The sequence below is a fragment of the Lytechinus variegatus genome, chromosome 1, assembly GCF_018143015.1.
Source record: "Lytechinus variegatus isolate NC3 chromosome 1, Lvar_3.0, whole genome shotgun sequence".
NCBI lineage: Eukaryota > Metazoa > Echinodermata > Echinoidea > Temnopleuroida > Toxopneustidae > Lytechinus > Lytechinus variegatus.
In genome coordinates this window covers 63,614,684-63,680,439 of record NC_054740.1, presented here as the reverse complement: position 1 = coordinate 63,680,439, position 65,756 = coordinate 63,614,684, and the positions used below count along the sequence as shown (strand labels likewise).

General features: G+C 36.4%; 1 protein-coding gene and 1 long non-coding RNA gene across 7 annotated transcripts; one reads left to right on the top strand and one right to left on the bottom strand.

Moving 5' to 3' along the window:
* The first annotated feature begins 10,317 nt into the window (after window positions 1-10,317).
* LOC121419601 lies at window positions 10,318-22,578 on the top strand. 2 transcript variants are annotated; one of them, XR_005970614.1, is made up of 3 exons: window positions 10,318-10,538; window positions 20,559-20,772; window positions 21,935-22,578. It is a non-coding gene; the product is annotated as an uncharacterized LOC121419601 (long non-coding RNA). The 2 variants fall into 2 exon arrangements; XR_005970615.1 differs by lacking the exon at window positions 10,318-10,538 and adding an exon at window positions 12,259-12,783.
* A 2,043-nt stretch (window positions 22,579-24,621) lies between these two features.
* On the bottom strand, window positions 24,622-40,702 carry LOC121419569 (THAP domain-containing protein 5-like). 5 transcript variants are annotated; one of them, XM_041614039.1, is made up of 6 exons: window positions 40,494-40,702; window positions 32,393-32,598; window positions 29,482-29,622; window positions 28,828-29,162; window positions 25,855-25,971; window positions 24,622-24,657 (listed from the first exon to the last, which is right to left on the bottom strand). In XM_041614039.1, exons 2-5 carry the CDS (start codon window positions 32,549-32,551, stop codon window positions 25,968-25,970), a joined length of 639 nt encoding a protein of 212 aa, XP_041469973.1. In that variant the 5' UTR covers window positions 32,552-32,598; window positions 40,494-40,702; the 3' UTR covers window positions 24,622-24,657; window positions 25,855-25,967. The 5 variants fall into 5 exon arrangements, with proteins under 5 accessions (XP_041469973.1, XP_041469958.1, XP_041469966.1 ...); XM_041614024.1 differs by lacking the exon at window positions 40,494-40,702 and adding an exon at window positions 39,097-39,349; XM_041614032.1 differs by lacking the exon at window positions 40,494-40,702 and adding an exon at window positions 36,142-36,531.
* Window positions 40,703-65,756: the final 25,054 nt, after the last annotated feature.

Below are 65,756 nucleotides of genomic sequence, written 5' to 3'. Positions count from 1 at the left end.
GCCCTCTGCCCGCGCTCTGTCGTTAAAAACGGGGCTTATTATCTTTGCATGTAACCTTTATGGGTAGGATTACAGTAGTGTCGTCTGTTAAGACGACACTACTGTGGATACCACCCGTGGTTTTATCACCTCGTTGAGGAATTCTGTCTTGTTTTTCTACCTGCCCTCTGCCCGGGCACTGTCGTTAAAACTGGGGATTAAGAGAATCATGAAGGTAGTAGTAAGAATTGAATTACACATTTGAGATTACTCAAGTTGCTTTTATACTGAAAATGATCTATGATCTTGCATGATTACTGGCAGCCATTTTTTTTTTGGGGGGGAGGAATAATACACACTCTCATTTATCATGCGTTTAAAGCATGAAGTTTACTATCAGTACAGCTCTCAAGTACAACAGAATTTTGTGCTGACAGTTTGGCTAGAAATACTGTAGATTTTCATTAAAATTCCTCAAAAATGTCCATTGAAGGAGAGTTACAAATGCTGTACATTATTTCCTTTGAAAATATGCCTTCTAACCTCTTGGTCCAGTTTCACAAAGATTTTACAATTACAGTAAATTTGTCACTATTGTTTTAACTGCTTTGTACCATGGAAACCTACATGTTGATTGGCTACTGAATCATGTGACCATAAACGCAAGTTCTTTGTGAAAATGACCCCTGCGGTTTTACAATGCCCGAAAGATTTGTACTTGACCACAATTGCTCCGTTCATCTGCAAATAAAATCACCTATAAATACTGAGCAATGCATCTTTGCATGTGCGTATATCCATATTGTATTAGGAAGTTTTGCAAATATTTCAGTTCACTTTATGCACATTGTGACTCCTTTTGTCAGATAGGATGCAATTATTTTGAATTCTCTTTGTATTCATGAATCCCAAATGCTACTACTAGATTTTTAATGTAAATTGAATATTTTGCTAGTATTCTCTTTTATTGATAATATTTTATCAGATTTTAGCACTACTGCTAGTATAACCATGTCCAGTTGAAATAATGATTAGTTATTTTCTTTCAGGAGTTTTCATTCGTATGACTACACATTATTGGAACCTTTGTTCATTATGAGGTGGATTTCAATTGTCAGTTGCATGTATTTACCATTTTACTGTGTTTTGGGGTAATTTTCACTTTGTTTTGTTCATAAACTAAATAATGAATCTGCAATTAAGTCACAAAATTGAATTCACATGAATTTCCCATCTTAACGCAAAAGTGTGTGTGATATGTAATAAAAATATATGCATAATTGAAATTTAGATGTCTTCGACCAGTTTTTCTCTGCGGTGTATGGAGGGTTCTAGAACGCAGAATATGTATTGAAAATGCCTGCCAAATGACAAAAAAAAGCACAGTGGGAAGGTCTTTGGTGAAGTTGGTGAGCTGGAACAGCAAGATTTTCCTAAGTTTCAGAGCTGACGAATAAATTCAAACATGTCGTTTGTCTAGAGTCAAGGATAAAACGTCTGTTTTGATACACCAATTTTTCAACAAAGACTTCTTGGTTCTTCTGAGTCATGAACAGCATTCGACAATACGTTTTCTCTGTTTTCTCTTGAACACTCGGTACATCATAGAGTGAAAACTCCCTACACTGAAAAATCTCTGGTGTTGATTTAACACCAGCCCGGAATCTATACATGTCCACACCAGAGAAGTATTGAAACAACACCACTTTGGAATCAAACCGATGCTGTTTTAAAACTAATTGGTGTTGTATAAACACCTATCTGGTTTTAGACTAATACCAAAACTGTGTTGTTTAACACTTCTCTGGTGTGGACATATATAGATTCCGGGCTGGTGTTAAATAAACACCAGAGTTTTGGCAGTGTAGTGCCTGGTATAAAACCATCCTTGTTCTGTTTCCATATGCTTACTGTAGCTAAATACCTGATGGCCTAATAGTGTAAATGGTGGTATTAAAGGGATGGTCTGGGCTGGAAATATTGATATCTCAATAAATAGAGTAAAATTCACAAAGCAAAATGCTGAGAATTTCATCAAAATCGGATCACATATAACAAAGTTATTGAATTTTAAAGATTTGCATTCTTCCGGTGAAACAGTTCTAGGTATGTCTTTATGAATATTCATTAGGTGGGCTGATGATGTCATATCCCTACTTGTTCTTTTGTATTTTATTATATGAAATAGGGTTTATCCCAAATTTTTAAACCATGAACTAAAACAATTGGATTGACAACTGATTAAGTGCATTAGTTTTTTATTGCCGCAAGTTATTTCATCATAATGGAGACACATCATTTACACATGTATGAAAAAATGAAACATTTATGATTTCATGTAATAACATAACGAAAAGGAAAGTGGGGATGTGATATCATCATCCCACCTAATAAATATTCATGACAATGTGCATATAACTGTTTCAACAAAATATTGATAAAATGTAAAATTCAATAACTTCATTATTTGTTATCCGATTTTGGTGAAATTTTCAGCATTTTGCTCTGTGAATTTTACTTTATTCATTTAGATATTAATTTTTTCAGCCTGGACCATCCCTTTAATGCTATTCTATGGTAGGAACATACTTTCCTTTGCAAGATTCAGTATAACGATAATAATCAACCATTCTTACATCGTGCCTATCACAAAAATGGATTTAGGTGTTTTAGAAACAGCGACATAAATTAGCACTTCAATGCATTTGAATGACTGCATCTATATTTTTCTCTCTCAGTCATTTGCAGTGTTTTCATTTGACCACTGCTACATTTTCATCTGTGAGATAAGTGATCAAGTACATCCCTGGCTACAACTAATTCTTCATGAAATTATTTCACGTAGCGAGAAAGAAGTCATCTTCACCATACCTTGCTTTTGTATTATTTATTGTCTATAATCTGTACAGTTTAATCTCCTAACTTGATGTGTATGTGTGTAATACCCGTGTATGTTGAAAGATATGATTGTGTAGATTCTTATTTAAAATGTAATATTCAAAAAATTGTTTTCTTAGTTTTCTTTAATTTATCCACTGTAAATACATCGTCATTTAAAAATAAATAAAAAAAAATAAACTCTGAAATTTGACCTATCTATAATAGAGATTGAACTCTGAACTAAGGTTGTTATTAGAGTTTGATTAAATATCATTCAACTTTGAATTTGGGTACAACATTGAAATGAGGTTGTTTTGATCTCTTACCTTGGGTAAAAGTTGAATTTTACCTAAAGTGAAAAATTCAGGTTTGACCTAAGGAAGGATTGAAATTGCCAGAAGATAAAGGCCCATATTAATTTTCGCTTCTGAACTCTGGTTTCATTTAAAGTCTAGTCTAATGTTCTATAGTTTAAGTATGGAAAGCCATTTGTGACATAATCTGTATCAATACACATTCAATCTACCAGCTCATTTGACACAAGTGGAATTAATGAAATAAAGTAGTTTTCCAGCACCATCAAAGCATGGGGACAGAGCATTATCATAAGTATGTATGTGTGGTAATTGATAGAAATTGTCATGTAAGCTTTATTTTCTAGTTCTAGTACTTTCTAGAGCCATACATCTTATTTACTATTTTTTAAAAGAGACCCTGAATACGACATTTCAAATGCAAGTATATTTTGAGCTTTGAATACCTCTTTTTTTTTTAAGAAAGAAATATATCGGTCATAAATCAGTCATAAATGGCTTGCGGTAAAAAAAATTTTACACATTGTAGGGTTGGCAATTCTGTGCAGCTTTATCTCTAAATGTTGCTTGGTATTTTAATGGATGTTAAGAGATCACAAAGTGAATTGTATTATATCAATTTCTGTGAACTTTGTAACCTATTTCACAACAATTCTTCATATTCTCTTCTATTAATACGTACAGAGGAAACCTTCAGGTTTACAAATGATGCAATTTAAAAAACACCTTAGATATATATATTTCATTCATATCATTATTATTTTTTAGTGTATTAAGATGATAGGTCCAATTTGAAAGTGTAATGTAGATATGTTGATATGTAAAAATAAATAATACAAGAGTCAAAGAAAATAGAAATAGTATATTATGATTTGGGAGTGTGTTTGTTTTGTCTGTACAAGAGAGAGCAAGAGCATCGTTAAAGAGAAATTCCAGTAGTTGCAGTTAACACTGATTTCATGAGAAAGTCTTAACAAGGCTTAATTGCCAGTATATTATCGAGGATGTAGATCTGGTACAGTTACATAAACTGGACTTTGTGAAATCTTGAAATCTACGCTGTGAAAATGTTCACTCCGAAAATCCCCAACACAGATAAGCGCACGTGGGACAATGTATAATTATTGCTTAGGGCGTCGGGCCCGACGCCCTACCTGAATCCTGTGCTTATTTGCTGATTTCTCAGCAATTACACAATTTCTTCCAGAATCCTTTGGCACATGCGTTTTATTTATACAAACAGACACTTTAGTGGTCATTTCATTGGATTCTGTACGAACTCATTTTGATATCGTTACCAAAACTAGCATTTACCTTTAAAATCACATCAGTAATATTAGAAAAGAATGATGCAGATGGAGATTATCAAATATGAATAGTTGAATAAGAAGTTAGGAGTATACCTAAAGGCAGGAATAATCTCATTTTATTAAATCAAACTGAAGTAGATTTACATTCATTTTGCAAACTAAAAAAAAAAAGCTAATTGATATTCTGTTTTTTTGGCAGTGAGGTTTTATAATATTTCACTCACCTCCCCCCCCCCCCCAAAAAAAAAAAAGAATGTTTGGGTGTCAACCTATTATGTTCTTTTCTTGTAAATGTGTCGTGCCAAATTGAATTGAATATACATTCATATTTATTCATGTAGATTCTTACTTATGACCATCTCATATCAATATTTCTCACACCGAATTTGAAAAGGCATGTATGTGCAGGTCACCGTTTACCATTTGCCAAACATTTCTGAAGCTCTGCCCCTCTTACATTTCTATTTCTACTTACAGATGAATTTCTCCTTTTTTTCACTCGGGTTCATAAATGATGAAGGTTCCAAACCCAAATTTCTGTAATGTAAATTGAAAACTGATTCCTTGTTATATTCAACTTCATTTAGAACTAGGGTTAGAACAAAAGTTAGCAATTAATCGTACACTTGATTTTCACGATGGATTGTACATTGTAGTCGATGGAATCAATTGTAGAAAAATGTTCTACGATCATTGCTAAGTTTTGTGTTACGGGCCCCCAGGTCTAAAATATTTGAAGTAGAGGGTGGGGTCAGAGGAGTAAGGAAATAAACCACTATGATTTGTTGATCAAGAGTTACTTTACGGCTTAGGGCAAAGTACAACTCACTTAAGGAAGCAAAAAGAAAGATGAGCTTGCTTTCTTTTCAATCAATCTATAAGCAAGAAATCTTAAAGAAATGGAAATGCCAAGTTGACTGCTATTCTTGTTTTTGTAATGATGACTGAGGTTGATGAAAATTGATTATACTTTACTGAACTGGAAATTATTGTACCAGCATATCACTCGTGTTACTAAAAACAATGATGAATGTGGTTACTGGGAATAGGCAAACATATTGTCATGGGAGACTTCAATACACATAAATTTTGAAGACATCTAGACCAAGTGCTGATATATAGCAGAGAGTAACAACTCGTCTCCCAAGCTCCATCATTCAGCAAAGAATTGAACACTTGATCGATGTCTGGATCTAACTTCAAGCTCGACATGACTTGAATATGAAGACGACGATGATGTTGATGGGGAGGATGATGTTAATAATGATGAGTATGATGATGATAATGGTGATGATGATGATAATGATGATGATGATGATGATGATGGTGATGATGCGTGATTAAGATGATTATGATGATGGTGATGATGCGTGATTAAGATGATTATGATGATGATGATGATTTTGACGATACTGATGAACTTAGAGGACAAGTCCACCCAAACAAAAACTTGATTTGAATAAAAAGAAAAAAATTCAACAAGCACAACACTGAAAATTTCATCAAAATCGGATGTAAAATAAGAAAGTTATGGCATTTTAAAGTTTTGCTTATTTTCTACAAAATAGTTATATGAACGAGCCAGTTACAGTTTTATTATATGAAATATGAAATATTTTGATTTTCTCATCATTGTCATGTAAAATGAAGTTTCATTCCTCCCTAAACACGTGGAATTCCATTATTTTAACATTTTGTGCTTCAGGCAAGGAGGTCCTAATTGTCAAATTCGTAAAAATTGAAATATTGTATAATTCAAACAATAAAAAACAAAAGAAATAGTGAGTGAGTGACGTCATCGACTCTCTCATTTGGATGTAACTGGCTCGTTCATATAACTATTTTGTTGAAAATAAGCGAAACTTTGAAATGTCATAACTTTCTTATTTTACATCCGATTTTGATGAAATTTTCAGCATTGTGCTTGTCTGATTTTTCTCTATTGATTCAAATCAACATTTTTCTGAGGTGGACTTGACCTTTAAATTCCTCTCTTTAGGATCCCCCAAACACACACACTACTGTTGGCCCTCACAGTGACCACTGTGGATAAAAAAATTTTCAGCCCCTCTTGGCAAAACCTGGATGCACTCTACATAGCACCATCTCTTTATCGATGAGCAAATTAAGACATCTGCAAATAAGGGGACTGCTGTCACTGATCTGCAGATCAGTGACTGCTGCACATGAACATTTCATTGAATTGCTGTAGTCATCGAACTATATGGGCCCATGTCTGGACTTTGATCGTAAATAAAGCCCCGGATAAAGCGAACATGAAAAAAAACATAAAAATACTTTTTTTCCCCATCACATTATCCATGGATGGACAAAAACACAATAGGCATCTGATATGAATCAGACAAGTAATAACACAATCAGAGATCCGGATGATTGCAACATTTAAAAAAAAAATGAAATCACCTTTTTTCTTTCTTCATTTTTATATGCCTATTATCTGTAATGGGGCTTGCTTTATCTCTGTCAATAGATATGAAAGTAATGATTAAAACAAGATGTATTATGTGCATTGTCTATATATACTTTACATTTTTTTTTGGCTGATGAATATTTACAAGAACATTCCACCTTTTTTTTCATATGCAACTGAATTCGAATGAACCTACACCCCCTTCCCCCTTCAAAAACTCAAAAGCATTCAATACGTGCACTACCCTTTTCCCCTGGCCCCGATGGATAATTCCAATAAGTGTCATTGTGGTGACATTTATGATAAAAACGCAAATAAACAAAACACTCTTTGATACATTCGACAAAAAAATTAAGCGAATAAACCAATTAATAACAAAACGAACGAGCAGAAATTATTGGGCTCTGCATCATCGACGGACTCGATTATGGAAATACAAACCAAAGTAAATAAAACGGAACAGCGCCATCTTCATGATGACGGCCAGATATTTTACACTGCTTGGGAGGGGTCAGAAAGAAAGTGCCCTTAACACCGAGAGCTCAAGAAAATGAACATATTTAGATAATTATGAGAAAGATTAAATGTAATTACCTTACATTTTTGCCACTTTGGTACCCCGTTCACAGGGCATAAACATAAAAATGAACAATTTAATGGTTTATGCTTTTTTTTTTCTTTTTATAATTATTCTCTTTCACTTTGCTCCCTCTGGATTGTTATTCATTTTTCGAATTTCTTGATTTTCATGGCAGCCCGTAGAATGAATTTCATTTTTTGTTTTTACTTATTTTTGTAATTTATAAGTCAATGAAGAGAAAACATCTACAATTAAAGGGGAATCGAACCCAAATAAAAATTTGTTTTTATAAGGAAAAGAAAAATCAGACAAGTTGATAGGTGAAAGTTAGAACAATATTGGACAAACAACAAGAAAGTTATGAATTTTTAAAAGTTGTAAATATTGGTAATCACTATACCCATTTTATGGAGACTTCAAACTGGCCGCATATGGGATGTCATAGTGATGTAAGGCAAGGACTATTCCCCAATACACATTTTGGCTAAAATGTCATTTTTCCCAAAAGTTTTATTTCAAATTATACTTTTCTTTCATGAGGACATAAAACAATATACTACCTGGGTTATATGACTGCCCCAGGGAATGGGTACTTTGGAGAAAACCACAAATCCCTGATAATAAAGTACATAGTCTATGAGAAAGTTGTCCTTGTCCCTTGTCATAATTTACTTACTGAGTTGCCAATTTGAAATATACATAGTATTAGTGATCTCAATTTTAAAGCAGCTATAACTTTCTTATTTCTTGTCCAATTTCTTTCAAATTTTCACCATTCTGTTTAATTTATTTTTCTCCTTCCTGACACAACATTTTATGGCCAAGGCTGGATTCCCCTTTAATGAATACGTTTCATTGCCACGCTTTTGTAAAAAATTGGGCCGATGCAAATATAATTGTTTGCCCGATGCTCTTTAAGCTATTGCCCTCACGCTTAATGATCGCCAGACGTAGAGATGGGGTGATGTTAAAATGATTTGCCATTTTCATGTATTTTTTAAGACAATAATTTCAGATGCACTGTTATTTGTGCTGTACGAAATATAAGTGTGTTTGGGAAGTATTCTCTCGATATCTACTTGAGTTCAATTTATATGTATTCATTTTCTCAAATATAAGAAAATATACGATTTGTACGAGAATGGGGATCCATGACCTATATATTTAATAAAAAAAGAATTTACAGAAAGGTCGATAAAATTTTTGTTACTAGCAGTTTTTAATAAATTAACATAGAATACATGAAAACAGTGCCATGCATCGCTTGTTGAAACAAATAAGGGTTTACAAGTTACACACGACATCAACAATAATAGTAGCAAAAATATAACGGAAGAGTGGAAGAAACTAATAAACTGGTTAACATAGGGGTTGAAGGTTCTAACTATTACAACAATAGATATTAATCAAGAAGATAATGCTTATGATGAACACTAATTACTATTCTGTAAAGATGGCATCCAAGAATGGAGTGGGTGAGGGCACTTTTATAAAAGTGCCCTCACAAATATATTTGTAGGGGATTTGATATATTGTAAAACTGAATACTGGCTACAAAAATAATAATCAATTAAGTTTATTGAAAAATGTCAGAATATATAGTTTAGAATCTTAACTTTAGATGAACAAAATTATTCGTTTTATTTATGCCTATGATAAAAGATAATTGTGAGTCAGTCAAGGCCTAGTTTTTAACAAATTTGACCATTGGCATCATAATAAAAATATGATAACAGTCAATAGGGATTTGATGCTGCAACTTTGCTACTGAGAGCTGCCACCACCACAACAATCATTTTGTAAGAAGAAAGAGAGAAGAAAAAGAGGGGAAATTTGAGAAGAGGAAGAAACTGAATGTAACTATAAACTAAACTATCAAAAAGGGGGGAAAAACTTACGCGATTCAAGTTTTTATTATTTGATTATCGAGATACGTATATCCTCTTCATGAATCCCCACAATCAGTCCTTAAAATGTTCAATTTCATGTGAGAATGCCTATTTCACTTTGCATTTGCAATAATTTTTTGGTTAGGTACGCATCGAGTTCATGAATACGCGGTGCTTCATGTCTCGTTTTGGAGGTCTAAATCGCAAAAAGAAGTCTGCTAGCGCTTTATGGGGCGCCAAGTGTCCGCCAGTATATTCTGTGCAATTCAAGCAATTCCGTACACAAAATGTGTTTTTATTCAGACGAAAATCTTTTCGTCATGACGCTGTTTTATTTCGTACACGAAATTTATTTTGTGTCACACAAAATTAATTTTGTCTCAACGAAAAAAATTTCGTCTAGACGAAATGTAATTGCGTCCACAAACTTTTTTTGGCGTGCCATACTCCGTCCAATTCACGCCATTCCGTACACAAAAGTTTTTTTGTTCATATGAAAATGATTTCGTCATGATGCAATTTTATTTCGTATACGAAATTATTCTTGTCACACAAAATAAATTTTCGTCGAGACAAAATGTAATTTCGTCCACAAAATTTATTTCGTACACACGAAATGAATTTTGATCTAACGAAATGGCACCCCAAGTGTTCAAAGGAAAATTCTGTAGGAAAATTTGTGTTTCACTCCAACGAAATTCATTTCGTCATGATGCAGTGTGATTTCGTATACGAAATTTATTTTGTGTCACACTTATAATCAATTTCGTCGAGACGGAATAAAATTTCGTCCTCAAAATTCATTTTGTTGCGATGCGAATATCTATTCCGTCGATGAAATGATTTTGTGTCACATCACAAAAAATTCTGTCGACGAAATGATTTTGTGTCACATCACAAAAAATTCCGTCCATGTAAAATAATTCTGTCTCCTCTTTCTGGCAGGGTATATGAGATCGTCGCTGATTGGCTGCACCTTGCTCAAGCCGATCTTCGATCGATCGATATCCGGCCGCGGGACGGTCACACTCACAGGTCGGCATGTTGGTGAACCTTTCCTGTTTAGCTTAGATTTCACGTTATCATGGTTATTCATGCCAACAAGAGCTGCAAACAACTTCTCTAATTAGTAGAATGTGGACGGACATTGCATTCGTAAGTTCAGCTATGTTTGAATTACGTTGAAAACAAAATGGGAAATCGTAGTGGTTGCCATACCTGCTACTTTCATTTGCAAGAAGCTGTGTACTGTAAAAATTATAGTCCCATGTATTCAAGTTTGTGTACTGTAGTCAGACAAAGGGGGGGGGGGGATTGGTCTTTTCTGCACACCTAAAATGGTGAGGAATTATACAGGCTGAAGATATTTTGGCCTAGAACTTAGCAAATAATGTAAAATTCATACAGAGCAAAATGCTGAAAATTTCATTGAAATCAGATGACAAATATATTTTTTTTTAATTTGAAATAACAAATTTATTCAACAGTTTGGGCATGTTGGGCGGGCTTGGCCGCAACTTGGCGCAAGTTTACCCAGCCTCACTAACCTCGTACCCCGGGGCCGGGGCACTTGAACAAAAAAGTGGTGGGGGTGTGCCGCAGGAGAGACAAAAACGGGGGCCTTGGGCTTGGAGCGGGAGTATTGTAAAAAGGAGGGTCCTCGGAACGGGGTTTGGAACTAAAATTTTGTGAAATGGGGGTCCTTGGAAGTTGGAACGGATCGATCGCCAGCGTGTGAGTACGTGCGTATGCATCCCTATGGAACGGGCATCCGTGATGCAGCTAGCGCAGCCTCCGCCGGGTGCGCTCGCTCAGAGACGATGGTCGGACAGCGCTCTGTGGCCGCTTTTCACCAAAATTGCAGCAGATCAATGCGACCGGAATGGCGTAACGAAAAATATGCGAAGCTTTGGAGCGAATTTCTTCTTTTTTCTAGATAAGAACAAAATGCTTTGCCTTGGAGCAGCTTTCTTTGTTTTTTTCTCAATAAGACAAAAATGCTATGCCTTGGCTTGGAACGGAAATTTGGGTGTAAAAATGGGGGTCCCCTCCGCGGCACATACCCACTATGCATTATATACTGAGTGCCCCCCCCCCGGGCCTCGTACTAGTGTGAGTGCCCTAGCCTACTCCACTTACACGTATTGCGATGTTTCAGTCTTGATTCAGGCCCTCTTCAAATTCAGCTCCTCTGTAATTATGCTCTCGCAGACAAAGTCCGGAGGGGGCATTAAGCGTTCCACCTGTCCATTGATTTGCCTGCCTCCCCCCCCCACCCCCACTTGGTTTCAGTGCAATAAATTGAAATATATTTGATTGTTTTTTTTTTAAATTTAGGTGTGTTGGTAGATGACACTCTAGGCACCGTGCCTATTAATTCCTGTGTTAAAAAAGTGAGTGCACGCGAATTAAAAGTTGGACTTAAATTAGTAGATTTTAACATGGAACTCCATTAAGAAAACTATTTTTAATTAGTCCCTAGATACTACTTCTTTTCTTGGGGTATTGAAGCCTATTCGTCCAGAACTTGCTCAACTTTTGCGACTAGCCTTGTCGCCATAGGGTTGTACACATCCTCGTTTAATACTGATTGTCACGTGACACGGCAATGTGTGTGTGTGTGTGTCGTTAGGCTGTTTGGCCTGTATTCAAGGCGTTCTATCCGTTATGATTTTATATTGAAGCAGAATACATCAGGTATAGGCCCATGTCAAGTCAAATCGATACAGGGATCGAGGAGGGGGGAGGGGTAGAGCAAAAAATTCCCAGTCACATGGTATGAAAATGATATTTTTTAATGATTGTTCATGCATTAGGGCAAACCCCTGTGTGGCAGGAGCATGATGAGTAAAAAAAATGAAATAGTAGAAAGAAATAGGCCGAAACATATGGCACGTGGGAATAAAGTTGCTTTATATGTTCCAAGCGAATGAAGCAAGCGAGAAAAAACCTTTCGTGCAAATCTAAATTTGAGACAGATATCTTACCTTACACTTTTCCTAATTTTGGTTTCTTTAATTCCCTTCATTTTTTTATATCTTGGTTGTACGTAGAACATTCGGGGGGCATGCACTGGGCATAACCCTGGCTTGTGTACCCCAGTGCTAAATCAGCAGGTGGGTTTTGATATCTCTGGATCTTTAGCAATTTTAAAACTTTTTATAGTTGTAATGGATGAGAAAATCCCTGCAATCTGATTGGTTGAGAGCAATGCAAAAATTTTACTGGGCTGCATGAACGATATCGCGATAATCAAAACGCAACGATATCCACTGTAAACAAGCAATCGTCCGAAAAGGTCATTGTGATGTCATCGCGCATGTACTGTTACCGTCGCTTGTTTACGTCAAAATTTGAATTTCGATCAAAGCAGAATGAATCAAAGGATGCAAAATGATCTGTAAGTACAAATACGGTACCGTAATTGTCATTGGGATTAAAACTGCCCACATACTCGTTAGTTGAGAAGTCCAGACATACATGTACGATCTAACGTTAGATCTATACTGCCCTGGGCTGGCTGTGCACAGCGAAATATCCACTGCAGGCCCAGGCAGGCGCTGGCCCCCAGCGCGGCCCGCATACACACACACAGCTACATGTATTGGAGGTCGGAGGCTGCCTCAACTGCTCAAGATATAGTCAATGCAAAGCTGTATCTGGCATTTTGGGTATAACAATATCTTTGTGGCAACATTATCCAGTTAAGCCCATATTTATGTTGTCCAGGGTTATCAAAGTGTCTGCGCTCTGCATTAGATTTTGGAATTTTCATGCATCGATCCGGTAAATAAATCATGCGTCCAGTAAATAAATCATGTGTCCGGTAAAAAAAATCATGTGTCCGGTAAATTAAATTTACCGGACGCATGAAATTATCATGCATCCAGTAAATCATTAATTTTTGTGGTTTATTAAAAAAAAAATTCCATTCTATAAACAGATGATGCATGGGTTTCTTTCGTGGGTCAGTGGAACTGTGTGCATGTGGTTACCTTGTACACAGAGTTCCTACTGACCCACTCTAACGCATCATTTGTATATAGATGGCTACTATTTTTTATTAAATTGCGAGTGTAGACCTAAATGTAATTATAGAAAAACATTTCGTTAAGGTTTTTATTTTTTTGACCCCCCCCATAAAAGAAGGAAAAACAATTATAAATGAAGTTATAATATACACCCCTTTAATGATTTCGCTTTTTCTTCTCTCTTTTCCCCTCCTTTTTTTTGGGGGGACCTTTTCGTTTATTTCCCAGTCTTCCCTTTCTCCCCCCCCCCCTCTCTCTTTCTTTCCTTTTCTCTTATCTGGATTTTTTTTCCGGTGAAATCCACTAGGGATCAAGGGCCAGCCTGCATGCCCCTGCAGCGGTTTACGCCTCTGCCGTGGTATACGCATGATCTTAACCCTAAAAAGACTGAATCAGCCCCCCCCTCAACATTTTTCGTGATAAATCCGCCGCGCAAATCTTTTTGACCGCGTTGCTCGCTGACTTTTTACTTTCAAGTCTCGCACAACTTTTGAGACCAAAATTGTGACCCCCGGGTACACACTTTCGAAATTACGCAACATTTCGTTCGTGCATGCAGACCCAAAATTACTCAAAAACGTGAATTTGTGTACAAATCCAATACAAATAGTGTTTTTAGCCAAAATTCATAAATGTATTATTTTTCCTTTTACTGCTTAAAATCAATTTATTTTATCTTTTTCATGGTCAAAATAAAGTCCCTGACAATTTCCATTGAAAAAACAATGAAAAACAAAGTCGAAAAACAATGAAATACATAAGAAATTTAGAAAACAATAGAATACATAAGAAAATAAACATGATGTTGAAATTTTTTAAAAATAAATTTGATCAGATGCCTATCTAGAGTAGGTGAAACAAAAATTAGCATTTCAGGGGCATTATTTTATTAATTAGAGCAAACTAATGATTTTACGCAAAAATTAGCATAATAAATGAAACATGAGATTTTTTGCATAATTTGATGTGATAATTTGGTAGATTATGCCATGGGTAATGTGTGCCAATTTTCGTCGCGATCGCGCAATCGACGTCCGAGATCATAAGGGGGCGCTGAATCAGCCCCCCTCCCCAGTCTTCTTAGGCATCGAAATAGCCCAGTCTATTTAGGGTTAATCATGATTAAAACTAGAGGTAAATCCAAGATTTTCCAAAGTAGGGGGGGGGGGTGGGGTGAATTTTCTCAAGTACAATTAGACAACTCCCAAAAAAGGTTCTCACTTAAAAAAAACCGGTCATTTTGTCTCACGTAAAGTGATGGTCACTAAAAATGAAAGTCATTTCGTTCGCGTGATATTCGGCAAGCTCCCCCCAAAAAAATAAATAAGAAAAGGGAAAGTCATTTTGTCCATGTTATATTTGGCAACCCCCCCAAAAAAAAAATTAAAATTAAAAAAAAGGTTTTAACTGTAATAATGATCGAAGGTAATTTTGTCTTGCGTAAAATTTGACAAATGAAAAATAAGATTGTCACTAAAAAAATGAATGTAATTTTGACCCACATAAAATTTGGCAAGCCCCCCCCCAAAAAAAAAATGAAAAGGTTTTAACAAGCAAAAAAAAGGCTAAAAAGAGAAAGAAGAGACAAGAATATGAACGAAATATATCCCCATTACAAATAATGCTGTGATCATCATGAGGGAGGGGTCGCATAACTAATATAATTCCAAAATATTTACTATAAATCTCAATAGGGGGATCGTGTAGAAATGCTCACCAACAGTGAGCATTAATATAATCCATTTTAATTTCAACTAATTTTATAAAGTATTAAATGTCTTCCCACCAAATGAAAGTCATATCGCATAACTCCAATTTGTATTAAGGCGTACATTTACCAAAGTCTTGAGTTTGAAATCAGATTCAGAACAGCATTGTCCAACCGGCAACCCATATTTTGGGTAATGTCGCCTATGAGGTCCAAACATTAACATTAATCATTGGTACTAGGAGTGTGTGTGTGTATTTTGAGTTTTTGACAGACGTATATCAATCAGGTTTGATTATTTACGTCTGGGACCGACCTTTAATGTCACAATCCGAAAGACGTGATCAGGGCTCGAACCTCTGCATCAATGTGTAACTTCCCCACAGCTTGGAGTGGGTGACACCATAGGAGTGGATGACACCATAGTAATAATAATAATATTCCACATATTTATATAGCGCTTAATGCATCGGAACGACGTCTCTAAGAGACTAAGCGCTTTCCAGACTCAGTATTACCACGGTCATCAGAACCTTGTATGCCTGCGTACAATGTATGCACCTTCTCCACTCCCTGGGGAGCACTCCAACAAGAGTTCCAAGACTCAATTGCTAGGCATACTACATTATACATAGGCTTTCACATCCTACCAGGTACCCATTTAACACCTGGTGGAGAGTGGCAAAGTGGATTAACGCCTTGCCAAAGGACGCTAGTCCATGGCGGGATTCGAACACACGACCCTCTGATAGTACAGGCCAAGTTTGAATTTGGAGTCGGCAGGTCAAAACACATTAAATATGCAATTTAGTTTCCGCATGATAATGTCTTTTTTATGAGTTATGAAATATTCTACTTATTTGAACAAATTTGGGTGTGTAGGTAGATGATACCAATACAGGCTAAGTTCGAATTCGGAATATGCTGGTCAAAGATCACAGCTCATTAAATATGCAAGTTGGATTCCTCACGATATCTTATCAAAAGTCATCAGATTTTTTAAAATTTGGGTGTGTTGGTAGATGATGATGCACAGCATTTATATAGTGCCATATATCTGTTAAAGACATTCCAAGGCGTATTGGAGGAGCCAGCCAATCTGGGTCGCCTACAAGGGTGCGCACACAGAACTGTGACCCGCAGGTATCTCCTCCCAATTACTGGTTGGGGGTATCCGGGTGGACCACTACACTGGGTCATTAAATATGCGAGTTGGTTTCTTATAAAATAACATCAATATGAAATAATCACGTAGGCCTTATATAAAAAGTGCAAAGGCAAGCAATTTTTTTTCTTACTTTTTTTGGAACTTTTATATATGTATTTAGGATGTATTTTGTCCTGAAAATTTAACATTCTAGGCACCGTTTGTGATCCTGAACAAGATGTGTGTGTTCTAGATAATTACTGAGAATGCCAAGCACGAACATAATTTTTAATAAGTGTTCTAGCATGATCCTGTTAAGGACTGTTTAACCATGAGGATGGTACATATTTCAATAATGGGAATGCGAAGCACGAGCTGAAAATTGTTGACATTCCGACCTAAAAAAAATGGTCATTTGTTCTATGCACTAGATCATAAAATGATAGGTACGTAACTAAATAATTGATGCGAGTGCAAATTGGGAATTTGAGTGTGGCAAACTGATTCTGTTTGGTTCTGCTTGCGTAGACTGGGGCCCGTTTCTCAACACCGTTAAGTCTTCTAACTTCTTAACTAAATTGGAAATAGTTAGCTACCTGTTAGCGAACTGTTTCACGAATCCCTCTTTGCCAAGATCGGGGACAACTTGACCAAATAGTTATGACATCTCCAAACCTGTCATAACTTACTTCTTTCTTAAGGGTCAAGTCCACCTCAGAAAAAATGTTGATTTGAATCAATGGAGAAAGACCAGACAAGCACAATGCTGAAAATTTCATCAAAATCGGATGTAAAATAATAAATTAATGACATTTCAAAGTTTCGCTTATTTTGAACAAAATAGTTATATTAACGAGCCAGTTACATTCAAATGAGAGAGTCGATGATGTCACTCACTATTTCTTTTGTTTTTTTATTGTTTGAATTATACAATATTTCATTTTTTACAAATTTGACAATTAGGACCTCCTTGCCTGAAGCACAAAATGTTAAAATAATGTAATTCCACGTGTTCAGGGAGGAATGACACTTCATTTCACATGACAATGACGAGAAATAAAAATAATTCATATTTCATATAATAGATTACAAAAGAAATAGTGAGTGATGTCATCAGTTTCTCATTTGCATATCGACCGAGATGTGCATAACTGTTTTGTGAAATGAAGCGAAACTTTAGAATGCCATAACTTTCTTATTTTACATGCAATTTTGATGAAATTTTCAGTGTTATGGTTGTTGAATTTTTCTCTTTTTATTCAAATAAAGTTTTTGTTGGAGTGGACTTGTCCTTTATGTAGTGATATCATGTGGATAGACTGTGACATTCAAATGAGCCTCGAAATTTGAAAATTTTATTACGTAATAATTTAAAGAAAAATGAATTATATAGCAAACAAGTGGGATAAATCATTCAATAGTAATTGTAATGCACAGAAATTATAACAAGTGTTAATTTAAGGTAGTAAAATAATTGAATTGACAAAGATTCTACCACTTCAGGTCATCCATAATTGGACTCGTTTTCAGACCCTTATCAAAATTTTAATAAATTCTTCCTCTAATATACGCATAGCATTCATAAAATTGTGCGTTTAGGTATCTAAAGAGTTTAACAATCCATGATAATATATTTTTTGATGTTTGGAATCCTGAAAATCTGTTTGATTATCATCATGTTAAAGGCAAAAAGAAGCTGCTGAAAACTGCTTATCTAAAAAAAAAAGAGCCAATGGAGTAAATTAGAGAGTCAAAAGGGGGCCTAAGCTTTCGATCCTAGCAGAATCTTCGTCGGAGGCAAAATGACAAACATATAAAGTGGAACAACCATGATATAGACCACAAACATCCAACAGCAACACTAGAAACCATCATGTTAGGAAGAAAGCCTTATGGTTTACTTACGTAAACTATTCAAATTTTATATCTTGGGATAAATATCTCAATGTCCACTTACATGTGATTTTTTTTATCATGATATGAATTAGTGTTAATTTCATTTCCTCAGAAATTTAATGCCCATGTCTGCATGTTTAAGTACTTTTTAAGCATATTTTGCCTCTATTTTTTGCAACTTTTGGAAAATTTGCTATTTTGTGACTAAGGCTACGTCTGGTATGTACTTTCCACCAATAGTATCAATATGATATTAATGGATTCTAGTTAATCCTTTTGGGTAATTTTGGAACTAATTCTGTGTTTGGTAGATAAATAGGACTAACTTGTCCAGGTGTTGAGAAACGGGCCCCTGCTGATGAGTAGGCCTAGAGTTTTTATGCCCCTGCAGATGAAGCCCGGAGGGGGCATTAAGTGTTGCCCCTGTCAGCCCCCCCCCCTTGGTTTCCGCGCAATAACTTGAAAAACATTCAATGGATTTAAAAAAATTTGGTGTGTAGGTAGATGTCACCAAAATACAGGCTAAGTTCACAGCTCATTATGCAAGTTGGTTCAAAATTTATTTTTTTGATTACATTTATATGCGTATTGATTTCTGCATGATATTAAGTTCAATCATATTGAATGGATTTCTGATCGCGTTAACTGGGGCCCGGGTTGGCACGTTTTAACCAGTGTGTTTTAAAACACATTTTTTTTACTTGTGTGTTATAAATAAATCCTCTTTCTCTTCCCCCCTTTACTCTTTCTTGATTGCTTTGTCATGTTCCTCTTCTCCCTGTTCAATCTTGCACAGCAATCAATATTAAGAATATCATTTTAACAAACAAATCTATGTGATTAGCTCACTTTTATCTACAATAAATTCGTAAACATGGCAGGGCCACACAACATTCAAGACTATTTTTGGAATGCATGCATGGTTACGCAGTTATGATATACACAAGTGCATATTATCAGATCCCGAATTGCTTAAAAACTTGATTTCATGTACAACTCAATGTGAGTCATTGCCAAAATTTGTATCTGTATCATTATTTTCAGAAATTGCTGAAAATTTCTATTAGTAATAAATTTGAAAATCTGTACATAAGAAAAATGAAAAAGTAAAAAAAAAACATTACCAGTAACCTACATAGACTGGGCTATTTCATTTCCTAAGAAGACTGGGGGGGGGGGGGGCTTTATGATCTGGGCAGTCAATCATGGGATCACAGCGATGATTGGCAAACGCATTACCCATGGTATATTCTAAAAAACTATAATCAAATTTTGCCTAAATCTCATTGCTAATTTACGCGTAAAATCAAAAGTTTGCTCTAATTAACTAAATAATGCCCCTGAAATGATCACTTTTGGTTCACAGACTCAATATATTTCAACATCACACTTATTTTCTTATGTGTTTATTGTTGTTTCAATGGAAATAGTCGGGGACCATATTTGACCGTAAAAAAGTTGAAATTAATTGATTTTAATCAGTAAAAGGAAATATAATGGCACATTTATGAATTATGGCTAAAAACACTATTTCCATAGATTTGTACGCAAATTCACATTTTTCCAGCAACTTTTGGTCTGCATGCACTTCCAAAATGTTGTGTAATTTCGAAAGCACATACCAGGGGGTCGCAATTTTGGTCTCAAAAGTTGCGCGAGACTCGAAAAAGTGAGTGATGCTGTAAGTCTGTGAGTGATGCGGTAAAAAAAATTGTGCAGTGGATTTATTGCAAAATATGACAAGGGGGTAAATCAGCCCCCAGTCTCATAAGGGTTAAAAACATTATATAGGCCTACTGATTGTTTTTAATATACATTTGATCAGAATTCCTGAATTAAAAAAATAAGTAGTTCAAGGGCTATATTTATAGGTTTGAATTGAATTTGTATTTTATGCCCTAAAATTGGTATAATTGATTCAAATGAAATAAAGCATATTGATTTACCCGAAATGAAATTAAGCTTTGAAACCCAATGTATATCAATTTTTCCATTGTGCAAATTCTCCTCGCCCCCCCCCGATTGACAAGACTCAGGACACCTAGGGACAACACGTATATAATCATGTATTAGGAATGAAATGTCATATTACTTATAAAGTGTTTTTTTTTGTAGGCATTCAATTTCCATGATTTAGTAATTTGGGGGGAAATATCAACTTTTCTGTTCAAAATTCATAAACAAAATTGTGGTAATCTCTTATTAAAACATCAAGAACTGAAATCTTATTTTATTTAGTGTATAGTTTAATTGATTTACAGAAAATTGCATCATAAAACAATAAAAAACATTTTGTACTACAATTCTGCGGGGGCATCTGTTTCCTTTGGACACGTCAAACTTTCTTAATTATGTGTAATTGATTCTATGACATGTGTTTACATTTGCTGCAGATTCCCATTCAGCCATTGGACTGAACCGGTACCAAGACCGGAACTGTAACACAGTAAGGATGGTCAATATGAAGCGAGCTTCATTGAATTCCTCCAAGAGCTCTGTACTCTGTTCTGATCATTTTGAAGATGCTTGCTTTGACCTGGGCAGACGATACGTCTTAAACAGGATGCTGTCCCAACCATATTTGATTTCCCGCCTCGTCTTCAGAAGGTACAGTGGATCTATATCATACATGCGTTCTAAAGAAATATATATTCTGTTTTATCTACCTTTGTTTTGATAGAACATTGCTTTAATTATTCAATTTTCAGTAGCAAAATAGAGATGAAAATTATCCTAATCAGGAGGATAACCATGGACCGGGGCCTATACTGTGTATTTACAGTAAACTACTAAATAAATATATTTTTTAAAATTTGGTTTAACTCATAATCCTGGGCTACTTTGAGATTGCATAGCCCAGGGAGGGGGAGGTGGGCTTTTTTGGTCCCCCTCTTCAGATCTTGCCTCTGATCAAAACGAAAACCAATGCACACATCAACATCAATGTAATCTGCAAGCATGGAACTAAAGGTTACAGAATTCATTAAAATTTATTGTTAATAAATTATTTATTGTTAATAAATTAGTAATGCTAATTTATGCGTAATAGAGAATTCTTTGTTTTAAAGGTTAATCTCTAAAGAATTCCCGAAATTCTATGATTTCTAACAAAGTTGCTCAAAAATAAATGGTAAATGACATTTCTAATCTTATGTATTTTATTGTTTCTATAATTCCATATGTATTTCTTTGTTTTGGGGCCTTATGTATTTTATAGTTTTTTTAATGGGATCTGTTCATGGCACTATTCTGATTATAAAAAGCAAAGATTTGATTATTTTCAACCAATAAGTGCAAGAATAATGATAAATTTGTCAATTATGACTGAAAATAGAATTTCCATTGGATTAAATGTGTATACAAAATAATATTTTTGAGCAATTTTTGGTCCGACATAAACTCATAAAATGTTGCGTAACTGAATATCCGGGTGTCTCAAAAGCTCTGCAGAATTGACCAAAAAGTAATCATGGTACCTCATTTCTCATTGTGGACTTATCATGAAAAATGTGGATGGGGAGGGGAGCTTATTAAGCCCCCCCCCCCCCCCGGGGCTAGATAGGGTTTATATATCATCATGTATATTTTTAAAAAAATTATCTTGTTGCAAGTCACTGCAAAAGGTTTGATTTCTAAACGAATATTGTTCTTCATGGATAATCGAATATTTGATTGAAAAATTATCTTTGAATAGTTATCTTTTCATTCTTGTATCTGTTTTTGTTCAATATTCTTTTTTCTTATTTTTTTATTAATTCGTCTCCTACAGAATTCACCCAAACCAAGGTATTTCCCAAAAGACTTTTCGATTCAGCAAACAACCTCCCAGATACTGCAAAGACACCAGTGCCAAAGTCTTCAGCACCTTAATTTCTCGAAGACCACTCCTACTGAATACCAGAAAGTCCAAGAGGGGTAAAGTGGAAGTCAACAACAATAATGGACTGTATTAAAACTTGGAGAAGAGGCTGAAAACCACACAGAAGTCCTACCTTATACATTACTTGCTTTTAAGTTTGGACAAACATTGATTTGCACAACTTTACAACAAAAAATTTACGCTGTGTGGATTCTGATTATTTAAAATAGCTCAATGAAAACGTTTATCACTGGGCATGTAACAAAAATGAATTCATTGAATTTGAAGATGTCTTACAGTATATTCATTCTGATTTGAATGTCAGAAGAGAAAAAAGTTTGTGAAAAGTAGGAATGACGGCAAGCTGACAGAAGAATAGAATACATGTAGGATAGAACAAGGCCACAGTTATAAATGAGCTGTTGGATAGAGACAAAAAGATGAATTAAGAATGGGGGTGATAGAGAAATAGAGACAGGAATTGGGGAGCCTGTGATGAATGCCTGAGAAAGTAAAAATTACCATATTTTATTTTTTTAAGGATTTGAACAGTCAGGAAGAATGTGGTCTTTTTTCTGTTGTTATTTCTCAAAATACTGGTATGTTTTGTGTACAGAAAGGGGTATAATCCTTTGCAATAATCACTCTCACAGAAAATATTAACTAATCAAAAGAAAAGTCAAATATTTCACTGATTTACAATTGTTCGGTCACTCTCATATCTAAAGTTACCCCCCCCCCCATCATTTCAAGGTATTGGAGAGAGAGGTTGGGCAGGACATGGCTGTCAGCAGAAAAAAAATGCAGGGTGGGGCAAAACAATTTTGGGATATGTGCGAGGGAGCGAATGCGACAGAGCAGAATTTTGTGGGGGGGATATATGCGAGAGAGCAAAATGACAGAAGGAAAATGCAGGGGCCAAGAGATTTGAGGAATATGTAAGAGGGAGCGAAGTGACCAAGCAGAAGAAATGTAGAGGACAACAAATTGTTGGGTATGTGAGGGAGCAAAGCAACCAATTAAAAAAGGAGGTTAGTCAAAACGTTCTTGAATATGAGTAAGGAAGCAACTTGTTCACTTCCGAGCAGTAGGACTCGTTTTAAAATAGCTTAGGAAATATGTGTTTCCTAAGCATGGTAAACACATATTGTAGGCCTATAGTACAATTTAGGTGCTCTAAGAGTTAAATTAAATAGAAGGGGAGTAAATCATGCGCAGAGGATCTTTGTCTTTTATCCATTTCTACACTTTTCTTTAGATTTCAGTTTTAAGGCGGGAAGGATCCCACCCTCCTGTGGATGCTAATATTTTGACTGACCCTGGGTAAATAGAATAATTACAAAAACAAAAATGATGTTTTAATATGAGATTTTTTAATGCCCCTTGAAAGTCCACCATCTTTCTCACTCTCTCCATCTTTCTTTTTATTCATTTTAACTTTCCAATTCTTTCTCTCTTGATATCTATAAAGTTCAGGTTCACCCTTTTAACTTGCACTATTCCAAGCCCCCAACCAATTGGCATCCACAGGAATGGGGGAGTGGGGCTTCCCCCTAGAAAATAAAGTCAAACAAAAGAAAAATGTGGAAAATAGAAATGGATAAAGACAAATAATCCTCTACGCATGTCTTACCTACCAATACAGTTCATTCACAATTTAATTCTTGCAACACCTAAATTCTACTATGAGTTTACCATACTTAGAAAATGCATATTTCCTATGCCATTTTTAAACAAGTCCCTATCGCTGGGAGTGAACGTGTTGCTCACCAGCACGAATTCGAAAATATTTTGATTGACCTGGGGCCCGTTTCATAAAACATTTGCCGCAGCGGCAACTCCCATTTTCTGCGGCAAATCTCAAAACAGCGGCAAATGACAATTTCTGCGGCAATATTTGATGCAGCTATTTGAGCTGCGTCAAATATTTGCCGCAGATACTTTCAGGGGCAAATGACAATTTCTGCGACAATATTTGATCTATTTGAGTTGCGTCAAATATTGCAGCAGAAACGGCTTTTTCATCAAAATATCAACAATTTGGAGGGCCTAACAACCATATTGCTAAAGTTTTTGATGATATTGAATTGATAAATTGCTTTTTGTCATTCTAAATAGAAAATACAGGTATTTTCACTCATTGACAAATAAAAGTAGATATTTATTGAATCACTAAATTTATTGAATTGAATTTACTGAATTTATTAAAGTCAAATTTATTTCATTAAATAGATACATAGGAACATCCATTGTGTTCCTGCAAATTTACACTTTAAAAAAGTATTTCTTTATCCTGTAAAAGAATGAATAATTGTCTCAGTTTGTCAAAGATGTTGCGTCATTGGCTTTTGAGTTTCAATTAGATTCATTTCATTATTCATAAGTGTTTTTTTTGCTGCTGTTGGTTTTTTTCTGATGTGTTTGTTGAAACTCCAGCTGAAGCTGTGGTTGCTGTTAACGTTCCCGGAGTGCTTGTTGGACACCTTGATGTTGTTGAGGTTGCCAGTGTGGTTTTTGCATCTCCTGCAGAAATTGTTGATGCTGCTGTAGTTGTTGCTGTTGGTCAATGTAGTGTTACATCTCCTGTGTGTTTGCTGCTGTTTTTGCTCCTACTGTGCATGTGATTGAAGTACCTGAAATAGTAATTAATTTATAATGCATATGAGCAAGATACTCCGGGGGGGGGGGGCACTCGACCAAAAATGTGGTGGGGGTGTGCCGCGGGCGAGACAAAAAACGGGGGCCTTGGAGCGGGCTTATTGTAAAAAGGAGGGTCCTCGGAACGGGCTTCAAAACGACAAATGTTTGTGAAAACGGGGGTCCTTGGAACGGATCGCCAGCGTGTGAGTGCGTATGCATCCCCACGGAACGGTCATGCGTGCATGATGCAGCTAGCGCGGCCTCCGCCGGGGGAGCTCTGCGGCCGCTTTTCACCAAAATTCGACTCGTTCAATGCGATCGGAGCGGCGTAACGAAAAATATGCTAGCTTTGGAGCGGATTTCCCTCTTCTTTTTTCTCGATAAGAAGAAAATGCTATGCCTTGGAGCGGCTTTCTTTGTTCTTTTTATCAACAAGGCAAAAATGCTATGCCTTGGAACGGAAATTTGAGTGTGAAAATGGGGGTCCCCTCCGCGGCACATACCCACTATGCATTATATACTGAGTGCCCCCCCCCCCCGGGAAGATACTAAACTTATTCCTAATTTCAATTTCATTGTTAACCCTTAATAGAGTGGGGGGGGGGGGTGGAGGCACCTCTTGGTACTTTGCAAGATTTATCCAAATGGACAAGATCCTCAGGCACTCCCGGGATGACCTACCAGAATAGCCTCACAGTAAGGTGTATTAACAGGATTTTGTACTCATAACATTCAGTTGATTTTGCATGAACTCAATTCATCAAATGAATGTAAAGGGTCTACCAGTAAAAAAAATTCTGTGAGCTTTTTCGGGTAATCTTTCTGAGTCCTTTTACTCCTTTAATGAAATATTAATAATTAAATACATGATGAAGTGAGTTTGACAGTTATTTGACATGTTGCATCTTATGTGCTAGTGGTGGGGTCAATCATTATAGAAATGCAGAATATACATGTACATGTACCAATTTGGCAAGAGAAAGCAAGTCACATTATCGACCAATGATTGATATTGGTTTGTTACTTTTGCAGCTGAAAAAAAAATCATCAACACCTCAAACTAAGAGTTTAATTCTAAAATTTGGATTCCTGACAAAGAGCAAATCAAGAAGACAAAAATAATTCAAATTGTTATTATGACTTACTTTCTATGCCAAAATGAATCAGAATTATAAATAAGTTTAACTTACCTTTAAAATCACATTTCTCGGCTCTTTATCTGGCTCTTCAAACCCTTCAGTTGTTGATTCTGGCATGACTTTCTGATACTATTTTGTGTCCTTCTGGAACTGTGGACAAAACCTCACCTGAAGGAATAAATTAAAATTTTCAAAAAATGTTTGGCACTATAATTTTTTTTCTCACATGAATACATTACATGTATATCAAAAGAAAAGAAAAGGAAACTTCATTTGACTATTAGGTTTTTGTCAGGGGGGGGGGGGGGTAAAGGGGTCAAGATGGGTCAATATGATGAACAAAAATGCAATAGTAAATAATATATAAGGATCAATCTCTGGTTGAAAAACGTCACTTCATGCAATTATTCCTCATAATTCATCTTGCACACACATATACACATAGTGAGGATGGGTGAGAGAGAGCGAGCATCGTCATCGTACATGCAAAAAGTATTAAATCCATCACTGATGTATAGATGGGGGCCATGCCCCCCAGTCAGACTGCAGGTCCCAAGAGAGTGGCTTCTTTCATCCAAATGATATTCATGACTTGAGATGTTTTGTATATTTAATGAGCTTGACGCGGACCATAACACCTTTTCATTCGGTCATTGCTGCTCTAACTGTGCATCGAATTTCATGAATTTGGTACCATTGTAAAGAAGAAGAATCATTCTTTCATGTCATATGTTTGGATTTATTCAAAGATTTTGTAATATAGGTTCAAAGTTTGATCTAAAATATGCTATAAAATAAATATTTTCACCAGACAAAAGTTGCTATTTTCACACTTTATTTGTGTTTGAGCCCAAATGATTTTTATATCATGATAAAGCTGAATATGTATGCTTTGAAACGATATAGGTTTCAAAATAAGAATTGGTTTAATCGGGTCAAGATCACACTTTTCATTTGCCAAGTACATAAAGCAGTTTGAAAACAAGAATACTGCATTCTGATTGGTCAAATAGACCACCCAGTGGCAAATTCCAACGGTTCCAGTGCCAGGGTTCGTAGGAAGGTCACACTTCCCATGTGGTAATCTCCTCAAATACCCTGTGCCTGTTGTTCTGTGAACCTTATCCAGCCAATCAGAACTCTGGATTTCATGCAAGTACAAAATTACAGAAATCTCGTATTGTACCTTAGTGGGAAAAGTGTGATCTTGACCCGATTAAAAGGTGCCGCATATCAAGAGTGGCATTGTGAGAAAGAAAAGAAGTTCAGCTTTATGGTGATATGGATATCATTGAGGCTCAAAATAAAAAGTTTGCACAATGTGCAAAAGAAAATGGAAGAAGAAAATTAAGTTTTGAGGCACACTTTCAGGCCAGAAATTTACTTATTTAACAAAATATTGTATACAAAATAAATGACCAATATGAAAGAGTAACTTTTACTCTATCTGATAGTGCAATAATATTTAATTTAACTTGAGGTTAAAAAGAAATGCCAGTAGTTGCAGTAAACACTGATTTCATGAGAAAGTCTGGCTTAATTGTCAGTATATCATCGAGGATCTAGATTTGGTAAAGTTACATAAACTGAACTTTGTGAAATCTTGAAATCTACGCTGAAAAATGTTCACACTGAAGATCACCAACACAGATAGGCACACGTGGGACAGTGTATTATTATTGCTGGAATATGAGCTTATTTTGCTTATTTCTCAGCAATTACACAATTTCTTCCAGAATCCTTTGGCACATATTTTTTATTCATACAAACAGACACTTGGGTGGTCATTATATTAGATTCTGTAAAAAGTCATTTTGAGATCGTTACCAATACTGGAATTTCTCTTTAAAACAGGTAAATTCTTAGACTCGAGAAAGAAAATCTCATGAATCACAAGATTTTGCAAGGATTCAGCCACGAGATGATTTGGATGTATCTGGACTTTTTGCTCATTAGCATAGGGACCTGCGGTCTGACTGCCCCCCCCCCCAATGTTTAACGACCAAGAAAGAAAAGGAGAAAAAGAAAGAAAGCGAACGAGAAAGGGTGAAATAGAGAGTATTTACTGGATATTATTACGTCAAAATCTTTCCAAATTTTGATTTCTGTATTAAAAAGTTCTAAAATTTTGCACACTCCCTTCGCTCTCTTTGGAGAACTTTTGTTCCATTCGCCATATTTAGCCCTCTCAAAATATTTGGCTCATTACGCCACTGAATTCAATTGTAAGAATTTTATGTTTGCTTAATGTAGACTTAATCTAACCCTAATAAGACTGCCAGGGTATTTTGGAGGCAGGAAAGATGGGCGGAAGGGGAGTGGGGGCCCTCAAGATTGACCGTTAATTGCGCAATTGTGAAGAAATGCAAAATGCCTGCCACAGATGAAAAAATTGTATATTTGATCATTCTAAAATTATTTAGAATTATATGTTTTACTAAATCATGCATGAAATTAGAATTTGGCTGGAAATCTATAAACACAGACCTTGAAGTTTTTGTTCAGACACATAAAAATTAATTGATATCACATACCTTTCATATGTATTTTTTTCCTTTCTTAAGTATTTCTTTGTTTTTTTTACTTTTTTTATATTGTTGACAAAATTTTCTGATCATAAGCACAATGAAATTAATAGATTTTAATCAGTAAAAATAAACATTAACCGGTACGATACAATTATGAATTCTGGCTAGAAACAGATTTTGCATTGGATTTGTCCATGAAATCACATTTTAGTGCAATTCTGACATGTGTACTTACACAATGCACAATGTTGCATAATTGCAGAACCGGGTACCCAGGTGTCACAAATTTTGTCTGAACACTCATAAACTTTTTTTAAAAAAGGCTTTATAATGACGCGGCACAATCTTTCACGTTGTGGATTTATCGTGAAAATTTTTGGGCTCCCACGGCCTTTTTAGGGTTAAATCAGATAGCACATCATGATGGGTTTTACTGATATTCATTCTGCAACCCATATTTCAAAGACTATCCATCATATCTGACATTGATTTTTACCTGTGGCAGTATGTTAGTCTCTGCATTTCTACAACTGTGGCCAAATATTCTACTACTAGTTCATTAGATGGGCCCATGGCATTTTTCTTATTGTAGGAGACTGGCAAGCCCTGGCTTTGAAGTTCCTGGTATATCCTTCTCCAGCTGCAATATCTGGTCAGTTGAGGACTTGGGGGCTTTGTGTCAGGAGTGGTCTTGGTAATGGCGGTGGCAATGGTGATGGCAGTGACAGAAGCAGACTTGGTGGTGGTGACTGCAATTGCAGCATTGTTGATGGTGGTATATGCCTCATCACGACCAACATTAGCTCCTGCTGCCATGCTGCTGGTCTCCATCTATTATGTTTTAAATAGAATAAAACATTAAAACAATTGATTATTAACACATCAACTTCAGAACACTAGCATATTGATAATAAAACTTATAGATTAGCAGTCAAAGCATAAAATGAACTTCCACAGAAGAGTACATGTACCTTCTAATAGAATTTCAGACCACCTTGAGGATGTTATGCTCAAAGCAAGGTTTTTATTTGACAACATTGGTCAGAGGGACATGGATTTAAATGTCAGAATACAACTGGTATCATTGGTTGATCAATCATACTGTACAATACCCCATTTAGATATATGTTGCTGTTATCTTCCACTTTACCCCTCTTAGATTTTTGGCATTGAGTAGTAGTCCCAGGGAAGGTGCTGAAGACTTTGGTACAGGTGTCTTTGCAGTATCTGGGAGGTTGCTTGCTGAATCTAAATGACTTTCTTTCGAGGGTTTCCCTGGTTTGTGTGCATTCTGTACGAGAAGAGTGAATAAAAAAAAAAAACATTAAAAAAAGAAGAAAAATTGAATAAACCGAGATGCAAGAATGAAAAAATGACTTTAAATTTGTCAAATTAATATTCAATAGTACATTTAGAATAATATTTGTTTAGAAATGAATCCTTTTCAATGGACTTGCAGCAAAATAAACATGTTTAAATATTCATGATGATTTATTAACCCTATCTGGCCCCAAAGGAGGAAGGGGGGGTCTTAAAGGGATGGTCCAGGCTGAAAATATTTATATCTTAATACATAGAGTAGAATCCACTGAGCAAAATGCTGAAAATGTCATCAAAATCGGATAACAAATAATAAAGTTATTGAAGTTTAAAGTTTAGCAATATTTTGAGAAAATAGTCATATCATGAATATTCATTAGGTGGGATGATGTCACATCCCCACTTTCTGTTTGGTTCATAAAATCATAATTTTTTCATTATTTCATACATGTGTAAATGATGTGTCTCCATTATGATGAAATAAGTTTCAGCAATTAATATCTAATGTACTAAATCAGTTGTCAATCCAATTTTTCTAGTTCTTGGAGGATAAAATTTAATAAACATAATTTCATATAATAAAATTCAAAAGAACAATTTGAGATGTGACATCATCAGCCCACCTAATGAATATTCATGACGACCGTTTTCACAAACTACTGTTATAAACTATCAAATTCAATAACTTGATTATTTGTCATCTGATTTTGATGAAATTTTCGGCATTTTGCTCAGTGACTTCTACTCTATTTATTAAGCTACATGTATAAATATTTTCAGCCTGGACCATCACTTTAATAAGCCCCCCTCCACATGTTTTGCAATAATTCCACAGTTAGAAACATGTCCTCATATTTTTTTTGTTGGTCAAGTCTCGCAGAAGTTTAGGGACCAAGTTTGCGGCATCCGGATACGCAGTAATGCAACAATGTATGAGTTCATGTCGGACCTAGAATTGCTCAAAAACATTATTTTTCTTACAAATCTAATCCAATGGAAATTCTATTTTAAATCATAAATGACAAATGCATCATTATTCTTGCACTTATTGGTTGAAATTATAAAATCTTTGCTTTGTCTCAAAATATTATATCTATATTTTGATATTAATAGATGCTCTAAGATCTTATCTTTGAAATGGCATTTAAAAAATAAATTCATGCTTGAGCGAACACGGGACGTTTTATACTTTTAGACTTTTGGCTAATCAGCAGACTTATAATATATTCATTATCTTTGCCATAATTTTCGAAAAATGCTGTCAAATTTCACTAATAAATTTATTCATTTACCTGAATTACATTGGTTTTAATTTGAACTTCTTTTACCTTTGAATTTTCCTTCATAAGTAAGAAGAGACTTTCTTGTCAACCCAAGTGAGAAGATTTGCATTTTTAATTGGGAGAATTTGTAATCATTCAAATCCTTTTTATTATGTGAAACAAATTATGTTATGGTACCTTTGATAATAATTATGTGAAACAATTTATGTAATGGTACCTATAAAAGACATGAATCCTATTTTCAAGGGGTCATTGAATCCTTCACCAAGTTTAATTATGTGCTTGACAGGACAAACAAGAAAATATTCATGTCTTTCAATGGCAATGGTGTATTGAGTCAATTTTGAAGGAGGAAGATATGGCAGATCAGGTAAAATGCATTAAAAAGTTGTGAAGCGAGCAAGCAAAAATTTCCAGTTTTTACTAAAATATCCAATTTTGTGATTTTGACATAATATTCAGAATAATATCATATTTCACTTTCTATGTTTTCTGTTATTTTTCTTTCCACTTTTTTCCTTGGTCATAATTTTGTATTGGGAGGGGGGGGGGGAGCACCCCGAGCCCCCACCCCTCAGTATGCCACTGTTCAAAGGCATCATTACCTTTGCAGAACACAATGAAAGGATTCGAAAAAAAACGCTCTACCATAATTTGGTTTAAAAAAATGTTCTTGCCTAAGGAATATTCAAAACTAAAAGAGAACATATTAAAAAGGAACAACACCACAACTATCCAAATAAATAAGTAGATTTGGAAATGAATTTTGACTGCATAATTCGAAAATTATGGCAAAGATAATGAAAAGGTTAAGAGGAATTCTGCTGATAGCAAGAAGTCCGACCATCATATTATGCCATTTTGGCGCAAGCTTCCTTTTTTACCCCAGACAAAACAAAAATTTGTGTTTGCGTAAGCACGAACAAAACCAAATTATTTTAATAGCATTTGAAGGATAAGACTCCATAGCATGTATTGACACCAAAATATTGAGATCATAATTTGAAACAAAAATTTTATAGACTTTTCAAATCTATCCCATTTTTTCATACGCACTGTAGAACTTGGGAACTTATTTAGAGATTTACTTAACTGTACAGCAGAGAATTCTCTATTTATGCATAAAATAATTTATCAAAAATGAATTTTAATAAATTATGAAAAATCAGCAATACACCCTTAGCTTTGCAATTTCAAAGAAGCTCATGCTAATTATGTAGGGCTAAACCAAATTTTTAATTTGTTTGATCATTTAGTAAGCGTTAACTTAAAATACACAGTCCCCTGGTACACAGTATAGGCCGAGGTCCATGGTGACCCTCCCGAATAGGATAATTTTCATTTCTCTTTGGCTACTGAGAATGGAATATTCAAAACATTGTTCTGTCAAACCAAAGGTAGATAGATAATACAGAGATTATATTTCTTTAAAACACGTATGATATAGATCTACTGTACCTTCTGATGACGAGGCGGCAAATTAAATGTGGTTGGGACAGCATCCTGTCTTAGACGAATCGTTTGCCCAGTCCTGTCAAAGCAAGCATCTTCAAAATGATCAGAACAGAGTTCAGAGCTCTTGGAGGAATTCGATGAAGCTTGCTTCATATTGACCATCCATACTGTGTTACAGTACCAGTTCAGTCCAACGGCTGAATGGGAATCTGCAGCAAATGTAAACACATGTCATGAAATCAATTATATATAATTAAGAAAACTCTAGGCCTACTCAGCAGCGGCCCGTTTATCAACACCTGGACAAGTGAGTCATATTTATCTACTAACCACAGAGTTAGTTCCTATCTTTAGGATTTTTTACAAGAAATAATCCATTAATAACGTTATATTGAGACTATCGGTAGAAAGTACAAGAGATGTAGCCTTAATCACATAATAGCATAATTTTCAAAAAGTTAAATCATGATAAAACTTGCAATTATTGTGATAAATCAGGAAATACATCCAATCAAAAAAATAGCAGAGCCAAAACTAGAACAAAAGCTTCAATCTCTGTTAAAGGGGAATCCAACCCAAATAAAAACTTGTTCTTAGGGGAATAAGAAAAATCAGTCAAGTTGATAGGTGAAAGTTTGAACACTATCTGACAAATAATAAGAAAGTTATTTTTTTAAAGTTGTGAATATTGGTAATCCCTAGATCCACGAGACTGCAAATTGGCCACATATGTGATGTCACAGTGATGTAAGGCAAGGACTACTCTTCCATGTACTCCAATACATAAAATGGCTAATATGTCATTTTTTCAAATGTTTTACTTCAAATTTTTATTTTTCTTTCACATGAGGACATAAAACAATATACTACCAGGGTTATATTTAGATTACTGCCCCAGGGGAAGGGCAGTTAGGAGAAAAACACAAATCCCTGATAATTAAGTACATGGCCTATGGGAAAGTTGTCCTTGCCTCTTGTCATAATTTACTTACCCAGTTGCCACTTTGAAATCTACATAATCATAGGGATTTCAATTTTAAAGCAGCCATAACTTTCTTATTGTTGGTCCGATTTCTTTCAAACTTTCACCATTCTGTTTTATCTAATTTTCTCCTTTCCAACACTATATTTTATGACCAAGGCTGGATTCCCCTTAAGTGTAAAGGCATCCGGCCGAGCGTTGTTGGAGCGGTCGTGGAGCGGAGAGAAAAAAAAATCATCACTGCTCGCTACCGTTTACCATTTTCAAGTTCGATTTTAGTTTTTTTTGTTTTCGATTTTTTCCCCCATTTTGAGAGAAAAATTCTACCCTCTTTCCCTACCGCTCCAACAACGCTCGGCCGGTGTGACCATGCCTTTATGTTGGTTGTTCAGCTGAATTTCGTTGGCTTCACTCACCAAATACAGAAAAAGATATAAAAATACTCCTCGAGACAGAGGGCTGCCAGCTGTCTACTAAAGGCAAAACATGCATCAAACATAATTAAACCATGCAGACTTGGGGATTAAAATGCCGAGAAAAATGAAATCATCACTAATTCATTTTGAACATGACTAAAAAACAAGGCAAAAGCAATTTTTGTCTCGCCCACTTATGAAAATAACCAGAAATATTGTGATTTGCGAGGGCACGCAAGAATTATATCGAAACTTCATTGTGAAATTACTGGGATGGAATAACACTTGTCATACCAGCCTTGCACGTAAACTTTAATATTGACCTGAAAATGACCTTTGACCTTACCATGTGACATCCGACTGCAGCATAAGTCTGCAAGTTTGGTTGAAAAGTGACTTACGGTTGCGGAGTTAGGTGTCATAAGAGAGTCTTGCATGTAAACTTTAACCTGTAGATGACCTTTGACCTTTCCATGTGACCTCTGACTGCAGCATAACATGCAGGTCCCCCAAGTCCATCTACCTTCCAAGTTTGGTTGAAAAGTGACTTACGGTTGCGGAGTTAGGTGTCATAAGAGAGTCTTGCATGTAAACTTTAACCTGTAAATGACCTTTGACCTTTCCATGTGACCTCCGACTGCAGCATAACATGCACGTCCCCCAAGTCTATCCAACATCCAAGTTTGGTTGAAAAGTGACTTACGGTTGCGGAGTTAGTTTTCATAAGAGAGTCTTGCATGTAAACTTTGACGTTGACCTGAAAATGACCTTTGAACTTATCATGTGACCTCCCACTTCAGCGTAACATGTGCAGGTCCCCCAAGTCCATCTACTGTCCATGTTAGGTTGAAAAGCGACTTACATTTGCGAAGTTAGGTGTCCTGCATGTAAACTTTAACGTTGACCTGAAAATGACCTTCGACCTTACCATGTGACCTCTGACTGTAGCATAACATGCAGGTCCCCCAAGTCCATCGACCATCCATGTTTGATTGAAAAGTGACTTATGGTTGCGGAGTTAGGTGTCATAAGAGTCTTGCATGTAAACTTTAACCTGTAAATGATATTTTACCTTACCATGTGACCTCTGACTGCAGCATAACATGCACGTCCCCCAAGTCTATCCAACATCCAAGTTTGGTTGAAAAGTGACTTACGGTTGCGGAGTTAGGTGTCATAAGAGTCTTGCATGTGAACTGTAACGTTGACCTGAAAATGACCTTTGACCTTACCATATGACCTCAGACTGCAGCATAACATGCAGGTCCCCCAAGTCCATCTACCATCCAAGTTTGGTTGAAAAGCGACTTACGGTTGTGGAGTTAGGTGTCATAAAAGTGTTGCATGTAAACTTTAACGTTGACCTGAAAATGACCTTTGACCTTACCATGTGACCTCTGACTGCAGCTCAACATGCAGGTCACCCAGGTCCATCTACCATCCATGTTTGGTTTAAAAGCGACTTACGGTTGTGGAGTTATGTGTCATTACAGGTTTGTGACGGACGGACAGACGACATTTGGATCCCTTAGTCTCGCCTTCACCTCTGGTGGGCAGGACAAATATGTCATACGGACGTTGAGATATGCCGCGAGAGCTTTTCTCGAAAGGGTGGGTTGAGGAGGAAAGTCAAACAAAACACACCTTTTCGGGACAACCGGGGGAACTTTCCATGAAAGGCTGCATGTGTTTAATATTTTTTCTGAACCAATCGTTTCTATGAAAATTAGTCTTGAAATAACAATATAACAGTAATATAGACACTAGACAGAGGTGCATAGATGGGGGGAGGCTTGGGATGCTCTCCCCCCCCCCCAAAAAAAAGGGAAAGAAAAATGAAATATAACATTTTCTGAATATTTTTATGTCAAGCTACAAAATGTGATTTTTTTTAATGAAAAGCTTGCTCGCTCACAACTTCTATTGAATTTTGCCTGATATGACACATCTGACTCCCTCAAAATCTTGGGCTCATTTTGTCTCTGATTATTAGGAGAAAAAGAGAGCTTGCAGTTTTTGTGATTCTGAATAAAATTTCATATTAATGAAGTAATTCTGGACACAAAATAATTACACAAAGCCATATGGAATTATGAGAAATAGTAAACAAATATATCAGGCTTTGAGAAAGTATAGTTGAATTATTTATCCGAGGTTGGTCTGACAATTACTTCCTGAGGGGCGAAGCCCCGAGGGAAATATAGTAGTTTTGCCAGTCCAACCGAGGATTAATAATTCCCACTATGCTTTCGAATGAAACGCCTGATATATTTGTTTTTTATCCAACTTTTTATAATTTATAACCAAAATCTATGTGATGAGCTTGCAAAGTCCGGTTACTTGAGTTGAATTACCTACTTTTCTCTGAGCCATCGTGCTCAGCAGAACGCAGATCAGTGCCTGTGCCGACACATCGCTGGACTTGCCGGGAGAGAGAGCGCGCTGGCCGGTGTGCCTGAGAGTTTAGCTAGATCCAGTTTTGTGAAATAATGATGTCAGACCTCGATATACTAGTATCCAAAAATATATCGAGGTATGACGTCAGAGTTGAAATATATTCGGTCACATGATGCTACTTGAACCAATAGTACTATACATGATTTACTCTATGTAGGATATAATGTATTCTATTCTATAGGCGTAAGTATTTGCATAGAAGTGTGATGAAACAAATCAGTGGCGAAGTGAGCCAAAGTTTTGAAGGGGCTAGATATGAATAATTGGGCAGATCTTTTTTTTGTGAGCGAGCAAAAAAAATAAAAATATTTAACTTTATAAATATCCAATGAAAGCATAATATTCAGAAAAAATATATTTCACCATTTTCTTTTCTACTTTCTTGGTCATAATTTATTTTTGTAGGAGAGGAGAGGGGGCAAGCGCCCGAAGACCCCCTCGCCTCATCTGTGCACTGAAGAAATTACTTTGAAACTGACTTTCCTTTGCAAGCTGCTGGATAATCTTTATATAATAGTTACCATGCAAGGACGGCTGCACTGCCGAGACTATTGAAAATAAATACATGAAAATGCACAAAATTTGTGTTTTCCCTTCTTTCCTTCCGTTTTGTTTCACCTGCATAGGAGAGTAAAATTATATTATAGGCGCTGTTTTTCTGACGGTGGCGGCATCAACACCAAATCTTAACAAAAGGTTGTGTTTTTTAAATGAAAACTTAGAAACCTAGTTCATGAAATTTGGGCATAAGGTTAATCAAGTATTGCTAAACGTCCTGCCTGAGTTTCAGGTCACTCAGTTGTTGTGTGTCCGTACAGGTTGTGTGTCCACACGATCAATGTTAGAAAGTCATTTGAAAAAAGTTAGAAGCGAAGTTTCATCAAATTTTAGTACAAAATGTTGGGAAATATAAAGAACAAAATAGAAGATGATAACAAGTATTGAATTCATATTTTTAGTGTAATCCAAAGACAAAAAGGAAGGCTTCAAAAAGATTGTTTACATTCATAATTCCGAAGCTTCGTTATTCCGAAGGTTTGGATATTCCGGAGGTTCGTTAATCTGAAAGCGAAATAAGGTTCGTTGTTCCGAAGGTCCGACAATCCAAAAATTGAAATGACGTTCGTTGTTCCAAAGGTTCGTTAATCCGAAAAGGAATTATGAGAGTCATAATTCCGAAGGTTCGTTAGTCCGAAAAAAAATGAGGTTCGTTGTTCATTTAGTTTTTTCGGATTAACGAACCTCATTTCGTTTTCGGATTAACGAACCTCATTTCGTTTTCGGACTAACGAACCTTCGGAATTATCACTCATTATTCCTTTTCGGATTAACGAACCTTCGGAATTACGCCACAAATGTTCGGATTAACCAGGGGCGGATCCAGCTTTCGCCAATAGGGGGGGCCGAAAAATATTTTGATCAACATATTTCTCTATTGGCCGCTACATTCTGGCTTTTTGTTGTTGGTTTTTCAGGGGGTAGTCTTAACTAAAGACTGAAGTTTTAAGTATATGTTAATTTTTATTGCTATAAACAATATACGGTATCTCATGTGGTCTTAATATTTAATGCGAGCGCGAAGCGCGAGCTAAAAATCTTTGATATTTTATGTCCTTAGAACTGAATATTCAGAGCAGTTTTTATATTCATGAACAAAGATAAGTATCCAACTAAACAATGCGAGCGCGAAGCGCGAGCCGAAATTTTATCATATAGTAACGTGAAAAGTGTCTCAATTAGGACTGTTTTTAGTGATTAATGAAGAGGATACAAGTATCACCAATTAAATAATGAGAGTGCGAAGCGCGAGTTCAAAATTTCTGATATTCCGACCTGAAAAAATGAACAGTCTAAGCAGGTTTTTATTTGACTAAACAAGCTGTGTGTCTCAAACAATTAAATGCGAGATAAAGGAGCATTTTGACAAATTTCGGTAAGAATTTCCAAAGAGCATAGGTTTCTCACAAATCAAACAATACGAGCGCGCAGCGCGAGCTGAACATTTTGATACACATCAACAATTTGTGTAAATCAAACAAAATAATGAAAGCTTGATGTGCGAGCTAAAAAAATGTATGCAAATTGATATCAGAACTGGATATATTGTATATATTAGTGTCATTTAACCCTCTTGAATGGGATTCATTACACAGGCAATGCGAGCGCGAAGCGCGAGCGAAATTTTTTATATAAAGTCTATTTTCCAATTCTTCCCCTCACCTTTTTTTGTTGTTTCCTTTCGGGGTCGGGCCGGCCGTTACGAGGCTGTAAATTACACATCATGGGTAAAATACCTCTTTCTTACTTTTCTTTCTGTTTTTCGTAGTTTCTATCAAGGAAAAGAGTATACACTTTTTCTGCAGGTTGTCAAAAAATAGGGGGGGCCGGGGCCGGCTCGGCCCCCTCCTGGATCCGCCCCTGTTAACGAACCCTTTTTCGATTTAACGAACATTGTGGTTCAGGCAATAATGAATTCACGTGTTTTGGAATTACGAACCTTCTGAATTACGAAGTGTAACCAAAAGATAACATGTCCGGACACTGGACCCCCTCCTATATTAGTTTTGTTTTTAAAGATCGTGATGTTCCATGAGTTTTATATTTCCCCATAAAATCCCACCTTTGTCACTCGGAATATCAGATCGACTTAACGGACACGATGTTCAGCCAGATGGAGCGTATAGTAGTGGTGGTGAAGTGGAGCCGGCACAAACATCGCTCGAAGTAACTAAACTTGTACTAGTAATGAGTGGGGCTAGGACCTAGGCCAAACATACTTAGGCTACCACAACAGGCGATAGGCTTTCTTACCCCTCCAAAGATAACTTCTTAAATTGGAGATAAAATTTTACCTTCTAGGGTGACCTTTTCTTGGACTTGCCCTATACCCTGTACCATGAACCGTTTTGGCAGTGGATATCTAAGTCAGTGGGTCGCGCATGGGATCTCATTCTTACTTCTGGTGTCCATACCACATGATTTTTCTGTGCGCGGTGGCGCATCTTTGGGCCCGAGCCGAGATAGGCCTCGACTCTAACATTAGAGTCTACGGACAAGCCCAACTCATAGTCAAGGGTTCATTACATGCAGAAACAGATCTAGAGGGGGGGTTGCAACCCCCCCCCCAAAAAAAAAAATCTGGGGACCATTTTTTTTAAATCTTATCTTTTTTAAAAAACTTGTAATTTTATTTTATTCTATTTCTATGTAGTATTCATTTAATTTATTATTATTATTTATTTGGGGGGAGGGTTGGGCGAACAAATGTCACATAGTCCTTTTTGCCCCCCATCAGCTTTTTTGAGGACACGGGCCACCGCGGAAGTGACAATCTAGGCCAGGGTTGCTGATTCTCACCCTCAAACAAAAATCCCCCCATTAAAAAAAAAAAATGGGGGATTGCAACTTAATTTTACAAATTTTCATGGGGGTTAATTTGGCAACGACCTCTATATCAAAAATAGTGGTGTTTTAGATGCAAGGAAACGCCATTTTCACACACAGATTTTCAAAAATTTTCCCTACGTGGGAGGGGGGACACCCCCCCAAACACCCTCGCTTGCTCCGCTCGCTTGGACTCGGTCGCTACGCTCCCTCACATACCACCCCAACCCCCCCTTTATAAAAGCTGGATCCGCCCCTGACATGCCACAGCGCACAGAAAAACCAAGCCATTACTTAGAAGTGGTGTGTTTAATGCCTTATGGACGTGGACATCACTTGCAGAAGTGGGATCGCAGCAAGCCAGCATGCGCGACCCACTAACTCATTAACTGTCAATTCGAAATCCACTGCCAAACATGGTTCAATTTACCAGTATTAATACTAACCTCGCAATGCGTGTGGGTGCCCAAGCTAAAGCTGTTTTTAATAATCTAAAAATAAAATCACGTCAATCACTGACTCAGTCTCAGACAGTCAATAAATAATTATATAAAATTTGTCATCCAATGAAGTTTCCAATTTCAACATGCATTTTGCTCTGAGTCAGTCTGAGTATGAATTTTACACCATTTATCAAAATCTAGGCCTAAATATCAGCCTGTATAATTCATTACCATTTTAGGTGTGCACAAAAGACCAATCCCCCCTGGCCTGGCATGGTCGACTACAGTAGGACCCTACACAAACTTGAATACACGGGACTATAAATTGCACAGCTTCTTGCAAATGCAAGTTTGGCAACGACTAACGAATTCCCATTTTGTTTTCAACGTAATTTTGAAGTCGAAAACATAGCTAAACTTACGAATGCAATGTCCGTCCACATTCTACCAATTAGAGAAGTTGTTTACAGCTCTCGTTGACATGAATAACGTGAAATCTAAGCTAAACAAGAAAGGTTCACCAACATGCCGACCTGTGAGTGTGACCGTCCCGCGCCCGGATATCGATCGAGCGAAGATATCGGCTTGAGCAAGGTGCAGCCAATCAGCGACGATCTCATATTCCCTGCCAGAAAGAGGAGACAGAATTATTTTACATGGACAGAATTTTTTGTGATGTGACACAAAATCATTTCGTCGACAGAATTTTTTGTGATGTGACACAAAATCATTTCGTTGACGGAATAAATATTTGCATCGCAACGAAATGAATTTCGAGGACGCAATTTTATTTCGTCTCGAGGAAATTGATTATAAGTGTGACACAAAATAAATTTCGTATACGAAATCAAACTGCATCATGACGAAATGAATTTCGTTGGAGTGAAACACATATTTTTCCTACAGAATTTTCCTTTGGACAATTGGGGTGCTATTTCGTTAGATCAAAATTCATTTCGTGTGTACGAAATAAATTTTGTGGACCAAATTACATTTCGTCTCGACGAAAATTTATTTTGTGTGACAAGAATAATTTCGTATACGAAATAAAACTGCGTCATGACGAAATCATTTTTCATACGAACAAAAAAACTTTTGTGTACGGAATGACGTGAATTGGACGGAATTTACCATCGGACATTTGGTGCGCCATTTTGTATGGCACGCCAAATGAAGTTTGTGGACGCAATTACATTTTGTCTAAACGAAATTTATTTTGTGCATTTCGTCGAGACGAAAATGATTTTGTGTGACACAAAATAAATTTCGTGTACGAAATTAGAAAAGCGTCATGACAAAAAGATTTTCGTCTGAATAAAAACACATTTTGTGTACGGAATTGCTTGAATTGCACAGAATATACTGGCGTACACTTGGCACGCCATAGCGCTTTGTGGTTGTTTATTTAATTCATTGAAAAAGTGACAAAAAACTAACTGTCATTTCAGGTCAAAATATAAGGAAAAATCAGCTCGCCCTACGCAGTTTACATTATTTCATTGGTGTGTATGTATCCTCTTCATGAGTTACTGCAAACGGGCCCCGTTTCAGCCATTTCAAATATTTATTTATTTATTCAGACTGTACGTGATATTGTGTTTTCTATAGTTGAAATATACATTATCAAGTACACTTTGAAATAAAAATAGAGTATAAGTTATCTTTATTTTTGTTTTATTTTTTTCAGCAGGGGGTAACCACTGTAGCCTTACCAAATGAAAATCCTTTCTAAATAAATAGTGATGTGAAATAATATCGGGTGTTATTTTCTGACGGGTATCCCGCTCAATTTTCTTTCATTTTTCAGATGAAAAAAAAAACAAGCCAAGAACCTAAGGGGAAATATGATTCTGTGTCACCACCGGTGTCACCAGTTCAATGGGTATTGAACCGCGGGCATTCAACTTGTTAGACAACGTCCGCATGCATGCATGAGGAACCGGTACCGTGGGTCTATTACCCCACCGTGGATCGATGAATCTCGACTTGGGGTCAATTTATTAGGAGCGTCGAGCCGATGCTCTGTCTAGCTCGCTAGCTACATGCACTACACACTATACAGCTGTGTACGTTGCACTCAATGGATGGAGACTCAAAACAACATGGCGACCTACATGATGGATTCTGGAATGTCCACCGTAATACATCTTTTTCAATGATAATCTTTGCAAGGAATAGCATAGAGGTGCCGTTTGAGTTACCGGCTAATGACTGAGGGCCGGTCAGAGTCATGCAAGCCCGCAAACGATATATTTTAGTACTTTTCACAGGGTTGTTACTCCTGCTGCTGTACTATGGAGGATTACACATGCTACACGGCCCGCAGAGGGAGCAAGCTACCTTGGCTGCCCGGCTACGATCCATCGAGGACCGGTCGGAAACGAACTACGAGCGAGATGGTAAAACATCGAGCTTACAAGACATTTCGGCACAGGGAAAAGACAAGAAGTGTCGGATGGAGACATGTTTTGATTTTTCAAAATGTAAAGAAGGTTTTAAAGTGTTTATTTATCCATTATCTTATCAAAAACCCAGCCAGTTGTACATGGACATTTTAACTTCCATTCGTGAGTCAAGATACTTTACAACCAATGCAGATGAAGCATGTCTGTTTGTGACTTCAATAGATACCTTAGACAGAGATAAACTGTCATCTACATATGTTAAAAACATAGAGAGCAGTATATCAAAGTTGAGCCATTGGAATAATGGAAAAAACCACCTTATTTTTAACCTCTATTCAGGGACATGGCCTGACTACTCAGAAGATTTGGGGTTCAACATGGGAGAAGCGATTTTGGCAAAAGCAAGTTTCTCCGAACAGTATTTCAGGCCTCGCTTTGACATCTCACTGCCGCTGTTTGCCAAAACACATCCCCAAAAAGGAGGCAGTTCAGGGGACTTGCAAGGAAATAATTTCCCAGTACAAAGAAAGTATTTATTAGCATTTAAAGGAAAGCGTTATTTATTTGGGATCGGGTCAGACACTAGGAATGCCCTTTATCACTTGCATAATGGAGTGGATATAATACTTCTTACCACATGCAAACATGGAAAAAACTGGCAGAAGCATAAAGATGTACGCTGTGACCATGATAATACAGAGTTTGACAAGTAAGTATAAAACTTCATTTTTAATGCATGTTTTACCTTAAAAATGGGTAAAAATATGCTTTTGAAATTTATTTTTTCTGCATGTTTGAATTAATACTCTTGTTCATTTCTACATTTCCTGTAAAAGATTTTAAAAAGACTTTACTTTAATATCCTAACATAGCCTGTCTAACGTTATCCGGCACTATCAAATTGTTTAAGCATTTATCTCTACTATACACTTCGATCTTATTCAGCTCAGGTGCGTGGGAGATAAAGACTTCTTTTTTTTGGGGGGGAGGTGGGTTTTATTTTTTTTCCAGCTCTTTTTGTGTCCACTTGGGTGAAACTAAAAAAAAAGAAGATGTGTATGTTTCTATCTTTCAATTTCTTTTAATGATAATTTTTACCTCACTTCCCTCCTAAAACTTGGGGATATACATGTGCATGTATGTGACCTGTCCAACATTGTTGATGAAGCCTACATGTACTTTAATGAGATTGAGTGTCATTACTTTTATATTGGTGTCAATGGTATTACAAGCAGAACTGCTACAGTGTAGAGAACTTTGCAATTATGAATTATACTAACTGTTAAATTTGTACAATGGACATCAAATTTTCTACTAAAAATCAAAATAAAGAGAATAAGAAATTTTTTGAGCAAATTCCAGCAACCTGGTCAGCTGGGCCTGATTCATCCTTTTTAATACCTTACAAACCAACGTTTCTCCTGATATCTCCTTTAGAAAAAGGGTCTTTCCTTCAGGGGACCATGTACATGTAACTTTGCCATTACAGGTACAATGCTCTGCAGCCAGTCACTATCAAGGTTTTAGTGAAAATAGTTTTTTATTGAAAGTTAACGTAAGATGGTCTCGTCCCCAGGGAGTAGCAGAAGATGCAGAAACATATTTTAATAGATATTTTCACATTCGAGTCGCGGTCATGTCTTGCTTGAAATTAGTGTTCATTTTAGATTTTCACTGCATATGTAACTCTGCTGCTGACATAAGAAAATTCATGATTTTTTGTAATACATTCGTACATGTTTGTGTACTTTATGTTTACATGTACTGGTACATATAAAATGCATAAAGAGTTTTTGATACAAACTTTCTGCGTCATTGTCTTTGTGTGTATACATGTATACTTGTAGCAAATGATTTACCGGGTATTTGCTTTTGTGTTTTCAATATTGTCACGATTGAATGTTGAAACACAATGTACATGTAGCCGCAGGTGTGTGCAACATGTCAATCTACATGGTGTACCAAAATTTTGCTGTTGTTCATGACTTTGTTCTATTGTTTCTTTTAGAACACTTTTCTTTTGTCATTTGTAACTTTTTACATTATGTACTTAAACATACATTTATTGATTTAAATTGTATTTTGTCCATTGTACTTTTTGTCCGCTTTTAAGTTTGCATAAACAAATAATTATAAATTGTATGAATTATAAAAGTGAAAGAATACATGTACTAGGTTCTTTGTGAGATGGTTGTGATTCTTCATTCTTGGACTGAACTGTAAACATGAGTACTTTATCATGCCATGACTCATAAACATTTGTTTTGGTTTCAATATGTTAATCTCTTTCTACACCTGTACATGTATCTCTTGATGTTATTAATTCAGGGGATATTCCAGGATACATTCCTTCTGGAAATTTGTTGAAAATTAATGTTGTTGATTTTTCTCACGAGTGGTTCTTTCGATAGTCACATGCTAGAGAGGAAAACCAAGTCTAGACAAGTGTGTGATGGGAGAATCCCCACTGTTACATATAAAGACAGTCTAGTGTGTTTGAGTATATGTACATTGTACACTGTACATCAATGAGGCTTTGCAAGTGTACAATTCCCATGCTCATCACATACAGATATTTGGACTTGGGTTGGAAACAAACATTGTTTTTTTATGATGTTTGTTGAACAAAGAATCTACATGTAGGAAGAGGGGAAGAATGCCTTTGAACTACAGTGTACCAGTAGGCAGCCTTCATGTACACTGCATGATGATGTACATGAACATGTGTAGGGCAAGTATTGTACATTCACTGAACTGAAGTATTCAAGAGTTTTTATCATTTCCATGTAGGGGGCCTATGGGTACATTATTAGAATGAGTGAAACAAAATGGATATTGTGTGAAGGAAAAAGTTATATTTTTTGTATTGAGGGGGAAAAAAAATGAAACAGGGTTTGGGGGCCCTTGGAGTACCATGTACATGTACACTTGTATCTACATGTGCATGTACAGTATGCTGTGACATACTGAACATGTATCATGTGTATAAAGCAAACTATAGGCCTATTTACATGTATATAATTATATATCAGCAAGTTGCTGTAAAATTGCAGTATAAGAATTTTGAGGAAAAAAAATGGCGGGCTGTACTTTGGCCTCTACATGTATGTATGTACACATACAGTATGTAAATAAGGACAGGATTTCTTTGTAACACAACACATACATGTACATATGCAACATACATGTACGTAGAGTAGTCTATTTTTTAAGCTCATCCTGTTCACACCGAACATGATTATCTCGCATGATGCGTGGGAAATTAATAAGAGAGTAATCGATACTGATGGATGGGAAGAAAAAAGAGAAGGAAATGAAGAGTAAAAGGAAGGTTATAGAAGATTGGCACTTGGTGACTCAGAATACCATCTCGAAGGAGTTCATGCAAATGATGCGACTCCATATTCCATCTTGATTTCCTAAATAGGTAGAGTGGTACTGGGACATTTGAAGTGTGGGGTCAGTGTCGCAGGTGGACCATGCATCACGAGGAGGCTAGCTTTACTAGAGGGTGCATGCAGGATAGGCTTGAATGCATGTACATGTCAAAGAGTGGAAGATACTGTATCAAAGTTTTGGGATGAGTGAATCATTTTTTTCATAGACAGATTCAGCTCTCTGAAGTTCAGAGGATGTACTGTACATGTAGTTCATAGGATGCTGCTACTTGAAACAGAAATCTTTATTGATATTCAATGACCAATGTGGCAGACATTCATGAAGGCCTACAATACATGTACATGTATTGGGTGGTTTGGCATTGATCTTTTGATGTTGGAGTGAGGTTGAATTTTACATTAAACATGGTGGTTTTATTTAAAAAAAAAATTCTTTTTGATATTGAAAGATTATAAAATCTGATATCTTAGGTGATTAAAAAAAAATTAAAAGGGCATAACACACAAAAAAAATAATCTTAAAAATAAGTCCTTTCTTGTTGGAAGCCAATGATTTATTAAATGTCAATTCAGATTAACAAATTAGCTGGGAAAGGCAATCAAAATTGTTTCCAACACCAACACCATCACCAATCAAAATGACCTTCGTTTTACACTATGGTACATATGTAAGTTATCAAGTGACTGTTAATTAGTTTTTTGCTGAGCCAGTCTCCCTTTTATAAGCATATATATTGTACATGTTGTACATACAGTACGTACGTGTGCATGTGGGCATTCTGGCTACATTTATTTGCCTTAACCGCCCATACATGTATAGTTTTACTTTTTTGTTATTTCATTTTTATTTTCTTGTACATGTGTATCTTTGTCTGGTATTTAAAATTTTTATCTGTTAATTTACTTGATTAATTTAAATATGCATTTTCGGTTTATTTATTTATATATTTATTTTTTTTAATTTATTATGTACAGTGTATATTGGGGGTTATCTGTTTACTACATTAAGTATTTGCTCACTTTTACATGTGAATAGGATAGCCCATACAAGTATAAAACCTGTTGAAAATTACCCTGTGTTTTACACCAAGAGGTGGGAAAAATGGTTACAGCCGTATCATGTTCAAGTGGCTTGTAAACCACTTATTTCAGAGATACATATACAAGTCCTACACTGTAAATCTTAATTCATGACAACAGTGGCGAACCGTGGGTCACGGCATGGGGGGGGGGGCACCAGCAAAATTTCGGAGTCACCTACATGTAGTGGGCGTGTGAAGCGCACTCGATTGCCAGGTATACTGACCCGATTGACATACATGTACCTGTATTTAAAGGGATATGTATCTCACTGAATAGATACATGTAATGCAAGCTCGCAAATTTTTGATATTCAGACCTAAAAAAGGACAATAATAATAATAATAATAGTACATTTCTTAAATACGCATAACACCTACAGGTCTCTATGCGCGAGTGACTAAATCAAACATTCTGAAAAAGGTGGGTTTTTAATTGAACTTTGAATTTCTCAAGCTGGGTAATATTTCTTAATGTCGATGGAAGAGAATTCCATTGGGCTGGTGCAGCTTTCTGGAAAGCCCGATCCCCATATGATTTGGTCTTGACAGTAATTTCAGAGAGAAGATTTTGTGAGCCAGAACGGAGATTACGCTTAGGTTTATGAATCTGGACAAGTTCTTGAAGATAAGCAGGGGCAATACCATGAATACATTTGAATGTTAATATGAGAAGTTTATATTTGATCCTTGATCGAATGGGTAGCCAATGAAGGTCAGATAAAATAGGGGAGATGTGTTCAAATTTTCCTTTTCGAGTTATAAGTCTTGCAGCAGAATTTTGGATATGTTGTAATTTATCGCTTCTCGATTCCTTTATACCGAATAGTAAACTATTATTATTATCTAAGTGACTTAAGATGAAGGCATGTACTAATTTTTCTGTTGTTTTCCTATCAAGATATTTTCTCATTTTCCCAATTTTGTGTAACCCAATTGCAGCAGCCCTACAAATATTGTTAACATGGGACTTCATTCCTTATTCATTCTCGACAATTACCCCTAGATCCCGTGCCTTGGAGACTGGCTGAATAATAGAACCAGCAACATTTATAGTTGAGACATTATCTGAGTTTCTGTGACGCGATGTTATGTGCAAGATTTCAGTTTTCTCAGAATTTAACTTCAAACCATTCATAATTGACCATTTCATAATTTCATCTAAACAAGACTCTATCCTAGGGATAATTGAACTACGGACATTATAGCTTCCTTTAAGCAAACTTTGTACATGTACATGTAATTATGATACGTACATGTATCTGTCTCACTAAACAAACAATGCGAGTGCAAAACGCAAGCTGAACCCAAACGGACATTTTAAGGACTATTTTTATGAATTCATACAGAGCATTCATTCAAAGTCGTCTACTGCGAGCGCCGAGCGCTTGCTAACTTTGTTAGAATTAAAGATAAATTCCAGTTTTGGTAACGATCTCAAAATGACTTTTTACAGAATATAATATAATGACCACCCAAGTGTCTGTTTGTATGAATAAAAAATATGTGCCAAAGGATTCTGGAAGAAATTGTGTACATGTAATTGCTGAGAAATAAGCAAAATAAGCGCGGATTCGGTCACTTCCGTCGGGTCTTTATTCAAGCAATAATATGTATAAGCTGTTATTTTCGCGGGGGTTTTATTTTCGCGGATTTCGCGAATTGCCGATCGGCCGCGAATTTAACAACACGCGAAAATATTGACACATTTCTTAGTCAGTGCCAATGCCCCCAACAGCAAAGATTTGCTATTGAAAACATCCTGCATAGTTAAAATGGAGATATGCACCTCTATATGTACAAAAAATAAGGCTTAGAAAGTACAGTTAGTGATTCAAAAAGTTAGCTAGAATTTCACTTTTTTAATGTCTCGAACGAAATCAGAGCCTAAATTATTTTCTAACATTATTTTATCAATATTTATACACTCACTGTAATAATAAAATGTATTTTCCATGAAATAATTTGATTTTATTGTCATCTGATTGACTCTATACACACGTATTGGTAGCTATTTGCATACTCATTAATATTCATAAGTTACATGACCAGAATTTTGAGGGTGAAGATTCTGTTCACAAAATTCCACAAGTTTGCACTTTTACCAACTTTTTGAAAAATTAATCAAACAAAACACAAATTCCAAAGATTGCTTAACCCTATTAGATCCTGTGGCATGATGATTTTTTAGATCTAAAGGTTAAAAAAGTGAAATTTAAGCCACCTTTTCCATAATTTCTAACTGTTTTTACAGGGACATATTTATGTACAAAAGACATATCAGCATGAAGATTTTGAGTGGTAAAGATTTGCACATGATTTGCACTGGATTTACTTCTTTGAAATGCTGTGAAAATGATTCGTACATCTTCCGATCGCGAATTTAACAACCCGCGAAAATGTCGGGACACCCGCGATTCGCGAAAAATTCTGTACGCGAAAATATCAGCTTTTACAGTAATACACTGTCCCACGTGTGCCTATCTGTGAACTTGGTGATCTTCAGTGTGAACATTTTTCAGCGTAGATTTCAAGATTTCACAAAGTTCAGTTTATGTAACTGTACCAGATCTAGATCCTCGATGATATACTGACAATTAAGCCTTGTTTTACAGACTCTCTCATGAAATCAGTGTTTACTGAAACTACTGGAATTTCTCTTTAAACCCCAAAACATTAAGCACCTACATGTATGGAGTCATTGTAATTATGAGCATGTTACATGTATGTATCTCACTAATCAAATTTTGCGAGCGCGAAGCGCGAGCTGAAAATTTGTGGAATTCAGTCCGCAAGAGGGGCCTTGCCCTAAAGGCTTGTTGGTACTAATACACCATTAAAGGCCATAGGTATTTCACCAACCCATTGATGCGAGCGCAAAGTTTTTATATTCAGACCAGAAAAGGGGACAATTTAACCTTGGACTGATTTTAGGAATTCATGAAGAGCAGACGTACATGTATCTCACCATGGATCTACTACACTAATCCACTAATGCAAACGTGAGCATGGACAGGAAATATTTTATATCCAGACCTTAACAGGGGCAATCACTTTATTTGAAGAAGAAGCAGATGTCACTATAACAATAATAATGTAACTTGAAGTGCGAGGAAATATATTTGGTGTATATGGACTTGAAGACGGGATGTTTTAATAGTACAACATGAATATATATATCTAATCAAACAGACAATGCGAGCACCAGGATCGATGAACGCATAGGCCCTATTTTTTTTCATAAATTTATAAAAAAATATTTCTTATGTAATATTCTAGTATAATATAATATAACCTGATATAATATACATGTAGTAATTTCTTCTTCCCCCAAAACTTTTCTCTTTTTCTCCCTTTTTCTCCTTTTCCCCTGTTTTTTTTTTTTTTGCCAGCCGATGGGGGGGGGGCATGTAGTTACATCACTGGATGACAAGATTTTTCACACACAAAGTGATCAAACCATCATAGTACATACTGTACCAGGTTTATATTTATGGGAGGGAATCTGGCCTGTAGGGGATGGGGGGGGGGGGGTGTAGACTGTCCAAAAATATAATTACTGTATACAGACAGATTTAAAGGAATAATTCACATGCAATGCACGTATATTTTGATTTCAGTAATAAATCAAATCAAATGTGCATTACAAAACTTTTGCATCATGGGGAAATGATATGGCTTCAAGTTCAGGGCCCCATTGCATATACATGTAAAGTTACCATTACAGTATGGTAACTTTGCCTGGGATCATGGGATCCTTGATTCTGATTGGCTGTTGATCATTGTTATACCATGGTAGCTAGTTACCATTGGATGGTGAATCACATGTACTTTTCCATGTATGCAATGGGGCCCTTGTGTACATACATGTACTTTAGTACATACCAGGGGAGCGTTTTATCCGACAAGTCCCATTTTATCCGACAGTTACTATAGTAACAGTGCCTCTCAGCCAATCAGAATCAAGGAAAGATGTCAGATCTGACAACTTTTCGGACAAAAATGTTGATGAAACGGTCCCCAGGTGACACCGAATTAATGTAAGGCCTACATGTACACTTGATAGCTACTTGGAAATTATGAATTGATATGAACCAATCCTGTCGAGGTCTTTACAGTTGCAGAGCCTACGTTTACATGTATGTCAGTACTTGCACATACAACACTACCAGGGAAGTCTGCCCATCCATGCATTTACATGTATGTACACGTACAGTGTCCTTCCAGATTACTTTAACAAGAGAGCTGCTTTAGTTGAAACTTTGGATTAACTTCAAGCTCCTTTTTGGCAGGGACAATCGTCTGCTACAACTCAAGTGGAAATTTGTTATTGATTTTTCCCATGGATCAGAAGCCTTGGCTGTCTATCTCTACTACTGTACACTTCACAGCACTTTGGTGAAGCAAAAGCCATTTGATAGGCTTTGTTGAGGAATCGTAAAGATTTGATATGATAAAGAATGTTGCTAAATAGCAATCTAAATAGTTCAGTGTACAATCAGGCTGTTAAAAGTAAAATGGCTGTTGAATAGCTCTTTTTATGCTCTCACAAGCTATTCAATTTTGTGTGTACTGTTTGTTTGTATGTTTTTTTTTTTTTTTGGGGGGGAAGGGACAATAAAAGAAATACAGGTGTAAAAAGCAAAAGAAACTTTAAAAAATTGTTTCTGTTTTTTTGGGACCAGTTAATTTTAAATTGCAACAAGTAAAAAATGGAAAAACTGGGTATCTACTGGTCCGACATATGAACAGGTTGGAAAAGTAGAAAAACAAGTTGAGTGTGCAGCCCTGACTTTGCACATATTATTGAGTAGTACTAGTGCATAAAAAGTATATAAATATACATTTTTGTGTGTAAATTTTGAAGAATTTACATTTTCAAGGTATTTGTCTTGCAACTTGTGATGACAAGGTAGCACCTGGAGTTTCACGCCATTTCCGAGCGTAGGCCTTCATACATACATGAACATTATTGATATTAATGATCACCAGTTCAATATTGGCAATTGTCAATGGAATACCTACCTGCAAGACATTCTGATTATTACTGTCAGTAATTTCATTAGGGAAGAGACAACGGCTTCTGGTGGTATATGGAATTGATTTTTCTTCTCATCTCCATCCCCTATGGCTCACCATATGACATACTCCCACAGTGTCCCCAAGTCCCTCGTCATGTGTTGCTTTAGAACAGATCTCAATTCTAGTGCTACCCTTGCTTAAAACTGTGTCAGTATTTGATAGCTGCGAAAATAGCTTGCTTAAAACTGTGTCAGTATTTGATAGCTGCATGTATCATTCTTGAGCTTTTGTAACACGGCAGAAATTCATGCACATCTACGTGTTCATGTATGTTCTTTTTCTGGATGGGATTCACTAAATTTTTAGCACCACTGTACATGTACATGTAGTTGGAGTTTGTTGGATGAATTTAATACCTGAAGGCACAAGGTTTTGTATCACTCCTGTTGAATGTCCATCCCAATAACAACAATCACTGAAAAAGGCAGTTAGTTACTCAGGAATACCCTTCCTTGCCTCTTCTTCATCAGGGCACATTACATACATGTACATTCAAAATTGAATTTCCTACTTTGAATTTACATGTAGTACTTTCTAATTGATATGTTGAAAGCCAAGAATGTTGTTTTTATAGTTTGTCCTCTGTACATGTAGGTGGTTTCAGACCGCCTCGAAGTTCGTCAGTTCCAGGTGCATGTATTCTCTGATCGGGAAATTTACCCCAATCAGAAAATGGTATTTTGGTAATGCGAAAGCAAACTACGTGTACTTTCCCCGAAAGAAAATACCCACTAAATAGTAGGTACTTGGCGAAATTACAAGAACTTTCGTGGAGATTTTTCCAAAGTCGCAGGTATTTTGGCAATGTGAAAGCAATTTACAGGAACTTTTATCCCAGTGTGTCGCTGGGCGTGGGCGCCATGGGTGGCTGCTGGGCTAGTGATTTTGAATCTCGTACCTTGCCTGCTTATCAGACCATACTGCGCATGCTTGTAACTTCAGAAACTTATTCCGAAGGGTATGTTTCGGGGCGGTTTGAATGCAGGAATAATTAATGGGTATTTCTAAGCCTAGAAAATTCTCGTAATTTAACGGGGATTCTTATGATCGAGGCGGTTTGAAACCACCTAATGTTGTGTAATTACATAAACAACCTTGACCAAGCAGGTCTGCTCTCCATCCAGTCTCCTTGAAACAGATTAATGATGATGGAATAAGATTAGCTTAAACCAAATAAAGAACAGGATGTGCTTGATTAGTACGCCAAGTTGCACGGACAATTCATTGATTGCTTCACACTAATTCTCATTTGAGTTGTCATACTCATTTTGTGATGCACCTTGTACAATACATTAGGGAGACTTACATGTATATTACTACAGCCAGGTTTTTATAGATCAAAAGTAATCATATGAATTGTGCACACCTACACCAACATGTACGTGTAATACAGTGTACAGTTGTATGTAGCCGTAGGAGACCAAAAGTTGGTATCCATGTTTTCATCTTGCCAAGGTTTACAGGTACACTGTAAGATATATACATGTACAATTGTACAAATATATATATATTTTTTTTGCGGGTGTGTATATTTTCACCTGTGCAGTGATGTGTTCATGCACATGTAGGCCTTCTAAGTTCTTGTATTTATTCATGATGCAACAGCAAGGCCTCTACGTAAAGACGTCTTCATGAAGAGCCAGCACTATGTAAATGTGGCACTGTCTTTAAGTGGTTGTATTGCTCACTGCTTCAGGCGTCTGTACACTCCATTTAAATTAAGGCATGAAACTGTGGCTCCGTGATTTTCCCCACCCCTGCCCTTCCCCTGCCCCCCCCCCCCCACCATCTGCAATGATGGGATGTGTTGTCCTCGGCAGCTGATGAAGATGACAAAGCACTTGAAACAAGAATAGACTGTTCATCTTCCTCACTCATTCACATGCCATTGTCGTTAACAGGGTTCACCCCAAGGCCATGGGCAATACAGTCAATGGCTTCTGGTGATACCAGTAGCAACTTCTCAATTCAGCTGGAGTTCAGAGATGGAAGATTTGATAACAATGCAACTAGAGTTCAAATATGAGTGAATTTTCATAAGTTTGTCCATGATTGCCTGTTTTAAGTCTCTTTACGATATGCTTCACATAATATTAAAGAACAATTAGAAAATCACTATTCTACATGTATGTGCATGTACTGAACAGTCTGAATAATGATTTACAAGAAAAGGAGCCCTCAAAATAAAACAAATACATGTAGCCTCCCAAATTCAGCAATTAATGTGAAAGTGAAAAAAAGGGCCCCTAAAAAATCCCTTGGTGTAGGGCCTACACTAGTGCTCTTAATGTATGACTACATGAACACCTAAAGTTTTAATTGAGTCTTCAGAGCCCGATGAATTGCACATATTTGAGTTGACATAATAAATTAGGCCCCCCCATGTAAATGTTTTTAGCCCAGTATTTGCTTGTACGTGTAGCTTCCTATGAGGAGGTCGTTAAAAAGGGCAGATTTAATTTCTTTATTGCCTCGTGGACTGCTACAGTACTTGGTCTATAAATGTTTCTGACCGGTCGGTACAGTGTTGTGTTCTCGGCGGCGGCGTGGAACCGATGAATCTAAGAAGATTGATGACCTTTCCAAATGTTACTCCTTCCTTAGGCTGTGTTTATGCTTCCACTTTTCAGGCCAGAATCAGCGTTTCCAAACGTCCAAAACACGGTTGCGTCCATGCTTACTTTCATTTAAACGCTGTTTCAAAACGCCGATCGTAAACTCACAAAAAGGTGCGTTTGTAAATGTCGTTTGACCAGAATCAGGCTTTCTGGGGAAGTATAAACAGAACCACGATCGTAAACGTGTTTAAATGACGTCATTTGGTCATGCTTCCGGTGAGATGAAAATCCGCGGGCAAATACAGTCGCATTGCTCCATGTTATCTCTCCGAGTCGGAAAAAAAAACTTTCGAAATAAGGCGCGCCCAATTTGACCTCGCTTTACGATGCGAAGCCAGCTGGAGATCATGATTTGCTCTGAAAAGTTAAGCATAAACAGCACTCCCAGAACCACGTTTACGATCGGCGTTTTGAATCGACGTTTGAAATCGCTGATTCTGTCCTCGCAATGGAAGCATAAACACACCCTTAGTCTGAACCAGCCAGAAGCTAGCTGTGTTTGTAGCGATGGGACTCACCATACTATTACCATACGGTCTGCTGGTTGGTAGTGTAATCCAGCTTGAAAGCATGCTGCAATCCCGCAAACCACTCCCCCAAGCCACCAATGGCTGTTTTCATTAAAGGTGCCCATTATGAAAGCAATGTCAGCTCATAAATTGAATAGCCACAAAACAAAAAAGGAATAAAAAAAAGAAAAACAACATCAGTTCAACCTGCTCCGACGATAAATCACATGTAGCCAGGTTGCCTTGAATGGAATGCACCTGAACATCATAGGCTTCATTTTATCTCGACTTTGTACTTTCCTTTTAAATTCTTGTTTGTTGAAAAAATGACAAACTCCCCAAAATCATGTACATAATACAGGTATACAATAATCACTGTTCATTACATGTGACAATGAAAACTGATTTTCCTTCAGGCCTACATGTACAGTTAAACGAAGGCAAAAATGATAAAGGTATTGAACATCCATGCTTTGAGAATTCATTTGTTTCCATAATTTTGTCTACGTTTACTAAGTTATAATTTGAAAGATTTTTTGCCATGCATCATGTTTACTGTTGGGGAAAAGATGTAACACGGGCTCAAGGCGATTTCGCCCCTGAAATGCTCAAAAGAGCCAGGCTGTAAACCCAACTGGAAATTAAAGTACATGTACATGTAGTAGACCCGGAAGATCTCCATTCACTGCAATGGTAAAGCTTATCCAATGTAGGCCTACATGTACATGCAGGGTTCCCAGCCCATCAGGGAAAACTATTCTACTTTTTTCCAGTCAAAGAAAAAGCAGGGAATTTGATAACAAATACCTCAAATCTGGGAGAAAATGCCTCGAATGAGGGAAAAATCAGGGAATTTGGATCCCCCCAAAAGTCGAAAGCACGGTAGGCAGCCAGACTCTCTTATATTTTGTTGCGTATCAAAACAACATCCACTCAAATGACTGGTTATGGTGGTACTAATTAATTTTACATTATTGTTTCTATAGGAGATTTAAGCAGTATGTACTGTACATGAAGATTGTGAAGAGTAGCCTCCGAAAATGGAAAAAAGCCCCCAAATTTTGTGTTTTGTTTATTTTTTTTACAGTAGGCCTATATTATAAAGTAAACAACCACATAATTTCAGGTCTGATATGATTTCCAGTGATGCTCTGTGTCTGAAAATGTAACAGAACAAGTTTTCAAATGTCTTGAATATGATGACCATGTACATGTAGACGTGACGTAGGTCCTACATGTTGACTGTATATATGGTAGTTCTGCGGGTTTGTATTGCCTTTACATGCACAGGTAAATTTCTTAAATATCTCTTTAAAACTTTATGAGATCCATCCAACTTGTTTCTCAGATTGATGTGAGGAATGGCAAGTTACCTAGCAACCTGGTAATCAATTATTCACCATAGCGACTGCATTCCATTGTGTAGCGGGTCATATTGAGTTCAGATACTGGTCTGGTCTTCATGGAAGTGGAACTTGCTTCCACATGAATATCTACAGGGCATACTCAAGTAGCCTACATGTATATGTACACATGAACATGTACTGGTATACATGAACATGTACATTGTACATGTATGTATTAATGTACATGATACTGCATGTAACTTTTCAGCTTATTTAATACCTGATAGAAGTCTTGAAAAGTGGAACAAGTGGTATGTAAAGTATGGAAGCCTGCATGTACATGTACATACCGTACTCGTACAGTAGGCCTATGTATGCGTAAAGTAATAAGTATTGATGAATTTGCATCTCGTGTTGTAGCCGACATTGTAGGCTTAATAAGATTTTCAAAAGTCTCAGTTTACAATCTGACTTTCTGCATCGCACCTTCAGTTCATTTATCCAGACATTTACCAGCAAATTTACCTCTGCATGCATATGAAGTCAAAACTCAAAAGAGCAATAAACAACAGTCATTTTCTGATTTATTGAACTAATTTTGAAAAAAAAATAAACCAAGAGTTCTATAAGATATTAATGTCCTATTGTATACCCAATACCTCATTTTATCTGGTAATTTCACGTAGGGCCTACATGAAATGTGGATGGGTGACAGTCCCAAGGCACCAGATCTGGGTCGAACCAAGGAGACATATCATCTCCTTGGTGGTAGAATAAGGCACGCAGGAACATGTCTCACCAAAGGAATGCAGCTTATTGAAACAAAATTTTGGTCTTTCCTTTATAATTAAACAAAAAAGTGGGTGATTATCATGCATCTCAAGATTGGGATACAGTACATGTACAAGGGGAAGTGCAAATATATGACCTTCTATGTTCTAATTATAGCTTATTTATTGGCTTCAAAGTCCAAGTCTATGTTTGCTTTGACATCTTGTCTCTTTCATTGGAAGTGATCGAATCAGTTTCCAGGAACATATAGAACTTTGAGTAAAATCCACACACGGTATAATAAGAATGCAAAAAACCAACACTCTTTGTTTGAAAGAAAACTCATCATTTCCTGATAGGTGTCTGTCCGGTGTCTGATGAATAGCCTTTGCACTCAAATTGAAACCCAAAATGAAATGGGTCAACAGAAAGTTTTGAAAGTACATTCTTCCTTATTTTGATATAAAGTGGTTGCATATATATATACATGTGCACATATATTGGAAAGTATGCTGTCCATTTATGTTGTCTCGCCATGTCTTGGTTTTACATATTGTAACATGCATGTGAGGGCATAAAGGGAGTATTGAGAAATAAAGTCAATGTTCACATATTTCATGTAACTATAATTTCATACCCGGGTGGAGAGTGGTAAATGTAGATCAACGTCTTGTCGAGGGGGTTTCAGTGGGATTCGAACCCCAGATCTTTTGGTTTTAGGGCTTTCCACTATAAGCTGACAAAAGGGGGTGCTGCACCAGCTCGAGTTTGCTCAATCTCAAGCCTGATTTTAGCCTGATCGGTCCTCTAAATTCAAGAAACCACGTCTCCACCATCGCAAGTAGAGCGATTCCTGCTCGAGCGAGGCATTGATGTATAATGGTCTGACCGGGGGTCTAACTCTTTGAATGAATAATCCCGAGTGCATTTGCACCTGCGAATTACAGTAGCAGGATAATACATAAAATAGCACGCTCTTTTGCAAATAATCCCAAGTTGACTTTGGATTGCAATCTCAGGATTAATCCAGCGAACTAACGCGATAATTGTGTCTCCTTTACAAATAGTCTCGAGATTGTTCAGATCGAGATAATTTGCTGGATCAGAAATAGCATGTTAATTTGAAAACTCGGGCTGGTGCAGACTGCCCTAAAGGTTGGAAACTTCGGGTTATCAGCTTTTTGAGATGAGGGAGTGAGAGAGAGAAATCAAACTTGCTCTCAAAATGTTGTATTCCTGGTTCAAATTGGCCCTCAGAGGCTTTGATTTGGTCGGAATCTTATTATTAACAAATTGAGCATATAACTGATCCAGAGTAATAGTTTTGATTTGGTCCAAATCTTGTTATATTATTTATACAATTAAACAAATTGAGCTTAATAATTGATCCAGAGTAATAGTTTGACAGCAATCGTGACTCTGCCGGATATTGTCTCCAATTCATCCCAGCCTGCAGTAAATTAAAGTGAGTAGCAAACATGAGACACATAAGTTGGTTTCAAACCGCCTCGATCACAAGAATCCCCGTTAAATTATGAGAACTTTTTTAGGCTGAAAAATACCCATTAATTATTCCTGCATTCACACCGCCCTGAAACATACCCTTCGGGATAAGTTCCTGAAGTTACGAGCATGCGCAGTATGGTCTGATAAGCAGGCAAGGCGCGAGATTTAAAATCACTAGCCCAGCAGCCACCCACGGCACCGCACCCAACAACACGCTGGGCTAAAAGTTCCCGTAATTTGCTTTCACATCGCCAAAATACCTGCGACCTTGGAAAAATCCCCGCGAAAATTCTCGTAATTTCGCCAAGTACCTACTATTTAGCGGGTATTTTCTTTCGGGGAAATTACGCGTAGTTTGCTTTCATATTACCAAAATACCTGGTATTTTCTGATCGGGGTAAATTTCCCGATCAGAGAATGCCTGGAACTGACGAACTTCGAGGCAGTCTGAAACCACCTAAAGGCTATCTACCAAGCTACATGTACATCTACTACAGATTGGAACGCAACAGCATAATTGAGGGATGTACATGTATCTTTGATTAATGTAAGGTATCTACAAATGTTCGCTATAAATCAACTGCATATGGTTTCTTGACACCACTTTTTCAAAGGGGCCCACACCTTTGCTTGATTTAATTGTACACATTGTAAATATACATTCTTATTATTTTTACACATGAAGGTGGAATAAAATGGAATCAAATTACCCTGGATCGATTCATGGAATTATGTCAAAATCTACACACTTCATAAATCTGATGTATGCAGCTACATGTACATGTAGTTGGTTACAGCTCGATAGTCTGCTGGTCCAAAAGTCCATGGGTTTGATAGTCCGCGAGTCCGATAGTCTTCAAGTCCGTTAGTCTGCGGGTCCGATACATGTAGATGAAAACTTTCATAATGATGAAATGAAAAGGACATTTTCAGTTGTTAGGTTAGAATATCACATGTTTTCAGCTCGCGCTTCTTGTTCGCATAAAAAAACTGTGAGGATGGGATGCATATATGGGAGGGGGGGGCTATCCCTGTAGAAAATCAAACTTGTAATTTTTATATTTTTCTATACGTTTATTGAAGAAGTTGGGACGGAAGGGGGGGGGGGGCTGAAGCCCAGCCTGCTGCCCAGTCTTGCATGCAGCCCCTTTACATTGTACAATGGATCTACATGTATGCCTTGCATATACATTAAACTCCTGAATCTTACGTTATTACTGTACTTTACACGCAACACATATTTCATCAGTGTTTCAATGAATAGGAAGATCAAAATCTTCAGACATCAGGAAGATTTCAAAACAATGCAGTTGCTAGACACCATAGGGCCGTCTGTACCATCCCGAGTTTTCAAATTAGTGCTCTATTTCTGATCTGGCAAATTATCCCGATCTGAACAATCTCGAGATTATTTGCAATGCAGACACAATTATCGCGCTATTTCGTAGGATTAATCTCGAGATTGCAGTCCCAAGTCAACTTGGGATTATTTGCAAAATAGCGCGCTATTTCACGAATTATCGCGCTAATTCGTAGGTGCAGACGCACTCGGGATTATTTATACATGGCAGTGCATCGATGCCTCGCTCGAGCAGGATAGCTCTTCTTGCGATGGTGGAGACGGGGTTTCTTTAATCTCGAGATTATTCGCGAAGAGGGCCGATCGGGCTAAAATCTTGAGATTGGGCAAACTCGGGATGGTGCAGCACCGCCTAATAGGTGCATGATGGGTAGCATACATGCAGTCAGTCATATCATATGATACCCAATGTGGTGAAGAAATCTTGATATTGCGGCTTCCTTTCCTGTTATCTTATTACATTGGTGGAGAGGTGATTTCCTCAAAAACCCAGCTCGATAGGAAATGACTTGATCCATGACAGATCATTCATTGTCTCGTCTTGATACTTTATTTTGAACCTGCATTGAATTTAAGATGGTGATTAACCACGCGTAGGCGTACATGTATGCATTGACATGGCCTATTTTAATAGGCCTATATCAAAAGTTTGATCAAGATTTAAAGGTCAAGTCCACCTCAGAAAAATGTTGATTTGAATCCATAGAGAAAAATCAGACAAGCACAATGCTGAAGATTTCATCAAAATCGGATGTAAAATAAGAAAGTTATGACATTTCAAAGTTTCGCTTATTTTTAACAAAATAGTTATATGAACGAGCCAGTTACATCCAAATGAGAGAGTTGATGATGTCACTCACTATTTCTTTTGTTTTCTATCATTTGAATTATACAATATTTCCTTTTTTACAAATTTGAAGATTGGGACCTCCTTGCCTGAAGCACAAAATGTTAAAATAATTGAATTCCACGTGTTCAGGGAGGAATGAAACTTCATTTCACATGACAATGACGATAAAATCAAAATATTTCATATTTCAAACAATAAAAAACAAAAGAAATAGTGAGTGAATGACATCATCGACTCTCATTTGGATGAAGCTGGCTCGTTCATATAACTGTTTTTGTGAAATGAAGCAAAACTTTGAAATGTCATAACTTTCTTATTTTACATCCGATTTTGATGAAATTTTCAGTGTTACGCTTGTTGAATTTTTCTCTTTTTATTCAAATCAAGTTTTTGTTGGGGTGGACTTGTCCTTTAAGTAAACTGTACAAGACATGTATCTTCTCCAAGTCCATTATAGAATAAGTGTATAAGCTTGAGTCCTATCACATGTAAAGGTACAGTACTTCTGCAGCTTTGAAATTAATGCCAGATGTGGTTACAATTTCAAAAATTAGTATGTACAGAATCTGATAAAATGACCATCTTAGTGTCTATACATGTACATGTATGTGTCAGAGGTATCAAAAAGAAATTGTGCAGGTCCTAATTGCTGAGAAATTAGCAAAATAAGCACAATATTCCAGCAAACTGTTGGGTCTTTTTTTTTGGAGCAATAATAGTACAACTGCTACATGTGTGCTTATTTATGGATGGTAGCGATTGTCAGTGTGTATTTCAGCCTAGATTTCATTATGTCACAAAGTTCAGTCCAATATCTACATGTAGGATGATAAAGTGAAAATTAAACTTGATTTTACAGACTTTCTCGTAGCATTTACAGAACTACTTTAATTTCTCTTTAAGGTTTTTAATAATCAACCCTATTTTACAAACATCTGCAGGTGTATTTTACCAGGTTTTATACTCAATACACATTGAAACAGTCAGTATGCCATTTGCAAACAAATTACCGTCCTGTAATGGCCACATACCTTGCTATAGTACATTTGGTACAATGTAATATTTATAACTGTCTCCGATTTCAACTTTGGTGACCTTTCATTTCATATCAGCTTATTGAGGCATAAAATCTTCTTCGGTCATAAATATGTTGATGGATTATTTCTCCTGTTCAACATTGCACCGAAGATTCCCCCCTTATGTACCTAACGCTGCAGACACAATATTTATATCTGTATATTTTGATTGGAATTTAATTTTCATTGCGAAATGCTCCCATGGCGCCTGCTATGTCATTTACGAAATCAATCCCGGACACAAATTAGATTTCCATACAGCGCTGCAGAATCCTTGGTATTCTGACGTAAAATAATTTTCATTGCATCAAATGTTAAAGGGAATGTTCTACATGTACCTGCTTGCACTTGCAGTGTAAGATTGAGTGTTATTTGGTTCTGCCATTGCCTTGCGCTGCATTGCATTTTGACACACTGCAAGAACAGAGGGGTTGATGTTAAAAGTAAATGTACACCAGTAGGCTTTGTTAAAGGACTGCGCCATCATTTACACCAGTGTTACATGTAAATGCATCAGCGTAGGCAAACATGAGGGCGACAGGCAATTTCGCCTTCATGACAGTCCAAATAGCCCCTAAACTTCCCCCAAAATGCATGCTTTGGGGCAACTATTCTTTCTAGAGTCACCCCAAGATCTCTCGCAAACCATATTCAAGATTGTTTAGAAAATCAATATTCTAACAATCACAGAATAATGATATTTGCCTTTACTACATAATTGCTTGAAACATTACCCTTACAAAGTAGCCCTTAAATTGAAAGAAATAGCCCCAAATTTATTTATTCACCCCATGTGGAAAAAAAAGCTAGCACCCCAAAAGTGTTTTCTACATTGAAATTCAAGGTGTTAGTTCAATAACCATTGTGTTATTATAACACATTCTGTTGCTATCAACACTTTGGTGTTAACATGGCGTATTATCGACACCTTTTAATGAACTCCCCTCACAACACTGACCACTTCTATTCTTAATAATCAGCATTACAGGCGCTCATACAATTTAAGCCGGATGAAAGTAGAAAATTCTGGTGTATTTCTTGATTGAAGATCAAACCTTTCTCCCAAGGAGTGTAAGAATATTAGATGTACATGTATCATACATTCAGAGAAATTGATGGAAGCTTTGAAAACAAGGAGTGATTCCTGTTTGAGGTTTTGAACTTTGAAGGTGTTTTGTCTCAACCAAAGACTTGAGCACCATCAGTGAAACTATATGAATGAATATTTGAGATATATTTTACTGGAATTGACACTAGTTCTGAAACTACATTTGTGTGATGACAATAATAACATGTCCGCTATCTTTTCCACATCGCTTTACGAAAAAAGAAATCCATGTACCTTACAGTATGTACACATAGATTTAAATAAATGTCTGTCAATGTTGGATTTTCACTTTGCAAAAAAAAATGATAATCATTTTTAATTATTGATAAGAGATGATTAATATGTAAAGTGCAATGTTCTTTTGTAAATGTGCAAGTTCAGATAAAATATGTGTTTTTTCAATTACTGTAGGAGCTGTTATTTTCGCGGGGGTTTTATTTTCGCGGATTGCCCATCGGCCGCGAATTTAACAACACGCGAAAATATTAACACATTTCTTAGACAGTGCCAATGCCCCGGCCCCAACAGCAAAGCTTTGCTATTGAAAACATCCTCAATATTGAGAAGAATGGAGATATGCACCTCTATATGTACAAAAAATAGGCTTAGAAAGTACAGTTAGTGATTCAAAAAGTTAGCTAGAATTTCAATTTTTTTAATTTCTCAAACAAAATCAGGGCCTGAACTATTTTCTAACATTATTTTATCAATATTTATACACTCACTGTAATATTGAAATGTATTTTCCATGAAACAATTTGATTTTATTGTCATCTGATTGACTCTATACACACGTATTGGTAGCTATTTGCATACTCATTAATATTCATAAGTCACATGACCAGAATTTTGAAGGTGAACATTCTGTTCACAAAATTCCACAATTTTGCACTTTTTACCAACTTTTTGAAAAATGAATCGAACCAAACACAAATTCCAAAGATTGCTTAACCCTATAGATCCTGTGGCATGATGAATTTTTAGATCTAAAGGTTAAAAAAGTGAAATTTAAGCCACTTTTTCCACAATTTGTAACTGTTTTTACAGGGACATATTTATGTACAAAAGACATATCAGTCAAGTGACTTGAGGAGTGTAGATTTACACATGAATTGCACTAGTTTTGCTTCCTAGAAATGCTGTGGAAATGTATCGTACATCTTCCGATCGCGAATTTAACAACCCGCGAAAAATGTCCGGACCCTGGCGATTCGCGAAAAATTCTGTACGCGAAAATAACAGCTTTCACAGTACATTGTAATTTATCACATACCAAATTTTGTGTAAACTACAATGGTATGGCATTGCCTGGAATGTTAATGTTCACGTTCGAGTTCACAAAGTTAATGTATTTGGGTCATGATGTGAACTTTAGACATCAAACTTTTTCTTTTCATGTAGTATTGTGCATGAACTTTTGAGGCTCTAAACGGATCCCATAGAGAGTATTTAACTCCTGTCCATAAAGCTTTTGTAAAGGTTCAGTACAATTGAATCATTTTTTTAGTGTCATCAGACATTCCAATCTTTCAAAGGTGTATCTAGCTTTGTTGATTTTTTTTCTTTGTGATGTTTATAATTATAATTTCAATTTTAGGATGTTTATTGCTCTCTCTTGGTATGACAGGTCTTCATTTTTCTTATAAAACAAAAAGGCCATTTTGAGTGTTTTTCTGATAAATTTAGTAATTGCTTTTCAGTAGGCTTCAAAAATATCCTTATATTTTCAGCCCATACCATGCTTTAGAAATTGTTTCATACCATAATGAAAAATGGGCAATTCTATTTTGGGAGGGATTTTTATGAATTCGACTTTTTTATTTTTGCTGCTTTTCTTCAAAAATTTTAGGGCTTACACCCCCTTAAAAGGACGGTCTGGGCTGAAAATATTTTCATTTAAATATAAGAGTAAATTTCACAGAGCAAAATGCTGGAAATTTCATAAAAATCGGATAACAAATATATTGAATTCTAATATTTTGTGAAAACAGTTATAAGCAAATTGTCATGAATATGCATTAGGTGGGCTGATGATGTCATATCCCCACTTTCCTTTTTCTTATGTTATTACTTGAAATCATAATTGTTTCATTTTTTCATACATGTTCATGTGTAAATGATGTGTCTCCATTATGACGAAATAAGTTGCGGCAATAATAACCAATGCACTTTAATCATTTGTCAATCCAATTGTTTTAATTCTTGATAGAAAGATGTTGAATAATCCAAATTTCATAAAAGAACAAGAGGGGATATTACATCATCAGCCCACCTAATGAATGTTCATGAAGACATGCCTAGAACGGTTACACTGGAAAAATGCAAATCTTTAAAATTCAATAGAACTTCTTTTATCCGATCTTGATCAAATTTTCAGCATTTTGCTCCGTTTATTTTTTGTTCTATTTATTGAGATATAAATATCTCAAGCTTGGAGCATCCCTATAACATGTAGCATGAGCATATCAAATCTTGATACCTCAGTCACATTTTCTCAATGGTTGCCTTGCCATATGGCGAGTCAAAAACAGCCATTTTAACATCTTTTTGTACCCAGCTTCATATAGGTGGTTTGAA

What these genes read in the sequence shown, in the direction of transcription:
- LOC121419569 (XM_041614024.1), bottom strand. Translation starts at nt 39,142, where the DNA reads ATGGTACAGGGTATAGGGCAAGTCCAAGAAAAGGTCACCCTAGAAG. An exon ending in AGAAAAGGTCACCCTAGAAG is followed by an intron (nt 32,599 to 39,096) that starts GTAAAATTTTAT and finishes CATTTGCTGCAG; the next exon opens with ATTCCCATTCAGCCGTTGGA. An exon ending in TGCCGCCTCGTCATCAGAAG is followed by an intron (nt 29,623 to 32,392) that starts GTACAGTAGATC and finishes CTTCTCGTACAG; the next exon opens with AATGCACACAAACCAGGGAA.